At 45.6% G+C, this 72,089-nt stretch overlaps 2 protein-coding genes and 1 long non-coding RNA gene across 4 annotated transcripts; 2 read left to right on the plus strand and 1 right to left on the minus strand.

Moving 5' to 3' along the window:
• The first annotated feature begins 19,347 nt into the window (after positions 1-19,347).
• LOC139073052 (uncharacterized) lies at positions 19,348-20,767 on the plus strand. 2 transcript variants are annotated; one of them, XR_011521864.1, is made up of 3 exons: positions 19,348-19,932; positions 20,131-20,375; positions 20,452-20,767. It is a non-coding gene; the product is annotated as an uncharacterized lncRNA (long non-coding RNA). The 2 variants fall into 2 exon arrangements; XR_011521863.1 differs by having other exon boundaries at positions 20,131-20,767.
• Positions 20,768-20,785: 18 nt separating this feature from the next.
• Positions 20,786-23,321, minus strand: LOC139073051 (uncharacterized). The gene is made up of 3 exons (XM_070556005.1): positions 22,475-23,321; positions 21,932-22,234; positions 20,786-21,591 (listed from the first exon to the last, which is right to left on the minus strand). The coding sequence occupies exons 1-3, from the start codon at positions 22,511-22,513 to the stop codon at positions 21,085-21,087; spliced, it is 849 nt and encodes a 282-aa protein (XP_070412106.1). The 5' UTR covers positions 22,514-23,321; the 3' UTR covers positions 20,786-21,084.
• A 2,943-nt stretch (positions 23,322-26,264) lies between these two features.
• On the plus strand, positions 26,265-31,101 carry LOC139073054 (uncharacterized). Its single transcript, XM_070556006.1, has 3 exons — positions 26,265-27,175; positions 29,143-29,340; positions 30,761-31,101. Exons 1-3 carry the CDS (start codon positions 26,506-26,508, stop codon positions 31,024-31,026), a joined length of 1,134 nt encoding a protein of 377 aa, XP_070412107.1. The 5' UTR covers positions 26,265-26,505; the 3' UTR covers positions 31,027-31,101.
• Positions 31,102-72,089: the final 40,988 nt, after the last annotated feature.

The following is a 72,089-nucleotide window of genomic DNA, read 5'->3' on the forward strand; positions in this document are numbered from 1 at the left end:
ACTTGAGTTCAGTGAGAATGGCCGAAGGTTAACCTCAGAGTTAGTAAATGATCAAACCAGAGCAAAATAGAGCACAAATATTTGACTCATGTTCCCCAAGTGGCCATAAACCCAATGTAAATCTGTGTAAATGTGCAATTGTTTGCTCACATTTTAGCATAATTAGGTTTACTAACTTACTAAATATATTTGTGTATTTTCAACAAAATATAAAAAAAAATCTTAAAGCACTAACATCTTTAGTAACTGCGAGAGTTTAGCTGCTAGTTTATTCAGCTGCTGAATAGTGTTTGGTGACAATGGAATGGAGCAAATCCACTAGGGGGAGCCAAATGCTGTGTCATCAGTCTGATAAAACCACTGTTTAGCGCCCTTTAGCCTTGAGACTGGAACCGTCTGTAACAGGAAGCATGAATGATCCAAGAGTTAAAGGTCATACGTTCAACTTGGCCATCTGTTCTGGCTCAACAATAAATCCTGAAGGCCAGTCATGCTATGATGCATTCATGGTAACTTCTGATAGACTGATCTAAAGTCAAAGATGCCATTAGAATTTATCAGCCACAATCTTGCACAAAGGTGATCATAATAACTGGTTATTACTCATGCATCGGATGGGTGTGAACCATTTCCTTTAGTTTATTTGCAAAATTCAAAACAGCCTTGAAGAGGAAGGTCACACACCTCATTTCACCTCTTTATAGACATGTGGAAATAAGAGCCAGAGTTCTCTTCACACAGCCAATGAGGCGATTTAATTGGATTTACTGAATTACTGCAGGGTTTCCTAAACCACCATAAGCAACCAAGCATGATTCCAAGCCAAAAACTAATCTGATATACACAAACTGAGCACAGGTGAAGCTTGCACCCTTCTATTTGCTGCAGGTGTGACATGCTCTGGGCTTAATCCTCAATTCAAAGACATGCAGGTCAGAAGAAGTCGATCAATAGCTGGAAATGAAGATGTTACGCCACAGCACAGACACTACAGGGAATGCTTGCATGATAAGTGTGTGCAGGCACTGGGCCTGCCAGCAGCCTCTGTTCATAGAAAAGGGGGAAAAAAATCATACATAGGTTAAAAAATCACATGTTGCATTAAACATCAAATCATACATTTTAACATATGAATAGTTGATCCCTCTTGATTTACCAGAAATAAAAGAAATAATTTATATAACTTAAAGTGGTTTTCTATTGAAAGGTATGGAAATTCTTTGATCTTTGATCTCAGTTTGGAGAAAAAATTAGATTAGTTCTGACCAAGGGGCAAATGCCTCCTGCCAAAAGGGAAGCCAACGCAGAAGTGACAAAAACTGCAGCATGGATAATTAGATGTGGGTTTATTTGGTGAGCCGTCAGTGCTAATGCTAACGGCCCGTCCTCCTGCTTGCTCATGGAAGACCTACTCTCTTATGTAAATTAGTAACTTTCATCAGGGTCATTTTGGTATTTTATTTTGTTATGGTGATTTGAAATGAGTTCATAGACTTTTTTCCACAATAAAAAGGCTTCTCAACATCACTGACCATGAATGGGAAAAAAAGGTTTCTGTGTTTTGTGCTTAAAATAAATCTACGAGGGAGTTTAACCCTCTGGAGGCAGGCGTTGCAGATATGCAACAGTTAAAACCTACCTACCTGGTTACTCCACATACGTATTTCAGGAGCATTTTTTAATTCAGAAGTAACCCTGAAGGACTTTGTTGTTTGTCCTTTCATCAAAACCTATTTTGAGCCTTAGCGGGTTAAACTTACTGGCATCATCTTTGCACATTATCAGTGAATAACATGTTTGGCCACAAACAACAGAGACTGACTGATTAAACCTGCGCTTCGTTTACTTTTAGTTTCAAATATTGCACTACGGAAACACTTAACAATAAGGGTCCCTTCATTCACATTACTTAGTGCATTTTTAAGCATTAATAAACTACCGTAAATCCTCTAATATTGGCCTGTATTCAATTAACGGCCGGGCATCATATTTTGGCCGGTGCCGGAGTCGGCGGAGGTGAATAATGGCCGGTATTTTATTGTGGCCGGGTGGAATGTGGTAACAAGCAAGTACCACGGGGGGGGGGGGGGGGGGGGGGGGGGGCACTTGTGTCATCCGTCTCACTTTTGATTTGCCAGTGATAGACCGCGAGGGTAACTTTAACCGTGCGGAGACAAAGAGGAGGCGAAAATTTGATATCAAGTTCAAAGAGAACGTGCTGATTATGCTGCAGAACACTCTGGGGAGCAGTAGCAGGGGTTGTATGAACTAGTCACTAGTCGACTTCACAATAGTGACTTGTTATGCCTGTCGTCGACTAGTCGTTGTCACGTGATAATGACCGGCAAGATGTAGTCCACGGAAAAGACAGCAGCCTGCTGTCAGCAGGTGACAAGCTCCTGCGCGTCTGGAGGCAACGCGCTGTGCCAGAGCGTCGGTACCGACACCCGCCGTAAAACGGACATTTAACCAAATTGTGACGTTTACCCTCTTGCAATTTAACCTTCCCCTCACCCCCATCCTAACCTTAACCAGCTTGCGCATGCAAAGCTCTGATTGTTGACGCGCTCCAGACATCTGCGTCCTGAGCACGGCCACAGTAACATTATCAAATCAGGTGTCGCCACCTCAAAAACTAATTTAACACGCGATCGTTCATGTCGGCTCATTTCCTTTTATGTTTTCTGTCTTTTATTTGCGCCTGATGCGTTTCGCTGCTGTGGAGCGGGGCGCATCACCTTGTCCTCCGGTGACAAACCGATCACTGATGCAGCCGCCAAGCAGCGAGCACTCCGCTGTTTTTGCGGTCGGTAGATCTTTTAGAACTGCAGTTCAAAGGTAACTCATAAGGTGAATATATATGAACCCAGGTAGCAGTTTTTCTTTAGGACTGAGAGGAGATGCAGGAAGATAATAAACAGACAGGACAGAAAAATAGTCAAATAAAAACAAGTTAGTTTTTGTACCTGCTGGTTGCAACAAACAGACACCACTGAAGGTAATCAGAGGTGAGGAACAGAAAATGAAATAATTATTTTAATGTTTAGAGCAGCAGGAACTCCGAGAGGCTGCAGGCGCTTCAGTGAGTTTGCGGCGCTGCGCAGAGGGTGGGGGAGAGGGCTGAAGCAGAAACTACCGTTGTTAAAGGCACAGTCCGTAAGATTTAAATGTAGAATAACTTTAAAAATGTTTGATTTTGACCATCTGACCCAATTTTATTCAAAAAAGTAAATAATCTTTAATATTTCAATTTTCTCCTAAGTCCCTCCCCTGCCCTGTATAGCTCAGCCAATAGCGCTGCGGTACCACCAGGGGCAGCTGTCAATCATCGAGCACGAGCAGGTCTCAGCGTGCACAACAGTGTCACGCGCCTCACTCGGCTTACTGCAGAAACATGGAGCAACAAAACCCCAAATTACCGATTCCTCGACTGCCTTCCACATCTCAAAAAGCATTTAAAAAGTTTAAAAGCCCCTCTTCAAAAGTGACTGTAAGACGTTTAAGACAGTCGAGTAGAATTTACATTGGAGATTGTTTTAAACGATGGAGAGATTTTCGTGATCTACGCTGTTATATTTCCACCGTAGTGTCAATACACGATTAGAATTTATACCGAGTCAGACTGCATACAAGATAGCTTGGTTACGAGGTTTTCTTCTTACTTTATTATTGCAGAACACAGAAGTAACACACACACATAACTGGGTGTGGTGCTCCCCCTACTGGCGATAACTTGCATAACACACCATAACTCTTGGTCCATACATAACATCTCCTCCCCACTAAGCTACGCGACCCTAACACCACCCACAGAAACATTTCCATAACCAAAGTATTATATATATTTTTTATTACAACATTCATGAAAACTGGAACTAATGTTTCATTCCGTATGTTTTGTAACTGAGAACAATGTCTCTGAACACCAACATTCTCTTTTTTTTTTTTTTTTTTTACCGTGTCCTGTCTGGCTGTGAAGCAAGCAGAATTGATGTCTGAATGCTGGTAACAAGCCTTACAGATTTACTCTCAGGTGGAGCATCAAAGCGTTTGCTTTTAACGTCACGCCTGATACTTAAAACTTTATTGTTATTGTTGTTGAATGCTTTGTAATTCCGACCAGACACGGAGACAGAGGTGAAAGAGAAAGGAAGAGAAAAGGTGGGGAGAGGGGGGGGGGGGTTTTCCACAAAAATGAACAAGAGTCTGCTTCTAGACCTGCAGAAAAAAGACAAAAAAAACAAAGGGACACAAAAAAAGGGACACAACAACAATACAACAAGATCTACCTGTCACTGCGTCAACTTGATGAAAAGAAAAAATATATATATATATAATCAACATTGCTTAACTGAAGAATCACGATAATAAATCACAGTGCATTAAGTGCCCACCATAGTCTTAAGACATGTGTTTAACGTGCCCAAGCCCATACTTATGAGAGCACCATGTGAGCACCTGTGTGTGTACACGCGCTTGTTTATTTAAGGCTTTTCTATAGGAGCGCCCAACAGAGAGTGTGAGGGTCCACAGATCTGCCCCCCAGAGATGCGCAGGAGACGGGGGGAGCTCCAAGTCCCAGAGATCCAGGCGCTGCCCCAGAACGCAGGAACCCCAAGGAGACTGCAACCAGGAAGGCCCCCGCCCCCCTCGAGAGGCACTGAGGATCGCCCCGGGGGGCCACAACCAGCAGCCGGCAGAGTCCCTGGAGATATCAGCGGCAAGCCCACAGGCCCGCCCGCCGCCTCCCACCCCCTAGCCGGCCGAGCCCGGGACCCAGGGGAGACCACCCCCGCCGGGGACCCAGCAGAGCCCAGGGACCCAGACCCCACCAGGCAGCCACCGGGATCTAACAGGCAGATGCCAAAATCTTAAACCCCCTGACCCGGTTGCCACGAACACTCAGGCAGACCAAGGCACAAGCCTCCACACCAGGTGTGGCAGGGGGAGGGGGGACAGAGATCTATATCATCAAGAGAAGTTCCAGGAGAGGGGAGGACCCAAAGGCCCCACCTGACATATACAGTCATACGCAAACACAGTCACACACTCCCTTCCTCATGCTCACACATGCACATACAACCCAAGACTTACAAAAATGCACGCCGGACACCCACTCATGCTCCCCATACACACCCTATTCACTCTGGTCCCGGTACTGCTGCACATTGGGTACAACCATCACCGGTACCCAGAGTTTGACCCTTTCTGCTGGGGTGCTGATGAGCAGGCTCCCCCGCCCAACGCCGAGCACAGCAACCCACCACCCCAGACCCCAACCAGACGGCCAGATCTCCCTCCTAGCCTCCAGCCCCAGGAAGCCAAGCAACAACAGAGGTGGCTAACACCAACATTCTCACTGAACTGTTAATACGTTCACCTATCCCGATAACGAGCGGGGGGCTTGGTGACTCTCACTGGGTAACGTCTCACAGACTCTGTAACCTGCGTACAGTCAGTCGGTGCTGGTTTAAGAGACTGTGGTGTTTCTGGAGGTGTGGTGGTCCCCAGAACTTGTTCAACAGTCTCTTCCTGCAGAGATGTACCAGGGTGAAGCATGGTGTCACTACCACTCTGGGCTGGTGACATCTGAGAGCTTGTCGGAGGATCTACTGTGGCCTGTTGAGATCCTGACTCCGGTTGTGTCAGCATCTGATCTACATGACGTTTCCACACACCTTGGGCTCTCACATTCACCTTGTATGACACTGGCCCAGTCTTCTCCAGTACGACACCGTGCGTCCACTTGTCCTCTCCCTTCCTATAATCACGCACCAGGACAGGCTCTCCCACAGTGAACCATCTGTCCCGAGAGTGTTGCTGTCGGCATTGTTGTTGAGCATCTTGTGACCGACGCACTGTTCCGGCCACACTGGGCTTCAGAAAATCCAGTCGAGAGTGCAGCTTGCGCCCGATGAACAACATGGCTGGCGTTTCTCTAGTTGTTGCATGGGGAGTGTTGCGATATGTCAAAAGAAACGTGTCCAGGCGTTGTTGCACAGGTGCTGTACCCCTGGAAGCTTTCAGTGCATGTTTGAATGTCTGAACAAAACGCTCAGCCAACCCGTTAGTGGCAGGATGGCACGGTGCGGAGCGAATGTGTTTGACTCCATTAGCTTTCAGGAACACCCCAAATTCCTCAGAACAGAACTGTGGTCCGTTATCACTCGCCAGGACGTGGGGAAGGCCATGACGACTAAAGAGACCACACAGCACTTGGATGGTTTTACCAGTTGTGGTGCTATCCATAATATGCACCTCAGGCCACTTTGAATGTGCATCTACCACCACCAGGTACATGTGGCCTTCAAATGAACCTGCAAAATCCACATGGATCTGTTCCCACGGACATGAAGGCCACAACCACGGGTGCAGGGGTGCTAACCCAGGCTCTTTTTGCACACGCTGACAAGAGTGGCAGGCTTTAGCTTGAAGCTCAATCTGAGAATCAATCCCAGGCCACCAGACATAGCTGCGAGCTAAGCTCTTCATCCTCACCATCCCTGGATGTGCAGTGTGGAGCTCTTGCAGGACACAGGAGTGCAGCTTAGGTGGCACAATCACCCTCACACCCCACATGAGGCATCCCTGCTGTATTGTGAGTTCATGTCTGCACATCAGATACGGTGACAGCTCTTGATCTGCATCCTTTGCTGCTAGAAAACGTCCAGTTGTTACCATTTCCATGACACGAGACAATGTGACATCAGACAAGGTGTCACGTCTGATCTCGGCAACACTGACTGGTAAGGTTCCCAGTTGAGTTGCATCGAAAACCTCAACTGCCCCCTGTTTCTTTTTCTGTGCCAGGGGCAGAGGCAAACGTGACAGTCCGTCCGCATTGGCGTGATTTGCCCCCTTCCGATACTGCAAGGTGTAATCATGTGCTGACAGAAGGAGCGCTCAACGCTGGATTTGTGTGGCTGCCATTGATGGTGTACCTTTTACTGGACTCAGAATGGAGGTCAGTCGGTGATGGTCAGTGAGTAAGGTGAACTTGTTACCAATCCAATCCAATCCAGTTTATTTCTAAAGCACTTTAAAAGACCCAGCACAGGAACAAAGTGCTGTACAGAAAATACATTAAAACAATTGACTTGACAGAAAACAGCAAAGATAAATAAAACACATGATACATAAAATTAAACTAGCCCTATATTGAAAAAATAAAAACTTGATAAAACCGCATTTGAATCACCTAAAACAGCTAAAATAAAATAAAAAATAGAAACCAACATCTCACAAGGTATCAAAAGCCAGGGTAAAGAGGTGTGTTTTCAGGAGTGCCTTAAAAACAGATAAGGAACTGGCCTGTCTTATCTCTAAAGGAAGTTCGTTCCACAGTTTTGGAGCTGCAACAGCAAAAGCGCGATCTCTAAATTTACGCTCAGTCCTGGGTACAATCAGGAGCAGCTGATCAGCAGACCTGAGAGAGCGGGAGGGAGTGTAAGGCTGTATCAGATCAGAGAGATAAGAGGGGGCAAGGCCATGAAGACCTTTAAAAGCAAATAAAAGAATTTTAAAATGAATCCTAAAAGAAATGGGCAGCCAGTGAAGTGAAGCTAAAACAGGGGAAATGTGCTCAAACTTTCGAGTGCCAGTTAAAAGACGAGCTGCGGCATTTTGCACCCTCTGTAGGTGACTAATACATGATGCACTGACCCCAATGTAGAGTGTGTTACAGTAATCCAGCCGAGTGGTAACAAAGGCGTGGATCACTGTCTCAAAGTGCTGCCGTGAAAGAATTGGCTTTATTTTTGCCAGCTGCCTGAGGTGAAAGAAGCCAGATTTTACCACCGCCTTAAACTTCAGATCACAGTCCACTTTGACCCCCAGGTTGGTGACAGTTGGTTTAACAAACTGGGCCAAGGAATCTACAAACACATTGGGGGTCTCAGTAGGACTACCAAAAATCATCACCTCAGTCTTTTTAACATTGAATTTAAAAAAATTCACAGACATCCAAGCCTTTATGTCGTCAAGACACTGAAGCAATGGCTGTATGAGGTTTCTGCCTTTTTTCTTTAGAGAGACATAGATCTGACAGCCGTCAGCATACAAGTGGAAGGCAATGCCATGCTTTCTCAATATAGAACCGAGAGGAAGAAGATACAAAGAGAAGAGGAGGGGGCCTAGAACTGAGCCCTGCAGGACACCACACAAGAGCGGAGCGGAGGACGACACATAGTCACCGAGACTGACACAAAATGTTCGCCCCGCCAAATAGGACCTGAACCACTCCAGAGCTGTGCCGCTAATGCCCACCCAGTGCTCTAAACGAGAGAATAAAACGGCATGATCCACAGTATCAAAAGCAGCTGTCAAATCTAAAAGCACAAGAACAACACAGTCCCCAGCATCAGTAGCTAAGAATATGTCATTAAAAACTTTTAAAAGGGCTGATTCAGTGCTGTGAAAGGGTTTAAAACCAGATTGGAAAACCTCTAATACATTTTGCTTTTCCAGGAAGGCCAATATTTGGCTATGAACTACCTTTTCAAGAATTTTAGAAAGAAATGGTAGTTTGGAGATAGGCCTGTAATTCGCAAGATCCTGCAGATCAAGAGCAGGTTTTTTAATCAGGGTTTTGACTACTGCATGTTTAAAATCTTTAGGGACAACGCCTGACATCAGACTATGGTTTACCAGCTCAAGAACCAAAGGACCAACTGTAGGTAACACCTCTTTTAAAAGTCGAGGAGGAACAGCATCATTTGGAGACCCTGCAGGCTTAAGATGACCAACAGTCTCCTGTAGAGATGACAGAGTCACAGGCTCAAACCTGTCAAAGACAGCAGAGCAGGAAACAACGACTGAGGGGTCATGAGCACAAGGACAGATTTGAGCCCTTGTGGAGGAGACCTTCTCAATAAAGAAGAGTAACAAATTTTCACAGGCTTCTAATGAGGGCTCGATACAGTCAGCATATGGTGCACTAAGAACAGAGTTAATAGTTTTAAATAAAACACGCGGGTTGTGGCAGTTAGACAAAATAATGTCCGATAAGTGTTTTCTTTTGGCCTCTTTCACAGTTCTTTGATATTGACGCCAACAGTCCTTCAGCATCTGAAATGACACCTGTAGTTTGTCCTTTTTCCATGGAGATGCTGGTGAAACTTGCGCACTCCAAAAACAATTGACAACGCCTCCCTCTCAATCTGAGCATAGTTTCGCTCTGCTTTACTGAGGGTTCGTGAAGCATAAGCAATTGGCCGTTCCTGGCCACCAGGCATGACATGTGAGAACACGGCTCCAACTCCATATGGTGAAGCGTCACATGCCAAACGGAGAGGCAGTTCAGGATTGTAGTGGGTGAGTATTTCTGGTGAAGCCAGACATTCTTTAGCTTTCTGGAAAGCTGACTCACAGGCTGTTGTCCATTGCCACTTCTTCTCTTTACTGAGTAGCTCATTCAGCGGCTTCAGGACGGTAGCTAAATCAGGTATGAAACGTCCATAATGGTTGAGCATTCCCAGAAAAGAACGTAACTGGCTGACATCTGCTGGCGCTGGAGCTTCCATAACGGCCCGCACCTTTTCTGGTGATTTGTGCAACCCTGCCGCATCAATTATGTGGCCCAAGTATTCCACTGATTCTTGGAAAAACAGGCACTTCTCCTGTTTGAGATGCAGGCCATAGTCCTCCAGCCTGCCCAAAACTGCCTTAAGGGTTCTCAGGTGTGTCTGTTTATCTGGACCACTGACGAGAATGTCATCCAGATAACAATGGGTGTATGGTAGGCCGAGAAGCACTTGATCCATAGCCTTCTGAAACAATGCAGGTGATGACGCCACTCCAAAAGGCAAGCAATTGAAACAGAACAGCCTCTTTTGTGTCAAAATAGTGAGCAGCTTCTTAGACTCCTCTTCTACCTCCATCTGTACATAGGCATTTGCTAAGTCTAGCTTACTGAAATGCTGACCTCCTGCTAGAGAAGCAAACAGGTCCTCAATGCGTGGAAGTGGGTACTTATCCACACAGAGCTGCGCATTTAGAGTGACTTTGAAATTGCCGCAGAGTCTCACTGAGCCATCCTTCTTGTTGACAGGGACCACGGGCGTAGCCCAATCACTATGCGCCACTGGTGTGATCACCCCAAGCTCAGTCAGGCGTTTCAGTTCAGCCTCTACCCGAGGGCGGAGAACATATGGCACGTTACGTTGTGGACAGAATTTGGGGACGCTATCAGGCCTAAGAGTCAATCTGGCTTTAATTCCTTTCATTGTGCCCAGCTCCTTAGAGAAAACGGCTGAGTGTTTCTTTAACACAGCCTCCAGATTGTCATTTCCGCTCTGCTCACTGGCATGAATCATCTTTAAATCTTTCCAGTTGAGTTTGATAACTCTCAGCCACTCCCTACCAAACAGTGATGGAGCATCCACCTTTACCATGTACAAGGGTGTGTAGCACGCTGCTCATTCAGTTCAACTTGCACTTCGATGACCCCCTCTGGTGCCAGCGGCTCCCCAGTGTATGTTTTCAGCATAATGTCTGTGGGTTGCAGCGGCAACTGACTCAGCCTACTTTTGTACTGTTCCCATGGGATCAAAGACACTGCAGCCCCTGTATCCAGCTCCATCTCCATTTTCTTCCCGTTAACTACAGGCATTAGAGAGATGCGTGCATATTTCTCTTTTTGAGATAAATAATACAGCTCCAACTCACTATCAGTGTCAAGTCTGATTCCTTCACTTTCACTCTCCTCTGCAGCAACCTGATTAATTCTCCTCTTTTTGTCCTTTGCTCTGTTTTTAACTGCATTTCAGCTCAGGTTTTCCCTCTTTCTCTTTCCTGTTCCAATCCTGGCTGCTTCTGGCTCTACCTTTACACGTGCGTTTCGTGTGGCCCTTCCTCCCACACTGATGACAGTCACGGTCTTTGTACCAGCAGTCCTCATCAGTATGATTCATTTTCACGCAGCGACGGCATTTATCACCTTTTTGTGCCAGCACCGCATTCACTTTCAGGGAACCACTCAACTGCTGCACTTCACCTGTTGCTGTCTCTGCCGACACAGCATAATCAACTGCTTTGCGAAAGGTGAGATCGTTTTCAGTCAAAAGACGCTTCTGCACAGTTTCACACTTTAATCCACACACAAATCTGTCCCGTAGAGCATCTTCCAGATACGCACCAAACTCGCAATGTTCTGATAGTCTTTTCAGCACCGCCACATACTGTGCGACCGTTTCTTCCTCCCCCTGATTCCTCTTGTGGAACCGGAACCTCTCAGCTATTACCAGCGGTTTGGGAGCAAAATGAGCTTGCAACACACCCACAATATCGTCATACTCCATTGTCCCAGGCTTGCTTGGAGCCACCAGATTACGCAGAAGACCGTATGTCTTGGGACCCAACACACTCAGCAGCACCGGTACTTGTTTCTTCGGCTGAATGTCATTAGCAAGGATGTAATGCTCAAAACGTTCAATATACGTCGCCCATTGCTCACCAGCATCATCAAAGGGGTCCATCTGCCCAATCATTCCAGCCATGATGCATCCTCTTTCCACAGCCCACACTGTCGCTTCTGACTCATAGGAGAAAAAGCAGCTAGCCGCTAGCTCCGATGCTAAGTCGCCACGCGATCGTCCGTTTTCCGTCCAAACTCGGCCACACAGTCATTACATGCTCAGTAGACGGCCTAGTCTCTTGGACGATCCCATCCTCGTCACCAATTTATGTTATATTTCCACCGTAGTGTCAATACACAATTAGAATTTATACCGAGTCAGACTGCATACAAGATAGCTTGGTTACAAGGTTTTCTTCTTACTTTATTATTGCAGAACACAGAAGTAACACACACACATAACTGGGCATGGTGCTCCCCTACTGGCGATAACTTGCATAACACACCATAACGTTGGTTACGTATTGTAACCCCAGATTCTATGAGTCTAGTCGCAGCCCTTAAGCTAGCTGCTATTGGAAGGATGATCTCCGCATCAGCCAATCATGAAGAGCTAAAATGTACGCCCACCAATAGTGGGCCCCCTCGTGGTATATAACCGCAGTGACCCCACTGCTCACCTCCAATGGCTCTTATTCCCATCATAACCAGTGGGGCCAATGGCTTAAGGGCTGCGACTAGACTCATAGAATCTGGGGTTACAATACGTAACCAACGTTCTATTTCGTCTAGTCTTAGCCCTTAAGCTAGCTGCTATTGGAATAAAGCGCAGCTGGATGGGTTTACGCCCCACTGGTTAACACAACCAATGGACACACCCAATCAAATCTCCTCTAGTGGGGGACGTTCAGCCTCAGACCGGGCTTAAAGACTGAGGCAGCCATGATAAAAGAGGGGCCCCCACTAAAAAACATAATCCACAAGAGGATGAAATCCATCTCAGCAAGGCCAATGAGGTGCCATAAGCATTCATTTAGCCTGCTGGGGTCCAAGCACTGAACGAGTGATGGAACCTGAAGACACATCTCGTAAATAATAACGAGTAAAGGAACAGGGTGAAGCCCATGAAGCAGCCTGAGAAATGTCTTCCATTGACACACCACTGAGGAGCGCCATAGAAGAGGAAATCCCTCTGACTGAGTGAGCCCTGAGTGCCTCAGGGGGATCCTGCCCTGATGATGTGTAAGCGAGGGAAATGGCGTCACACAGCCAGTGTGAAAGACGCTGGGCCGACAGCGCCTGACCAAGGGAAGACTCCCTGTAGTGCACAAACAGGTTTTGTGAGCGACGAATCCCTGAAGTGCGTGACACATATCGTGCAATCGCGCGCACCGGGCAGAGAAGGTGCGAAGCCGCCTCCTCCTCAGAATTATGGGGAGGAGGAAAAAGTCCAGCCAATGAAATTGACTTGGATTTGAAGGAAGCATTAATGCTTTGGGGCACAAAGGCTGGGTTGGGGCATAAAACAGCAGACCCGCCATCCTCCCGGATCCTGAGGCATGCGGGAGCCACTGAGAGGGCGGTCAGGTCACTCACTCTCTTAACTGATGCCAGCGCCAGCAGCAATGCAGTTTTAAGCGACAGGAACTTGAGTGAGACCTGGTACAAGGGTTCAAATGGAGCTCCAGATAAGCCGTGCAGAACCACCGTTAGATCCCATTGGGGAAAAAGCGGGCGGGACACAGGTCTGTTCCTCCTGACACCTTTTAGAAAACGTTTTGTGAGGGGATGATTGAAAACAGATCTATCTCCAAAACCCTGATGACAGGATGAGATAGCTGCAGCATATGTCTTAACAGTGCTGAATGCGAGGCCCCTGTCCATCAGAATCTGCAGAAACGATAGGACATCCGCCAGCTGGCAGGAGAGCGCTTGAACATTTCGCTCTGTGCACCATTTCTGGAAAGCTGCCCATTTAGCAGCGTAAGACGCAATGGTAGAAGGCGCCCGCGCACTCTGAATCGTGGCGACCACCTCATGCGGCAGCCCAGAAGCCTCTAAGCGTGACCGCTCAGCGGCCAAACCCACAGCCGCTGGCCTATTTCTGGAGGATGTTTGATTATCCCATCCGCCTGGAGAAGGGCGTCCGCCCTCCACGGGGAGCCGGACACTAGCGCTTGCAGGTTCGGAAACCATGACGCGGACAAGCGTCTGGGAGCCACCAGAATCACCGAGAGCTGTTCCGACCGAATTCGGTCCAGGAGACAGGGAATCAGAGGGACTGGTGGAAACGCGTAAAGGAGCGTTCAAGGCCAGGGCTGGTGTGAGAAGGCGTCCGCCCCGAGCGGGGGTCCGTCTCGGGGACTCAGGGAAAACCATAGGCGACACTGAGCGTTTTCACGAGCCGCGAACAGATCCACAGACGGTTCCCCGAACCTGATCCAGATCTGTGATATCAATGCAGGATGCAGACGCCAGTCGGAGTTGCGGGGTCCCCCTCTCGACAGGATGTCTGCCGCTACATTCAGTACCCCCGGAATGTAGATGGCTCTGATGGACAGCAGATGGACATGTGTCCAACACAGTAAATCTGTGGCGACACGCAACAGTGGGAGGGATTGAACTCCCCCTTGGCGATTTATGTAGGCTGCCGCCACCTGGTTGTCTGTGTGAACTTCGGCATGACGGCCCTCGAGATGGGCGGTGAAGTGTCTGATCACATTCCTCACTGTCATAAGCTCCAACACATTTATGTGCTCGTGCGTGTGGGAGGGCCAGCGATCTGCCACTGTATGGGACAAGCACGTGCCCCCCCACCCCGACAGTGACGCATCCGTAAACACAGATACGTGTGACGCAGGACGTCCAATGGGAACCCCGCGTGAGAGGATGCAGGGGTTCCCCCAGTGAGCGAGGTCCCCGCCCACTGAAGGGGGAATCCTCCACATACGTCTCTTCTGACGTATCGGGTGTACCCGGAGGCAGATGAACCAGCGTTGCAAGCGCCTCGTGCGCAGCAAACCTAGCGGCACCACTGAATGGGCTGCGGACATCATGCCCAGGAGTTTCATGACTAACAGGGCTCTCACGATCTTGCGGGGTTGTACACGGGAGATCACCGTGGAGAGATCTGCCGCTCTTGCAGGCGACAAACGTGCTCTCATTAGGAAGGCGTTCAGCTCCACCCCGAGATACACAATCGACTGGGGCGGAAGGATGGAGCTCTTCTCCCAGTTTATAGAAAACCCTAGGGTTGACAGATGCTCTGTCAACCTCCTGGTTTGCTGTGACGCCTCGTCCTCGGACCGAGCGCACAGGAGAAGATCGTCCAGGTAAAATAAGACCCTCATTCCCTCCGTGCGCAGTGGCTGCAGCGCGGTCTCCAGGCATTTGCAGAAGGTGCGCGGGGCTAGCGAGTAGCCGAAAGGGAGGCGATTGAACTGATATTGAACTCCCTTGAACGAAAAACGCAGAAACTTCCGGTGGTTTGGAACTACTGGTATGTGGAAGTATGCGTCTTTCAGGTCGATTGACGTGAACCAATCCCCGGGGCGCACGTATTCCAGGACTTGTCTCATCGTTAACATGCGGAAATGCATTACTCCTATGGAGCAGTTGAACAGGGACAGGTCGAGAATCGGCCTCATTCCTCCCGACTTCTTCGGTACTACGAAGTAGCGGGAGTAGAAGCCCGAGAGTTCTTGTCCGCGAGGGACTCGGGAAATAGCGTCCTTGGACAGAAGTTCCAGCAGCTCCAGCTCTAGGGCCTGAGACTGTACTTGCGATGTGAACGTTGTCTCCACGATCCTGTTGAAGGGAGGTGGAGTGGCCTGAAAATGAAGTGTGTGACCGCAATGAATGGTGTCCGAAATCCATTTGCTCATGATACAAAGGCGGTGCCACTCGTGCGCGCGTTCCGATAGTGGACGCATGTGCGCGGTCACGTGAACAACGTCCGAGGGTTGTGCATGCGCCCTTACCGCCGTCGCCCGTACCAGAGAACTGGGGGCGACCCATGGAGGGCTGCGCTCGAAAGGGCGAGTGCGAAACAGCTGGAACAGGCTGGTCCACACCGCGGAGCGTGGAGTCCGAGAGTGAAGGACGAGTGGGAGCCGGGCCCGTGCACGGGGGCGACAGAGTGCCAGCGGATGGAGCCGCGCACTGTGCCGCCGCGCGTGGTCGAGACAGCGACCTGACATCCTGCCCCACCCAACGGTGTGGGGAGAGCGGGAAGAGTTGGGCCTGGCCGGATGCTGGGGCCGGAGCGCAAATGGAGCGCACCCTTACGGCTGGCCGTGTATTATGACTACCTGTACCTGCAGGAACATGTGTGCGTGCAGCAGTGCTTGGTGTGGGGAACATGTGTGAGAACTCGGCAGAGGATTCTGCGGAGGACTGTAGGATTGTGCTCTTTGAGTGATGTTTTTTGGGTTTTATTTCAAAACCAACAACAACATCAGAACAATCAGTAACACACACATTCCCCCCAAAGAGTCACTTCTGTGGCTGCTTTCGGCGAGGCTCCTGCACTTGGGACTGCCAAGACTGCGTCTGCTGGCCCCGCCGGAACCGTTTTCCGCCATCTCGCTGTTCCCGCTGATGTGGAGCCGAAGCGGGAGGCCGGCTCCGTGGAGCGGGCGGTGCAGCTGGACATCTGAAGCTTCCGCGCCGTTCGTCCCATCCTCTGGCTGAACGGCCGGAGTGCGAGGCTGACCGAGGGTGGACCAGGTCTCGCACCGTAGCCGATAGTTCGGCCGTCTTCTGAGCCCGCTCAATGACGCCCCTAAAATGGGGACCAAACAGAACATCGGTGGTGATGGGGCCGTCTAGCATCTCCCTTTGCAGATGTTCCGGAATGGAGGGCAGAGCCTTCAGCCAGATCGCTCGCTGGATGAGGGTCTGCCAGGCAGCGATGCGAGCAGAACCGGTGAGCACAGCAGCACACAGATTGAGGATAGCATCAGCAGTCTTAGTTATGACGGCTTTCGACTCCTTGGGAGCTTCCAGCTCCTCCATCATCTTTGAGACGCCGAAGGCAAGAAGGGCGATGTTATTCCCTGCAGCGCCGGTCTGAAAGGCACACTGATGTGTGTGGTTTATGAGCCGCATCAGCAGCTGGTCATGTTTTGAAGTGGGAACAGCTCGCGGGCCAGCGAGGTGGTTCTTGGCGCCGAACAGCGAGGCCAAGTCCGGCTCTAGTGGAGGAACGGACGGCCAGCCTTGGTCGGAAAACCCCTCGACCTTGGTGATGGGCGCATACGTGGAGACTGGCGCCTTGAGCTTGGCAGGCTCGGAGAAGGCGGCAGACCAGCAGCTCATAGCAGCAGGGAAGCGCGGCCAGATAGGGTCTGGACAGCGTGTCTGAGTCGCCCCGAAAATTCCCGCCAAATCATCCGCTTCAGGATGATTAATGCTACATAACATACGCGGCCTGAAAACGGATGAAGAGTTGGCAAAGTATCTTTTGGACAGGTAAGTTATTTATTGTTTTTCGGATAAATTTACTTAAAATCTTTCTTTCACTGAAAGAAGTAATAGAGCAAACAAGCTTTTTATGCTTGGTGTCCTATTGGCCAATGTAGCATTAGCTTGAATGCTAAGTCGACATGAATCGATGCTAGTCGAACTATTTATGCTATATTTGGAAGAAGTTTGAGTAACGAAAGGGGATTTTAGTTTTATTTGTATGGGAGCTAATGATTAGTGTGGCGTTTAACTATAGGCCATATCAGTGTATTGTTTAAAGCTCTTGTTTATAACTTCCCCGTTAGCGGGGTTCAGTTAGCATCTTGAACACTGTATTAGATGTTTACACTTTCCTGAGCTGCGTGTTTGATTAAAATGAGTAATCAGCAGCTCATGTAGCACTTGTAGAAGTCTGAGGAGATGATTCAGCAGTTAGAATTAGGTGTGATTGATGAGGAACGTATCCAAAACCTTACGTTTCCATTAGCACTGAAAGACTTATTGTGCTAACCTGGGTGGGCCACGTGTACAGATTACTGTCTGATTTTGTGGTCTTACCTACATGAAAACTCCCTATTAAAATAAAAGGAATGATAATCAGCTTGTGCAGAAATCTGTGAAGGCTGGGGAGACTTGTTTTATTACAGTGGAACAAAGATATCTGTAACCATTTTTGGTTTTGCTGCAAGTCGGCGAACACTTATGAGTTTTTTGTAAGTACATTATTTGTATTTTCATATAAAAAAAAGTGAATGTAACTAATCGCCACATATGTCTTTTAGGACATGTGGATCGGTCTACTCCATCATGTGACTGGAGAACATGAGTTGTCTCTGGATGCTTGTCAGCATGATCCTTTACTAAGTGACAGAGAGAAAGACTGGATTCAGAAAGGCTCCACTCCACACAAAGCCCTCAGTGACATCATTCTCAGTGAACGCTGGCTGAAAGAAGTCCCAAAATATTTGAAATTCAGGTACTGTATTTAATTATAGCTATAAATAATAATATAATTGTTCTAAATGTTAAATTCTTGTTTTAGATCTACAGCAAATTTGGAGGCGTTTCACAGCCTTTTTTTCACAGTAATGTATGCAAGCAAAAGATTCAGTTACATCCCACCTGTTTACGAGGCACGGATACTGCTTGCTGCATTGGACTACAATCACCACTCACATCGAGAAGTGAAGAGGAGAGCAGATGGATCGATACAGTATGTATTTATTTATTTATATTTTTAATAAAACATACACTCATGAATTCATAATTCACTGGTCCAGTTTTAGTCATTTTTTATTAACAACTTCCTCAGATGAACAACCACAACGCTCCTAACTGCTACATATTGGTTTAACAACATGCTGTCAAGTGGCTAACTGTAGAATAACAGAAACACCACATTTTCAATAATAGTGCCTCCAGGTGGGGCTTACCTAAATTACTTTTAATTTAAAACACTTTTTTCAGCTAATTTGTTGTATACTACAAGTCAGAGCCCTGCACGGGCCTAAAATCTGAGCCCGTGTCCGGCCCGGCCCGAGGGGGTGGAGCCTCAGCCCGACCCGGTCCGAAAAGGTTTTCAGGATTCTCTGGCCTGACCCAAGCCCAACCTTTTTTTAACCAACTAAATGAAAACAAAGTGCGTCAATCCTGACCAATGTGTTAAAAGACGTGCAGGATCCGATCAATTTGTTTTTCCCTCATTTACCGTCACGGAGATAACGGCGCACTGGCTCTGGTGGTAATCAAGTTAGATTTTATCTTTTTCCAACAATTTTCACAAGAAAACAGAACAGTCGAAAGCAGGGCTTGTGTTGACCAGACAGTTCCCGTATTTGACCATTTATTTTGACGGAGAAAGAATAGAAAGAATTACCCCGACGCATGCAGACGAACTGACATTTTATTCTACGCACATTGCAGATGTAGCTAAATCACACAAGAAAAGATTCCCATCTGACCTGACTGGGGAAGGACACACAAACACGCACACACAAACACACACACACACACACCTAGCTGAGAAGGACATCCACACACACACACACACACAAAACTGAAATAATAGACCTATAGAAATATGGTGGGGAGACCAAGAGAACATGAAGAAAACCAGGAGGGAGCTGGGGACAAAAAGGCTGGAGCTACAACTGGAGGGGCTGGGGATGACCTGAAGGGCTACAAACAGAAGACACATAAATGAGATGCAGACAAAGGACACATGAGGGCGCTATGAGACACAAAAGGGGAATCTAGAGAGGGATGAAGAACATCAGGAGACACATGGGGAAAGATGCAGACGCAGACCATGACACCTGGTCGGGTCATACCAAAGACAGAAAAAATAGGACCCAATGCTTCCTTGCTTGACACTCAACATTAAGGGGTTGTATTGGGGGTTAAACCACCAAATGGTTCCTGAGTGTGGCTGTGTCTGCAGCTCATCGCTCCCCCAGGTGATGGGTCAAATGCGGGGAAAAGATTTCACACACACCAGTGTGTGTGTGACAACTAGTGGGACTTTGACTTTAAAGGCCCAATGTGTGATATTTCATCTTATAAGTTATCAAATTTCTTGTATCACATTCTCAAATTTGTTTTTTTTTAATGATAATTCAAACAAGCATTTATTCTAAACATTATTATTAGCTTTATATTTTAATATTTTAGACAAAAGAAGCAGACCGGTGCTCCATATGGCATGCGCCATCTTAAAATACAGTGACCTTTTAGGGACATACAACATATTAAGCTTCGCATTTGATGTTTGCGTTTTTAAATGATGTAACCTCAAAGAAACAGCAGGGGGCAGAAGTGCGCCTTGTAAGCATGCAGTCTGACAAAGTAACTAAGAAGAAGAAGAAACTAGCCACACCGTACTTCTAGCGATGGAGGATCACACATATTCTTCAAGCAAACTTGAGAAACGGGATAGTTTGTCTCATCCAAGTAAAAGAAAAAGGATTTTGAAAAGTGAACAAGACCGGCGTCATGAGAAAACCAGAGTAAATATAGGAGTTGCCTTCCCAAGATGGAGAGACCTCATGTTACAAAAGGGATTCAGTAGACACGCTGAGCTTGCTACCTTCCTTTTGGACAGATAAGTTAAAAATGTGTGTTTAATTTCTTCATTGTAGTAGTTGTGTGCTTTGTGACACAAAGTTTGTGTGGAGTAAGCTAGAGTTTGGGAAAGAGCTCATGCTAACTAGTGCCAAAAATGTAGCACACCATCTTAAAATGTTACTACACGTTATTTAAGTTTGTCCCATTGTCGTGACAGAAATTCATTATGCAATTGTCCTATTTTTTAGATTCAAACGGAAGTACAATAAGAATGCCAAAAGGTACAGTGTGTATTCACTAAAATCAGAAAAGGGCTACGAATACATTCCAGTACTCCAATCAAATATAATCAACGAGAGGTTGGCGAGAGGAGTCGGGATGCCTCGTACCAGATCAATGAGGGATGATGACCCCAGACGGCTCGGTCTTGTGCCACCCATCGCTCCGCCACCTATTTCGGAGCTAGTGCAGATCCAAGTCAGCCGAGGTCTTGGTATGTGTCATTTTAGCATCCTTTGACTACAGCTCAGTTCTTTACCTACACTTGTCTTACAATACTTTTTTCACAGTATCAGAACTCAACACAGCTACAGGCCTCCAGTGACGATCTTGTCTACATTTACATGGAGTATTCTATACCTGCTGCGTGTTACTAATGTAATGTACATAAAAATGTAGATACAATGCACTTTGATGTCTTTCCTACTGTGCTAACATGTTGTTCTTTTTACTTGAAGTAGCACATAAATTCTGCACAGTCTTTTACGTTAGATCTATTCTTTATTATTCTAAAGTGTGTAAAATCATGTTTCAAGATTAAAATGTGTTCCAAATTTGTCTGTTAAAACTCTGAATAAGGTTAATTCAAATAAAAGTGCATCTGTACTAATTTCTTTATTTCTTATGTCTTTCAGAAAATTACATATTTTTTGTTTCATGACTTGACCCTGTAAGAGTGTAAATTAATAGCTCACTAATGTAATGCAAAACTATGGAGTTGTAAAGATGTGTTTTTTTTTCACATTACAAGAGTATACATGGCTGAAGAGTAGCCACCTCTAAATTTGTCATTATTGTACAACACTAACATTGGGGTTTCAAAAAATATTTATTTAAAATACTTATTCAACATAATAAATTACAATATAAAGGTGTACAAAATATCAGAAACACTTCAACAACCCATGTAAACTTTTGACCAGTTACACTCCCGGTAGAAAACCAGTATACTGTCCATGAGGGTCTGGAAATTTCTCCCTAATTTTGACCACACAGCAACTTGGGATGACTCTTCGATTTCCATGTCCAAGTGACCCATGCTGCCAGAAAATGAAGTGCCGGTAGGCAGCATACCTGTATTCCCTGTTGTCATCGCCTGGTTCCCTAATCTGTCCTAATACGGTGAGGTCTGCTCTGTACTGACGATGGATCCTCAGGACACCTTCATCCAAACAGTAAAGTCTAAAATGGGGCAGAAGGCTTATAAAGTTTACAGAGTGTTGTCCACAGCATTTGCGCTCTGCATCTGTTGGCATATCTGTGCAATTGCCACAAGTACACCATGTTAACGCAGGGGCCTGCACGGGTGTGGTGTGCCTATCTCGGCATTGGTTGTTCAACAAAACATCAAAAACCAGACCTGGCTGTCTTTCCAAAAGTTGAGAGGTGAGATGACGGTGGTCCTCCAGGCTCATGCCCTGTACAAGGCGCTGGGGGGAAAAGTAGGATTAGAATTTTTGTAAGATTATTTTAATTCAATTACAGTAAAAAGCAATGTTTTGTAAATGTTTTAACAAGTTTATAAGAGTAGCTGATTAATACTATATATATTAAATGGCTAATTCCTAAAATAAAGGTACTATCAAAAACAAATAATATGTATTAGGAAAGAAGTAGGACACTGAATGTTTTACAAAACTACATATAATTCCAAACACTTGCTATACGGTTAAATAGAATTACCCTATGTACTTATATGAATGAAATGAGTGACAGGACGGCATATATTGACCCAGATAATTATTAATTTGCTCATTATCTTACACAAACCTCAATTTCTGCTCTTCTTTCCCTTTGAAGCTCCTCGACTCTCTCCTCATCAGCTCTTGAAAGCGCCGATCTTCTAGACTTTATTGCAGCTCTGCCTCTTCCTCTTGTGCGTGGGACGTTGCGGCTGGTTTGAGCAAATTCGGCTCCTTCATCTTGGGATGCTTGCCCTGCTTCTGTCGCATGTCTAACACCACTGCCTCTCTGTGCGCTGGCACACGTCTGTCCTCTCCCTCTTCCTCGCCCTCTTCCTCTCCCTCGTCCTCTGTCTGTCTCCACTGATGAACCATCGGATGATATCTGACTCTGTTTACGGAGAGAAAACAATTACAGACTACACTACCTTGTATATTTCCAAAATGGCAAATAGAAATATAACATTTCTCAAATAAAATGAACAAAATATTGTCATTTTTTGTAGTCAGAAGTAATCACTAACTAGCTGCCGTTTGCTATTAGCAAACATAACTGACATAAAAAAGTTTTTCTTATTCAAAACCTATTTATATTTAAATTAATAAAATAAGTTAGATGAAAACAATTAACCTGTTCTCTGACTTGAAAGCTGGAATTAGATGATGACATGCTGCCGTTTACAGCAACACGATTTTGTATTGTATTTGTTATATTTGTTAATAAAGTTTTAAATAATGATTAAAAAAAACCCTTTTTGATCCTCGGGGGCTCCAATAGCTGCAATACCGACTCTAAACTGCGTGGTGCTAAAGAGTCGGATCTTTTTACTATGATTTCTGTGAATTTCACACACGGGGCCTTTAAGAAAAAATCATTCAAAGGTTGATGAATACATGAAAGTTTTCAATTTTGATTTAAAAGTTACTAGAGTTGGGGTACATTTGAGGTCTTGAGGAAGCTGATTCCATCTGTGTGCAGCATAATAACTAAAAGCTACAGGGTTCTATCAGCTGACTGTTTTCTAAGGATTGTCATGGTCTGTGTCTGTGTCTCCCCTCATGTGTCTCCTTGTGTTCTCCATTCGTCTCTAGGTGCTCCTTTTGTGTCTTCTAGCGCCCTCATGTGTCATGTCTGCATCTTCCTCATGTGTCTCCTGGTGTTCCCCATTTGCCCCTAGATCTTCAGCCCTCTAGGTTTCCCTCCTCAGACATCCATCCCAGGTCCTGTGCTCTCTTGGCCCCCTCTTAGCCACGCCCCTGTAGTTTTCTTCCTGTAGTGTTTTCCTTTAGTGTCAGCTTCCCCTTAGAATATTAGTTATGGTTCATGCCTTCTGGTCTTTTGTTTTTCTCTTAGGTCATTTTCCTTTGTTACAGCCTTTCATTATTTAGTGTGTTTTTTCCCACCAGTGTTTTCTTCCTCCTCCCTGATTTAGTAATTGTGTTCACCTGGTCCCTCTCCCCACACACCTGCAATCATCTCCCTCTCATCTTCCCAGTCAATATAAGCCCTGTGTTGTTGTCGGTCCATTATTGTTGTCAGCGTTGTTCGTGCTCTATGTGAACTTTATGTCTCCAGGTTTTGGTGCTCTTAGTGAGCTTACGGTGTCCTGAGTTCCAGGACTTTTGGACTTTGTGCTCTAAGTGAGCTTTTGTTCTAGTTACCAGGATTTTTGGATTTTTGGCTCGCTGCCTTGTGGATTTATTTTGTTTCATCCTGCCAATAAAATGATTTTTACTTTTTACCAACTCCTGCCTCTTGTCGTCTGGGTAATCTGCATTTTGGGTCCTAACCATCCCCACAACGTGACAAGGATCTCAGAGCCCCACTAGGCATATATAGAGGAAGGAGATCTGACATGCATTTGGGGCCCAGGTCATTGAGGGATTTATAAACTAGTAGAAGCACTTTGAAATCGATTTTGTAGTTTACTGGTAACCAGTGTAGAGATTTAAGAACAGGAGTGATGTGTTGGTTCTCTTGGTTAAGACTCTAGCAGCAGCATTCTGAATAAGCTGCAGTTGCTTTACAGCTTTGTTTCGGAAAACCAGCCAAAAAACCATTGCAATAGTCCAGCCTGCTAGAGATGAACGCATGAATAAGTTTCTCTAGGTCTTGTCTGGACATGAGAAATCTGAGTCTTGCTATGTGACGAAGACGATAAGGTTAGGTCATAACAACTCAACATTTGTAATGTCTGCAACTCCTCACCAAATAATCAAATAAAATGGAAACAGGTAATATGCTCCGTCTACCTGACACACAGTTTAAAAATCACTGCCCTAGAGCAAGATGGAGCACCTGATGAAACATGCTCTCACCTACATGATGAAAATATTGAAACCTATAACCAAAGGAAATGCTCTTGTCTAATCACATCAATTACCAATCTGTTAAACATGTTTAGGACATTAACATGTATCAGATTCTGTCAGAGTCTGTGTTGTTTGCTGGCAAATGTCATTGATATAAGAATATTCAACATTGGAGTCACTTGTCCAGATAGAAATTCTACTTGTATACTCCCAGTGTACGTTCACACATGCAAACAAAGACAGAAATCCAAGAGCAGTAATTCAGTCAACTGGTGCAAGGCCATCTCTGGCAACGCCCTAAATGAGTTTTCATGTCCCCGCCAACGGCAAGATGAGGCATGGCTGATAAAGCCAAGCTGAGGCTCATGGTTTTCTTGTTCAGGTTGACACTAAATCACAGTTTGTCTCCTGAACTACCGTCAGCTGTGGATGCAACAAGAGGATGAACTGGAAACAAAGGGAGTGCAATAAAATGCCTGGCTGACAGAGTGGGTTTGTATTCAGGTAAGATGATTGAGGAGGTACATAACATGACCACAAAGGCAACTATGAACTGCAAAAAAGACAATGAGAAATAGACGTGTGTGTGTGTGAAGTCCAGATAATCCTCTTATATGGAGACTTAATTGGTCATATTCTAAATCTTTAACAAACTTTTAAGTAGAGGTGTAGTTTGGGATACAGGTAGCATACAGCACCGTTATTATTCCAATTTAAGAATATTTAAGGATCATTGAGCTCCTTAATATCTTCAAATTATTTACCAATTTCACTTGCTGGTGCATCAAATTTGTCTATATGTGTATTACTTAATGTGATCACTGAGTAGTTATATAAATCCTCAATAACACTTGTGCATATTGTTTCGCACGGGATGTGCTGGTATTCCCTGGAGATCATGCCATTGCCAGGATCTGGGCTGGAACCGTTTGTAGAGACCACCAGGATTTCCTGGTCTGTGATGATGACTGGCAGATCAGCTGATTTATATTCCCTAGAGCCGTCCAATTAGATTGATGTGATGAACTGGGCCCACTGTTAGATTGACTGACCCTCTGGAGCCATGCAATGGTAAATGGCCTGTATTTGTATAGCACCTTCTTAGAGTTCTACAACAGCCCAAGGTGCTTCACAGCAAAGTCATTCACCCATTCACACACACATTCACACACTGGTTGGAACAAGCTAAGATGTAGCCCTAGGGCGCACTGACAGAGGCAAGGTCTGCCGAGCACTGGCACAACTGATCCCTCCGACCACCACCAGCAGGTAAGGCGGGTTCCCCAAGGACACAACAGCAGCATTCTCTGGTCGGATCCAGGATCAAACCTGCAACCATCTGATTACTGAACAATACACTACCTTCGGAGCTACTTGCTGCCCCGTATGTTCCCAGTCTATTGGCAATGTTGGGTTTCCTGCAACCGCTCATTCCAGTGGGAATTAGTCAACAGGTGGGAAGATTTTTTGATTGCATATATAGGAAACAATTCAAATTGTTATAGCAAACCTGCAATTGAGCAAGGATCTGAATGAAAATGTGGTCACAGAACACTCACCATACCACCGCTCCGCTGGAACTGGGAAAACCACATTGCCGGAGGGTACATGATAGCGCTAAACACCAGTTGCTGTTTTTCTAAGTCCGAATATCTTTTGTTGTCTGTGAGTTCAATTGGTGTTTTTCTTTATGGGACTCTGGTAGCTTGTCCTAAATTTGAAGTGGAGCCAAAAAAAATCAGATGCAATAATTTTCAAATTCAGTAAAGGAAATGTTAACTACACCTACTTGAAACTGTAAAGAAATTACAAAATCCACATTTCATACCTTGGATCAATAAAACTCCAATTATAATTGTTTTAATAACAATTAATGGAAAACACCTAAATGAGCACTGACAGTTTGATGTTTTACCTCTCAGGTATAATAAAATAAGCAAATCTGTACAATGTGCAGTAATATTTATAAACATGACCAGAAATGACATCATACCATCAAAATATCAAAATATTAAAAGCTGCAGCAAGAGGACTATGTTAGTTTAAACGAGTCGACTCCTTCTAATTATTTAAATCATCATATTGCTGGAAGTACAGGGTGAGGAGGAGGAGTAGCAACCATTTTTCATTCAGGCCTATTAATGATTCCCTTACCAATTAATAGCTACAGTTCTTTTGAACATCTTATTCTTATTTTTCCTAATCCAGATTGCAAAACTGTAAAACCACTCTTGTTTGTAGTTTTGTATCGTCCACCAGGCCCTTACTCTGAGTTTTTTGATCAGATCTCAGATTTTTTATCTGATTTGGTGCTAAATACTGATAAGGTCATTGTAGTGGGGGACTTAAATGGGCCTTTTCCACCGACCAAACTGGCATGGAATGGGAAGGATCGGGTCGCTAAATATTTTGTTTCGATTGTTTAAACCAGTCCAGGAAACTTACCCGAACCGGTCCAGTAGCGGGCCAGAGCGGGACCCCTTCTGTTGTGGGTCCAGAGATTTTTGGTCTGGGCGGAGCCACAGCGTAAAAGGTCCAGAGTCCTCTGATTGGGGGAGAAATTACGTAACTACCAGCGACAATCCCAGGGGATGGAAAGAAGTGAGTCGAGTTCCAGTGTTTGTTTGGCTGTACTTCTTGTGTGTGAAAATGCCTGCGAGTAATAGCTTTTGGTCCAATGCAGAGTTTCAAACGTTCCTCACCATCATCGGAGATAGCAACATTCAGGCCGAGCTGGATGGGATGATAAGAAATGAGAAAGTCTTCAAAGAAGTTTCTCAGCGCATGGCAGCTGAAGGATTCCAGCGCACCTCCGAGCAGTGTTGTGCTAAGCTGAAAAAAATAAAAGCCCACTACAGAAAAGTTAAGGACAGCAACGGCCGTAGTGGGAATGGGCGAAGTACATGGAAGTGGTACGATGTGGTGGACGCTATTTATGGACACAGACCGTCAAACCGAGGCAGCGAAGGAGGCCTGGACTCAGCGACCAGTATCCTGGAGTCACTCATAAACCCTGTTGGTAAGCATTTCTTTTATTGTCTTTTTAGCTCTGCAGGCCATTCATTGCAGCACCAAAAACACTGAATAATAGCAGCAGCTATTTAAGAAATGCTCAGCAAGTAAAGGATTTAGCCCCTCGTGTTAACTAGCCTTAGCATCCCCTCGTGTTTATGCTAACCTTCATTTAGCATTCCCCCGTGTTTCTTAACACGCTGTTCGCGATATAAGCCTTTCATGTTTAGCATGTCCTTGTTGAGTACATGAGGCTGGAGCAGAGTTTGCCTTTCTTGTTAGCGTCTCATTGTTTAAAACATGGGAAATTCGGTTAGCCTTTCACGTTAGCATCTCAGTGTTGTTAGCATCTCATTGTTTTATACAGCTGAGCACCCACAGTGAGGAGAAGCGAGCTGATCTAATATTATAAAGATCCCAAAAGTCGTGCCAGCAGTGTTTTTCGCCTAGAGTGGACTTTTAACAAGTATATATTTTTCGGATGAATAAGAATATAACATTAAATTGTAGTTAATCTGTACGTCACTGGCAAATTACTGCCATCTAGTGGACACGTTCCAAATGACAAAATGGCCTTAACTCATAGCAGTTTTATTAAGTTTACTATATGACAGCTTCCTCTTGTCCGTCCAGGGTTATTGGAGTTGCCTCAAATCACTGCACACATACAATCAGGCCACAGACACAGGACTGTCCTTCAGAGCTTTTTAAGCCCCATTCCCACCTGTACCGGGTCGGCCCGGGCCGGGTAGCATAGGTTGTTTACATAGCTGGGGGGCCTGGAATTTTCCCGGGCCAACCAAGGCTCATTCTCGGGGTACTGCTTCAGGCCGACCAGGGCCAACACGCCCACTGCTGACAGCAAATTCACACCTTCCATTAGAGCAAGCCTCTGATTGGTGGGTAGAATCAGCCCATTCACACCTTCCATTAGAGCAAGCCTCTGATTGGTGGGTAGAATCAGCCCACATGGGCTTAAGGCAAGGATGTGTGGAATCAACCGGGCCAGGCTGGGGCCGACTGGGGCTACCCGGCCCGGGCCGACCCGGTACAGGTGGGAATGGGGCTTTACTGGCAGGATCTGATGTAAAAACAAGCACACAATAATACATCAGTGTGTGTGCGCTGCAACTGCATACAACGGTCTCCACCAGCTTTCATTACTGCTTTTCTTTTTTCCATCATGTGATCGTATAGTGACATTTAATAACAACAGCAATATATTAATTTAACAACTTGCATTTCAGAGCAATACATACTTTCTTTTTGATAAAACATATAAAATAGTTAATAGTACCAACAATGACAGCGCAGCCGCCGACAGTTGAAACAGTTAACTGCCATCAGTAGGTATAACAGTCAACTGCCACCGGCAGTTGAAACAATAAAACATTTACAAATCATATTTTAACCAAACACATCTGAACGTACCTGATGTAAAAACAAGCACACAATAATACATCAGTGTGTGTGCGCTGCAACTGCATACAACGGTCTGTTCAAGGCAAAAAGAAAAACCCAAACATTACTAAAAGGACTGAAAAGCTAGCTTCCATTAGCGTGAATCTCGGCTATAAAGTTATTAATTTAATGCAAACACAGCTAACCTTTTTCAAAATATGCTCTAACAACACTTAAATATCTGTAACAAGTCCTATTGATATATTAATTAAAGGTTAAAATGACTTTAAGTGCAGAGCGGCTTCACAGTACACCTACCTCCACCAGCTTTCATTACTGCTTTGGTGGGAGGGGCCGTGAATGCGCCTGAAGGACCCGTTGCATGCAGTTGCGCCTAACCACCAGTAGGCGGCTCCAAAAACAAACAATCACTGCACATCACTTTTGGTGAAATTCACATTTTCATCTCTGTTACACCTACATGCTCTTTTGCTGTAAAAATATTGTGCTTTTCTTACTGATTTATTTCGTGATCTTTTCTTACTGACTAATTTTTTGATCTGTGTTTTTCAGACACATCTGAAGCGGAAAACACTCCCTCTTCAGAGGAACCATCCACTTCCTCAAGTAGCACTCCAGGACCTTCTGTGCCACCATCACCTCTGTCCATACCTTCTGTGCCACCATCGCCTCGGCCAGTTCCATCGCCACCACCATCACCTCTGTCCACTACCACTCGAGAGGAACATCTACCATGTCGTCGACGCACAGGTAGTGTCTGACCATTCTAAAAATTGCTTTGTGCATAAACAAAACTGACAAGTTCACAGGACAACTGACATTTTGATATCCATATAAACACAAATGTAATTGTCAATAGCCACGTTTACATGCGCATATTTAATCGGATTGAATGCCCATTCAGATTGAAAATTCTGCATGTAAACATGTCAATCAGAATATTCTGATCCGATTCGGCCCGATCGGATTGAAATTTCAATCCGATTGAGAGAGGTGGTTTATTCCGTTCTTCATTCCGATTGACGTGCATGTGCACAGCCATTCGGATTGTTGGGGTAAAATAATGCCCACTGCGCATGTGTGCAACAGCCAGCGGGCCTCTCCGCTGTCATTTGGACTGCCTGACTTCAAAAACGACGGTGTAATTAACAAGCGGCGGCTTTTAAATCCGACAACAAGCCGTCCCGTTTCAGTAATATTTAATTCAGAACTTGCATTTTGTGGAAGTAAAATAAAAATCTGATTATTGCACAAATCATTCGACAAAGATGTTCAAATCTTTACTGGAAATACGCAGGTTTATCGTGGGGGTTGCAGCGCACGGATCCCCGTTTCTGTCAGCTTTGAACACAGCAGCTTCTGCAGCAGGTGATGGAGACACGCTTGTAAAGAACACAGGATAATCTGGGTTTTACAGACCTGATTGGAGGCTGATGTTGGGTAGGAAAACGTCCTCGGTTAAATACTCTGGACGACAGTAAAGTCCGTGTTCGTTAAAAGCACGTAAACGCAGATGACCTGAGATGCGGTTCGTTAATGATGAACACAGGCTTCTAAACTTTCTGAACATCTTCTGTTATTTTGTTTGAACAGATTTTTCTCAACAGTTTCAGCTGATCGTCACATGTTATTAATAATAAGCCACAACAGAGCTCAGTAATAAAACATGAGGCTAACCCCCCCCCCCCCCCCCCCCCCCCCCACCCCCGCTCTGTGCCGCAGCGCAGCGCAACAGCTGTCAATTCAGACCTGCGGACCAGCTGATCAAGAGGCAGACATAACCCTCCCTTATTTTAATCAACAATAAAATGCAGCAAAGCATATATCTGCAGTTATTCACTGAAGAAAACGTAACTTCTATGAGCTAAATAAAAATATTAAATTGAATAAATGGATCAGGAAAGCAGGAAGAATAGTTATTTCTGTTTTTACATTTTTCTTTTCGTTTCATGGCGTTTGTTTACAATTTTTCTTTCGTGAAAGGCAACTCTGCGCATGCTCAACCTATTTAATCGGATTAAATGCTTGGTGCATATGTACGCACGGCATGATCGGATCATTTCAGTTCGTGTCCATGTGAACAGAGATTCGGAAATTCCGATCAACCAAGATTTCAATCGGATTGAGGAAATTAGGCACATGAAAACGCAGCTAATGTTGTTGTTTCCAGGTGACCGAAGACGGCGATTGGAAGCACGGACACAGGTGATATTTGATGAGTTGCAGATCGCAGATGGCAGGCAGATGGACAGAATGGAAGGCATAAGCCGGGAGCAGGTTAACTGGATGCAACAAGACGCAGCAGCAGCAAGGCAACATGAATTACAGATCGCAGAGCGATATTTTGAACATTTGGGTGCCCTAAATGCTGTTCTTGGACTGGTCGCACAAAGAATGGGCAGCTCCTCTGACTTCCTGCCACCACCCAGGCAGTAAGGAGCTATGTATTTGTCCCGTAATTTTTTGTATCCGTCTGTCCTTTTTATCAATAAATTTTCAAAGAAAAACAAGGTGTACATGAATTGTCTTAAACAATTTTGCTCGCAAATTTAAATTTACATAATAAATGTAGATTACATTACAGCCCACCTTAAATATATGTTAAAATGGAAAGGTGCAACAGTTTGTTAACAGTAAAATAGTGTACTTTATTAAGTTCTGAAAATAAAACAAACATTTCAGTTCAAACTACAGGCTTCCAACTGTTAAAAGTGTCAAAACAATAAACAAAGTAAATGGAAAGAAAAAACACAAACTGAGGTCAGCGGGTGGTGTCGCATCAGAGCTTCACGCACATCACTGCCCTCCTCTGCAACTTCCTGCATATTTGCAACCACTGGTTCATCAGCAGGTGCGTCACATTCTGTATATTCCTCCCCATGGCTCTCACAGATATTGTGAAGCACACAACAGGTCAGCACCATGTGTTTAAGAAGCTCTACATCACTGTCGTTTCTCTTCAGAAGACATCGCCACCTACCCTTTAGCCTCCCAAATGCATTTTCGACCACAACTCTGGCTCTGGACGTTTTCCTGTTGTACGTCTGTTGTTCAGCAGTGAGACTACCGTTGTCTGAAAATGGTTTTAGGAGCCAGTTCTGCAGAGGATAGGCAGAGTCCCCGAGCACATAAAAGCCTACATTTACTCCCTCAATGTTCTTGGTACTAGTTGGGTGCAGTTGTCCATGAGCAACCAAGTCCCAAAATGTGGACAATCGCAGCACACGGGCATCATGTAAGCTACCTGGCTGACCTGCATTAACATTCCAGAACATGCCTCTGCCATCCACAATGCCCTGGAGGATTATGGAATGCCAACCTTTCCTATTGAAGTAGCCTGTGTGGAATCCCTGTGGTGCAATTATTGGGATATGGGAACCATCGATGGCACCCACACACTGAGGAACCCTCCACCTGGTCTCAAAATAGTCAGCCATAATACATAGCTCCACCCACTCCTGCCATCACACATTGGACCTTGTGCTGACTTATGGCATAGAGTGTGAGGAAATAACAATCTTTCCACATAATCCAGTCCTCTCGGACCACTTTCTGATAACCTTTGAGTTTATTATAACTGAGTTCTCGAGACACGAAAGTAAATTTCACTATAGTCGGTCCCTATATGACAACGCAGTTGCATCTTTTAAATCAACTGTTCCATCTTTACTGTCCTCAGCATCTCAGAGGCATGTAGCAGAGGGCAATATTTTCAGTTCTAGCCCCTCACAAATTGATGCCTTGGTTCATCATGTGAATTCCTCTTTACGTGTGGCATTAGATGATGTTGCCCCTTTAAAAAAGAAGGTAATTAGGGACAGGAAGTTGGCGCCCTGGTTTAATTCTCATTTACGAGCCTTAAAACAAAACTCTAGGAAATTGGAGAGAACATGGCGCTCTACGCACCATGAGGAGGCCTACCTATCTTGGAAAAATAGTCTTGTGCTTTATAAAAATAAGCTTCGACAAACTAGAACTGCTTATTTCTCAGCATTAATTGAGGAGAATAAGCATAATCCTAAATTTCTTTTCAGTACAGTTGCTAAACTTACACAGAATCGTAGCTCTGAGCCATCTATTCCCTTAGCCCTCAGCAGCAATGACTTCATGGGATTTTTTACAAGTAAAATTAATTCTATTAGAAACAAAATCTTTAGCATCCTCCCTGCTGTGATTTCTTCTTCCTCAGTAAGTGAGGCAGCATCAGAGGTGACTCTAGAACCTCATCTGTGCTTGAACCGTTTTGATCCAGTTGAGCTTTCAGAGTTATAAAAAATATTAGCTTCATCTAAACCTTCAACTTGCATTTTGGATCCAATCCCAACCAAATTATTTAAAAAAGCATTTCCTTTGGTTACTGCCCCCATTCTAGATATAATCAATCTATCCTTAGTAAATGGGTATGTACCACAAGATTTTAAGGTTGCTGTAATCAAACCTTCACTTAAGAAGCCTTCTCTGGATCCAGATGACCCAATGAATTATAGACCAATATCTAACCTTCCATTTTTATCCAAAGTCCTGGAGAAAATAGTGGCCATCCAAGTATGTGAGCATTTAAACACTAATGCTCTGTTTGAGGAATTTCAGTCTGGTTTTAGAGAGTATCACAGCACTGAAACTGCTTTAGTGAGAGTTACAAATGATATTCTCATAGCCTCAGATAAGAATCTTGTGTCTGTTCTAGTCTTGTTAGATCTCAGTGCTGCCTTTGACACAGTTGATCACAATGTTCTTTTAGAAAGACTTGAACATGTTGTAGGGATCAAAGGAACAGTGATAGGCTGGTTTAAATCCTACCTGTCTGATAGATTTCATTTTGTAAATGTACATGACAAATCGTCTTCATACTCCAGGGTTACTTGTGGAGTACCACAGGGTTCAGTGCTTGGACCAATGTCATGATTCGCCCGGCCTCCCTGACTGTGTCGCTCCTTCCGTAATTAGCCTTATTGTTCTCACCTGCCCCTCGTTAACCTGCCCATGTGTTCCCTGATTGTTCTGTGTATTTATACCTCCCTCTTTTTTCCTGTCGTTGTCGGATCATTGCGTTGTCTTCGTTGTGTTCGTGCTTGTGTTGCTAGCATTAAATCCATTTTTATTTTTTCATCCGTGCCTTCTCTTCTGCCTCCTGAACCCTCCACCACACATGGTCTGCCATCTCCATCCTCACCTCATGACAGAATGATCCGACCAAACCTGGACCTGTGGTGAGCTAACACCTGTTTCTGGAGGATTATTTTTTCTTTTTTTTTTTGCTCCCTTTCAGCAGAGGGAGATTTCGGCCTGGAGTTTTTTTTTTTTTTTTTGGCGCATCCTACCTGTCTCGGGGTGGTCGAGCCCTCTGGGAGATCCTGGCGCATCCTATTTGTCTTCGGGGTGGTCAGGGTCATTTTCCTCCTGCTGTTTTCGCCCGTCCTGTTTTTCATGGAAGCTGCTGTTTTCTGGAGTTTTGTATGGAGGTAAAAAAAAACCTGCGCACACCAGCGTTCTCCGGAGTGGCAGGGCTGGTCTTCCGCTCCATGTCTGCTTCTCTTCACCTGAGCCTGCCTGTGGATTCGGTCGAGTCATGGTGTGCACCTGCTCAGGACTGTTTGCTGAGTACCTGCTACCGCTTCTGGTTTCCTTGCGTCGCTCCTGCTGTTCTTCTGCTTCCTGGTTCACGCCTGCGAGGTCTGTGCCTGTGGGTCCTTCATGCTGCGGTCTCTACTGGGTCCCGCGCTTGCTGCTGCAGTTTCTGCTGGTTCCAACGCCTGCTGCTGCAGTTCCTGCTGAGGTCCACACCTGCTGCTGCGGTTCCTTGGGGCTCCCATCCCGGCTGCTGCGGTTTATGTTCCTGGTCAAGTCAAGTGTTCCTGTCCAGTCAAGTCAAGTGTTCGTGTCGAGTCAAGTGTTCGTGTCGAGTCAAGTCAAGTGTTCGAGTCCCTGTTCTTGTGTCCAGTCAAGGCAAGTGTTCATGCATCAAGTAGTCCTGTGTTCGAGTCAGGAGTTTGAGTTTGTGTGTCCAAGTCCGAGTTTCCTGGTCCAAGCTCAAGAGACCCTCGTCAGTCAGAGTTGTGCCGCCTAACCGAGAGGCCCCTGTTCTGCAGCCCCGAACTGTGTTGAGTGTTTCCAGTTTTCGAGTGTCCTGTCGAGTTCCGGTGTCCCGTGCCTGCTGCTGTCAAGGTCCAGCTTAATGCTGTCGAGTTCCGGTGTCCCGCGCCCGCTGCTGTTGAATTCCAGAGACCAAGTTCCCATGTCCAGTCTTCCAGTTTCCCGAGTCATGTGTTCCCGTTCCAGTGTTTTCAGGGTCTCCTGTGTTGTGTGGCTTTGTGGGCATCTGGTATCTGCCCCTTAAGGGGGGATGGGGTGGGGTGGGGGGGGGACTGTCATGATTCGCCCCGGCCTCCCTGACTGTGTCGCTCCTTCCGTAATTAACCTTATTGTTCTCACCTGCCCCTCGTTAACCTGCCCATGTGTTCCCTGATTGTTCTGTGTATTTATACCTCCCTCTTTATTCCTGTCATTGTCGGATCATTGCGTTGTCTTCGTTGTGTTCATGCTTGTGCTGCTACCATTAAATCCATTTTTATTTTTTGATCCGTGCCTGCTCTTCTGCCTCCTGAACCCTCCACCACACATGGTCTGCCATCTCCACCCTCACCTCATGACAACCAATTCTTTTTACTATATATATATATGCTCCCAATTGGTAAAATCATTAGACAGCATGGGATAAACTTCCACTGTTATGCTGACGATACTCAGTTATATTTATCCATTAACCCTGATGAACCTAATCGGTTGGGTAGATTAAGGGCTTGTCTTGAGGACATAAAAAATTGGATGACTCAAAACTTTTTGCTTTTAAATAAAGACAAGACTAAAGTTCTCATCTTTGGACCTGAAATTCAGAAAAGGAAATTGCTTAGTCAATCACCTGACCTGAACGGCATTATATTAATCTCCGAGAACAAAGTAAGGAACCTTGGTGTTATCTTTGACCAGAACATGTCATTCAAATCCCAGGTTAAACATGTTTGTAGGATTTCCTTTTTCCACCTTCGGAATATTGCTAAGATTAGAAGCATCCTTTCCAGGAGTGATGCTGAAAAACTAGTTCATGCATTTATTACATCAAGACTGGATTACTGTAATTCATTACTCTCAGGAAGTCCACAGAATGTAGTTAAAAGTCTTCAGCTTGTCCAAAATGCTGCAGCTAGAGTTCTGATGAGAATTAAAAAGAGAGATCATATCTCTCCTGTCTTAGCTTCCCTACATTGGCTACCTGTTAAATTCAGAACAGATTTTAAGATCCTTCTTCTCACATATAAAGCTCTTAATAATCAAGCTCCATCATACATCAGTGATCTGATTGTTCCATACGTTCCTAACCGAGCACTACGCTCTCAGACTGCAGATTTACTGGTGGTTCCCAGAGTATCTAAAAATAGGATGTGAGGCAGATCTTTTAGCTATCAGGCTCCCCTCTTGTGGAACCAACTCCCAGCTTTATTTCGTGAGGCAGTGTAGGGTCCAGCAATGGTCAGTTTGGGTACAGTCTGACCTTTTTCCATCTATTCAACACCTGGTCAGAAAGGATACACAATATTGCATGTGTTCCCTTTAAATGAGCCTTTACAACAGCTGGGATTTAGACTCCGCAAGTCTGAATCATAAACAATAACTTTCTTTCCCAAGGTCTCATCTGTCTGCCTCCAGAAGAAAGAAGATCCAGCTTGAATCAGTTGCTAAATTCAAAAATGATTATAATCTCCTTCTATGACTTATAATATAGATAATCATTAAATAAACATCTGTTTATTACTACTTATGATAATTATAGTGTAATGAAATGCTTCAGTAATCTGTGCACACTGAATGGATTTACATTATGTGTCTAATAGAACCTGCAGTGTGTTCACCATGTTTTGACTACAAGGTCTCACACCTGCTCCACACAATAACAAGTACGGCTAAGTTAAACCCATTACACATAGCTAACCTTTTACCCAGATCAGAGCCTCCATATCAAAGAGGGTGTGTTTCTGAGTTGTCTTGGTAACCTCTTCTGATTGGCTGTGGAAATCATAACATAAATTATTTAAAACTAAATCACTTTGAGTGAATTGGCAGTTCTAGAGAAAGCTTCAGACCGGCCATCTTTAGCATATCTCTTTAACAATCAAAGATTTTGACAAGTCTTCAAAACCTTTTTGCACCTACAAAGCTGAGACAGCAAACAGTTCCTGCTGAACAAAGCTGATGTTGTTCAATTCCTTAAGAGTTATTCCTGAGACGCAAGCTGATTCCAACCTGTGCTGCCTGGTGACATCTTTTGGACTGGAGATGTCGGTGCTTGCGGTCAATCTACCGGACCTGGGTGCCCAGAGGTCTTTCGACCTCTCTGACCTCCGGATCCATGACGAGAGTCATCAAAAGGATGAGGTAGAACACAGAGAGATTGCGTCTGAATGTGCTTCTGAAGATGACATCATAGTTTAGAGCAAACCAAATTCTTTGTCATCCGGAGACGCCGCTTTCTGAGATTCGGAAGTTCTGACCAACACCGCATTTACACATAGGTTCCTACATCACCTTTAGCTCCATCCATTCACAGTAACTAATAGTTAACCAATTTGTCATGTTTTAAATTGTTTGTAAAATAAATTCTTACTTTTATAAACTTGACTCTTTCTTGAAGTAACATGGTGTGGTTGATCACTGAAAAAGCAAACAACCTAGATCTTCTGAATTAAATCCTAGAATCTTCTGTTTAATTACAATAAAGACCTCGCAGATTAATATTTTATATTTATATAGAATATTACATCTTCATGGTCATAACAGATAAAATCATCAATTTGCCTCCACTACAGCAGACACCTTGTCTACTTTTAAGAATAGGCTTAAAACATTTTTATTTGATAGGGCCTATGGTTAAAATCTGATGTTAGCCTAGATCTGGACAAGTGGGGGAGTAGAGGGAGGTGGAGTGTACAGCCGGTAATGACGGCTCTCCTTTGCCCTGCCTCCAACATGCCTCCATCTAAAAGGCTAGGTTATCTAGAGTTATCTCTGTAGTTATGCTGCTATAGGCTTAGACTGCTGGAGGATACACTGACCACTTTCCACACTCTACTACTTTCTTCTACAATCTGCTCTTTAACTGTATTATTTCCTGCAACTTCAGCTGTTAACTTTATTTTTCCTCTAAGTGTTTTCTCCCCAGAAGAAGCTACAATGATGTTCTGCTGACCTGTGTGTGTGTGTGTGTGTGTGTGTGTGTGTGTGTGTGTGTGTGTGTGTGTGTGTGTGTGTGTGTGTGTGTGTGTGTGTGTGTGTGTGTGTGTGTGTGTGTGTGTGTGTGTGTGCTCTGTCTTCTCGATCCCCAGTGAGTCGTGGAGGATGGCTGCTTATACTGAGCCAGGATTCTCTGGAGGTTTCTTCCTGTTAAAAGGGAGTTTTCCTCTCCACAGTCGCTGCATGCTTGCTTAGTATGAGGATTGCTGTAAAGTCACTGACACTAGTCAGTGACTTGATGCAATTTGCTGGGTTCCTTTCATAGGAAACTTTTTTTCTGATTGGCTTAATGAACTGACCTGTATTGGAATGTTTAATTATGTGAAGCGCCTTGAGACAACACTTGTCGTGATTTGGCGCTACATGAATAAACTTGAATTAAATTAATAATGCAAGGGGGTAAACTAAGTAAGAATGGTTTTCAAGCGTATTTATTAGAGTTTTGGTTTTCCCTGCACTAATTTACCAAGGTGGGCCACCTGAACATTTTTATCTCACAAAAACCACCGCTAGAACACCGAACGCTGATAATAACACGATCGGAAATGTGTTATTGGCTGAGATGTTTAGTCAAATGTGAGAGAACAACTTCATTATTGTTTTCTTTCATTTTTTAATTTTCCACAATATACTTATGGCTATAGCATGTTAGATTGTTGTTTAGAGGCATGAAAAAAAATTAAACCAATATGTTTTCCACATTTGCTAAAACTGCTTTAATTTATTTGCATAATGAATTGAACTCAATTGGAATGTTGACTTTGTGAAGTGCCTTGAGAAAACTCTCATGATTTGGTGTTATATAAATAAATTCAATAGATAAACAACATATGCCATCTCTTGCCTAAAGTCCTTTGGGTTCTGTTAAATGGCAATATTCATTACTGTTATATCTGGAATATTTGTCTATCCCTGTGCACCATAATGCTGCCAGTTTGGATGGCATCATTAAAATAACTATTGCCATCCTCCTTTATGTGTCATGTTTGGAGTTAACCGCCTGACCGAAGACATACAGAACCAACTCAGAGTCAGGAGGATGGGTGAGAAAAAACAAGCAATAATGTATTAGTCCCAACTAAAGGAGCACCGTAAAAGTTAGGTGATGATTAGGAGCTTAGCTCATTTCTTTTAGTCCAAATTCTGGGGCTCAAAGTTCAGGGTAAGGGAGGAGAGGAGAGGAGAGGAGGGGAGAGGGGGGTTCGGTTGGCAGGTGAGTGGCAGGAGGAGTGCGGGACAGGTGAATCCTCGGAGTCCTGGGGGGGGGGGGGGGGGTGCAGGGGCGGCGGAGAGCTGGTCGGTCAGAAGAGGCTGGAGTGGGAGAAAGGCGTGGATCCGTGATTCATGGCAGGCTCTGTAAGTGGAGGCTCGACCAAGATTGAGTAATCATCCAGCGCTGAGGTGCGTCTCCCTGCTCCTTAAGAAGCCTACTGATGAGTGGCAGATGGCTCGCTGCTCTCTGGTTTCGCCCATCTGCACTCAAACAGAATGAGAGTCAGGTATGTTCACTCACCTCCAACCGTGACAGTACCCCCCCCCCCCCCCCAGGGACGCCACCGGGCAGCCCAGACGCAGAGGAGGAGGAGGAGCGAGATAACTCAAAGTCCCGAATCAGAGAAGGGTCAGTGATAAACGAGCGAGGCACCCAAGAGCGGTCCTCGGGGCCATAACCCTCCCAGTTGACCGAGTATTGGAAACCACGCCCCCGGGGGCGGGCGTCGAGAAGGCGGCAAACTGGGTAGACAAGACCACCCTCGAACTGCCTGGCCGGAGGCGGAGGAGCAGGAGGGGGACAGATGGGGCTCGTGGAAACCGGCTTGATGAGGGACACATGAAAAACAGGATGCACTCCCATTGTGGGGGTGGGGGGATCCAAACGGACAGTGGAAGGGCTGATAACAGAAGTGATCCTGTATGGTCCGATAAACCTGGGCGACAGCTTCTTGTTAGAGGCCTTGAGACGTATGTCCCGGGTGGACAACCAGACCTCCTGGCCTGGGACGTGTGCTGGAGCGGGTCGCCGGTGGCGATCGGCCAGGCACCGATTCCTGACTGCTGTTCGACTCAGAGCAGCAGTGGTGGCAGCCCAAATCCTCCTGGAGCTGCTGATGAACTGGGGAACAGATGTAGAGGGTCTATAGTCCTGAGGAAGTACGGGGGGTTGGTAGCCCAGGGAGACCTCAAAAGGGGAACGCCCAGTGGCGGATGAAATGTGACAGTTATGGGCATACTCGACCCACAGCATATGGGTACTCCAGCTCTTAGGGTTGGAGGAGCAGACACAGCATACCATGGCCTCCAGCTCCTGGTTCATGCGTTCACATTGCCCGTTGGTTTGGGGATGAAAACCCAAACTCAGTGCCACATGAGCACCCTGGCTAGAGGCGAACTCCTTCCAGACCTTGGTCTGGGGCCCCCGGTCAGAGACTATTTCCTCTGGAATGCCGTGTAGCCGAAAGCATGCTTAACCAGGAGCTGGGCCGTGTCTGCAGAAGAAGGGAGGGATTCATCCGAACTCAGCCCCACACGAGCACCCAGGCTAGAGGCGAACTCCTTCCAGACCTTGGACAGGAACTGGGGCCCCCAGTCAGAGACAATTTCCTCTGGAATGCCGTGTAGCCGAAAGACATGCTTAACCAGGAGCTGGGCCGTGTCTGCGGAAGAAGGGAGAGATCTTAATGGGACTAGATGACAGGACTTGGAAAAACGATCAATAACTGTGAGAATAGTACTGAAACCATGAGAAACGGGTAAGCCGACCACAAAATCCAGGGCAATATGCGACCATGGTCGGGATGGCACAGGAAGGGGGTTGAGGAGTCCAGCTGGGGGTTGGTTAGAACACTTATTTCGAGCACAGGTTTGACATGCGTTAACATAATCCTTGACATCACGTAACAGTGTAGGCCACCAAAAAGACCTACGAATGAAGGCTACGGTTCTACTTATTCCAGGATGGATGGAGAACTTAGCTGAATGAGCCCAACGTATCACAGGACCTCTAACCTTTGAGGGCACATACATCCTGTTTGGAGGACCGTTACCTGTACCTGGCTCGGTTCTTAGAGCCTCCTCCACCTGCTTTTGTGTATCCCACACCACCGCCGCTCCCACCAGGCAGGATGGGGGAAGGATGGTGACAGGAACCGGATTGGAGTCTGGTGAATACTGGCGGGAAAGGGCAACTGGTTTAGTGTTTTTGCTTCCTGGTCTGAAAGAGATAACAAAGTTAAATCTAGAAAAGAACAATGACCAGCGGTACTGTCTGGGATTAAGCCACTTTGCCTCCTTCAGATACGACAAGTTCTTGTGATCAGTCCAGACAATCATGGGTAAGTCAGCCCCCTCCAGCCAATGTCTCCATTCCTCGAAAGCCAGTTTAACGGCCAGCAATTCGCGGTCTCCAACATCATAATTATGCTCGGCCGGGCTCAGACATCGGGAGAAGAAGGCACATGGATGAAGATGGTGATCAGCGGCGGAGACTTGATACAGGATGGCTCCTACTCCCGTGTCAGAGGGGTCAACCTCGAGGGTGAACTGCTTGGTGGGGTCTGGTCTTGTAAGTATGGGAGCGTGGGAGAACTTGTCCTTTAGTTCGTTGAAAGCCTTATCGGCCTCTGGGGTCCAGGCAAAGGGTCGTTTAACTGAGGTGAGGTTGGCGAGAGGGGCAGCAGTCTGGCTGTAGTTCAAAATTAATCTCCTATAGAAATTTGCAAAACCCAGGAACCTCTGCAAATGTTTGCATGTTGTAGGTGTTGGCCACTCGAGCACTGTTTTTACCTTGTCAGGGTCCGTCCTCATCTGCCCACTCTCCAAAATAAAGCCGAGAAACTTGACTGAGGGAACGTGAAACTCACATTTCTCGGCTTTAACCTACAGACGGTTCTCCAATAGTCTTTGGAGTACTGCTCGGACATGAAGTTGATGCTCAGCCAGGTCCTTGGAAAAAAATTAAGATATCGTCAAGGTACACAGACATGAACTTGTTAATGAAATCACCCAGGACACTGTTTACCAGAGCTTGGAAAACAGCGGGAGCATTGGTCAGGCCAAACGGCATTACGAGATATTTGTAATGCCCCAGGGGTGTCCTAAATGCCGTCTTCGATTCATCCCCCTCCCGTGCACATACCAGATGGTAGGCATTATGGAGATCTAACTTAGTAAACACAGTGGAATCTTGGACTGGTTCGAAGGTAGATGACAACAGCGGGAGGGGGTACTTGTTTTTTAATGATTTTCTGATTGAGCCCTGGTAGTCAATGCAGGGTCTAAAGGAACCATCTTTCTTTGCTACAAAACCCAGCACCCAGGGGGGACGTAGATGGCAGTATGAGACCAGAAGCCAACGACTCCTTTATATACATCTCCATGCATGCTCTCTCAGGTCTGGAAATGCTATATAATCTGCTGGATGGCAATGTGGCCCCTGGTAGTAGCTCAATAGCACAATCAAAGGGTCTATGAGGGGGCAGAGAGGATGCTTTAGACTTGTTAAATACCTGATGCAGGTCATGGTAGGCGGTGGGCACACCTGACAGGTCAGACGGGGAGCAGTTCTCGGGCGTGGGAGCCTCCGAGGACGGATGAACCGAGCGTAGGCAGCTTGAGAGGCATTGAGGACTCCAGGCCACTACTTGGCTGGATCGCCAGTTGATGTGGGGTTCGTGAGTGGCGAGCCAGGTATGACCCAATACCAGAGGGGACTGAAGAGAAGGAAAGACATTTAAAAAAAAGATGTTCGTAATGATTGCCAGATACCTGCAGTTGTATGGGTACTGTCTTGTCGGTGATGAATGGGAGAACCTCTCCATTGAGTGCAGCCACAGGAATGGGTTCAGGAAGAGATATGAGGGGAATCTGGAGTCTGTCCACGATGGTCCGGTCGACGAGATTTTGTTCACATCCTGAGTCAACAAGGGCTTGGGTAGTGTATGAATGTCCGTCAAATGATACCACACAGGGGAGGGAACACCGAGTCGCGTTTCTTCTGTTGATTCCACCCACCAGTACACTCGGAACTACTGGTGGGCCCTCTCTTTTAGGTGTTGCGGACACTTGAAGACAAAATGGCCACCCTGGCCACAATAAATACACAAACTACCTTTCATGAAGCGTTCACGCTCCTCTGGCGTTTGGCGAGCCCGGTCGACCTGCATGGGTTCCTCATATTGCGAGCTGGGCCTGACCTGAGCAGAGGAGCGAAGAGCAGAGGCAGAAAAGTTTAGTGATGGTCGCTGTGTACCTCTACGCTCCTGCTGCCGTCTGTCGATGGTGATGGCCAACGTGATTAGGTCCTCTAGTGTCCTGGGCTCTGGGCACAGAGCCAGCTCGTCCTTAATCCTGTCGTTGAGAGCTTGAACAAAAGTCCCCTTGAGCCTCATTCAAGGTTGATGCAGCTGCGACAGTCCTAAAATCTAGAGAAAAATCAGCAACGGTTTGCCGTCCCTGCTGTAGAAGCCATGGCTTTTAGCTACGTCTGCTTGTGTCTCTGATCTGCCAAAAGTTAGCCTAAACTCAGTAAGAAAGTCCGCTAGTGGTCCCCGTAAAAACTCAGGCTGCCGGCTTCTAGTTTCGGCCCATCTCAAGGCTTTACCTCGTAAGAGACCCACAATGTAGGAGATCTTGGATGCTGCCGTGACGAAGGACGAAGGTGAGCGTTCAAAAGCGAGGTCACACTGTAATAAAAATCCTAAACAATTCTCAGATTCGCCACTGAGCGTCTCAGGAGGTGGTGAATCTGCTACTCGGAACAACAGAGAGCTCGGGACCTGTGAGACTTCCAGTCCAGGTGAAACAGGTGGGGGTTGAACAGAGGGTTCCGTAGCAGCGGTTCGTTCACAGAGCTTCTGCACAAGTGTCTCTAGCTGGTATACATGTTGTGTGACGTTGGCCAGTTGCTCAGTTAAGCCGGGCGTACACTGTGCGACTTTTTCACTCGCAGCGTTCAGCTTCAGCTCAAACTGTACGACTTCCTCGCAGAGCAGATCTCACGAGTCATGTGCTCACACTGTACGACCCATTTCTCGAATGCAACCTGACTGCTCACACTGTACGTCTGGTAGCAACACGTCGGCCCTAAAAATGTGCTAAAAATAGCAGTTTTTACTCAACACGTCAGACTTTTTTGTCTTGTCTTGCCGGTTGTCCTTCTGGAGTGCTGCAGGAGGACACACAGGGATTTATGGGGGTTGGATGAGGAAAACGAAATAAAGTAAATCTGTGTTTTGTGATCAGTTTAATTTGACATGAACACGACAAACACGCTTTCTTGACAATCTTTGTGAGTAAAAAAAACGTGTAGAAACAAAAACGAACAGCGTGTGTTATTAGGGAAATAGCGAGCGCCCGGCGTTGATGCAGGATTGCGCGCGCATGCGCCGTGAGCGGTTCTGATACTTTTTGGATCGTAGCTGCTCGCAGCTGCTCGCAGCGCTGCTTCAACAGTGCGATACCCTCACGAGGGACGAGCGAAATATTAAACACACCAGAAGTCCGTGCGACCTCACGACTGCTGATTGGCAGCTGGTCACGTGGTGTTAGTCGCCTCTCGTAACCCCCTGTACACTACACGACTGCTCGGCGCAAAACTCGCCCCGATGTCGTGGATTCTCGCACGACTGGAAAATCGGCTCAAAAAAGTGAAAAAGTCGCACAGTGTACGCCCGGCTTTAGTGTCTGAATCTGATCGGCCTGCTCAGTTAGGAGACCCGATAGATCCAGTGGAGTTGATCCTGAGGGGCCATATATCTGATGGCTAGATGATTCTGTCATGTTTGGAGTTAACCGTCTGACCCAAGATGTACAGAACCAACTCAGAGTCAGGAGGATGGGTGAGAAAAAACAAACAATTTATTAGTCCCAACTAATGGAGCACCGTAAAAGGTAGGTGATTAGGAGCTTAGCTCAGTTCTTTTAGTCTAAATCCTGGGGCTCAAAGTTCTGGGTAAGGGAGGAGAGGAGAGGAGGGGAGAGGAGGGTCCGGTTGGCAGGTGAGTGGCAGGAGGAGTGCAGGACAGGTGAATCCTCGGAGTCCCGTGATTTATGGCAGGTTCTGTAAGTGGAGGCTCGACCAAGATTGAGTAATCATCCAGCGCTGAGGTGCGTCTCCCTGCTCCTTACGAAGCCTGCTGATGAGTGGCAGATGGCTGGCTGCTCTCCGGTTCCGCCCATCTGCACTCAAAAAGAATGAGAGTCAGATGTGTTCACTCACCTCCAACCGTGACAGTACCCACCACCCCCCACCCCACCCCCCGAGGGACGCCACAGTGCAGCCCAGATGCAGAGGAGGAGGAGGAGCGAGATAACTAAGTGTGTTCACTCACCTCCAACCGTGACATTATGCCTCCACCTTCCAATCTGCTTCTTTTTCATGCCTGCCACGCATCTCTTCGTCGCTCACAGAGCATTTAACGCTGCACTAATGCTGTCCCACTGGAAGGCAATAAAAGACTGAAACACTTGTTTAATCTTTCCTTTTTATCAATGTTCATGAAATTTAAAATGTTTTTCTATTAAATTGGATTGCGTTCACACATTTTAACTAGAAAAATTTGTTTCATAATAAAAAATAAATTCTGAAAAATAATAAAATAACTTTTGCATCAGTTTGCTCGTGATATAAGATAGCAGGAGAAGCCACAAATGACTCATACTAAAGCAATCCTCAATCATATTTGGCTCCCTCCGTGTGTATAATGATTTAGTAGCTGATTTTTGATTATATTTGTAGTGTTCTTGCATCTTCTGCATTGTCCTCATGTCCAGTATGATTTCACACAGGATTAGTTATGGATATGAGTCAAGATCATAGTTTCCATATCTGCACCATGACGTCAGAGTGGTCTGACCTTATGAGCGTGGCCTGTAAGTTAAAAAGTTAACTTCTGCTCATTTTTATGAAATTCATGGTCTTCGGTATGTTAAACATGAAAAATACTCTGCCTGGCCCAAAAAAAAAAAGTTGCCACCAAAACAAAAGGTCATGCACTATACCACTGTGCTGGACTGCCTTTAGCTTTGATTACAGCAAACATTTGCTGTGATATTGTTGAGTTATGCGTCTGCAATGTCACAAGATTTCTTTCTATCCAGTGTTGCATTAATCTTTCAGCAAGATCTTGCATTGATGGTGGTAGGGTCTGACGGCTGCACATCCCAAAGATTCTCAATGGAGTTAAGGTCTGGAATGTGTGGTGGCCAATCCATGAGTGAAAATGATGTCTCATGCTCCCTGAAACACACTTTCACTATTTGAGCCTGATAAATCCTTCGTCTTCGTCTTTGTCTTCGTCTTCCTCCGCTTATCCGGGTCCGGGTCGCGGGGGCAGCATCCCAACTAGGGAGCTCCAGGCCGTCCTCTCCCCGGCCTTGTCCACCAGCTCCTCCGGCAGGACCCCAAGGCGTTCCCGGACCAGATTGGAGATGTAACCTCTCCAACGTGTCCTGGGTCGACCCGGGGGCCTTCTGCCGGCAGGACATGCCCGAAACACCTCCCCGGGGAGGCGTCCAGGAGGCATCCTGACCAGATGCCCAAACCACCTCAACTGGCTCCTTTCGATCCGGAGGAGCAGCGGTTCTACTCCGAGTCCCTCCCGAATGTCCGAGCTCCTCACCCTATCTCTAAGGCTGAGCCCGGCCACCCTACGGAGGAAACTCATTTCGGCCGCTTGTATCCGCGATCTCGTTCTTTCGGTCATTACCCAAAGCTCATGACCATAGGTGAGGATTGGGACATAGATCGACCGGTAAATCGAGAGCCTGGCTTTCTGGCTCAGCTCCCTCTTCCCCACGACAGATCGGCTCAGCGTCCGCATCACTGCAGACGCCGAACCAATCCGCCTGTCGATCTCCCGATCCCTCCTACCCTCACTCGTGAACAAGACCCCGAGATACTTAAACTCCTCCACTTGAGGTAGGACCTCTCCCCCGACCCGGAGGTGGCAAGCCACCCTTTTCCGGTCAAGAACCATGGTCTCAGATTTGGAGGTGCTGATCCTCATCCCAGCCGCTTCACATTCGGCCGTGAACCTACCCAGCAAGAGCTGAAGGTCAGAGCTGGATGAAGCTAGGAGGACCAGATCATCCGCAAAAAGCAGACGAGTTTCTCATGCCACCAAACTCGACACACTCCACACCACGGCTGCGTCTAGAAATTCTGTCCATAAAAGTGATGAACAGAACCGGTGGCAAAGGGCAGCCCTGGCGGAGTCCAACCCTCACTGGGAACAGGTCCGACTTACTACCGGCTATGCGGACCAAACTCACGCTCCTCTGGTAAAGGGACTGAATGGCCCTTAACAGAAAGCCACCCACCCCATACTCCTGGAGCGTCCCCCACAGGGTGCCCCTGGGGACACGGTCATAAGCCTTCTCCAAATCCACAAAGCACATGTGGATTGGTTGGGCAAACTCCCATGCCCCCTCCATCACCTTGCAAGGGTATAGAGCTGGTCCACAGTTCCACGGCCAGGACGAAAACCACATTGCTCCTCCTCTATCTGAGATTCAACTATCGATCGGACCCTCCTCTCCAGTACCTTGGAGTAGACCTTTCCAGGGAGGCTGAGGAGTGTGATCCCCCTATAGTTGGAACACACCCTCAGGTCACCCTTCTTAAAGATGGGGACCACCACCCCGGTCTGCCACTCCCTAGGAACTGCCCCCGATGACCACGCAATGTTGTAGAGACGTGTCAACCACGACAGCCCTACAACATCCATAGCCTTGAGATACCCAGGACGAATCTCATCCGCCCCCGGGGCTCCGCCACTATGTAGTTGTTTGACTACCTCAGCAACTTCTGCCCCCGAGATCGGACAGTCCATCCCCAGGCCTCCCAGCTCTGGTTCCTCCTCGGAATGCGCATTGGTGGGATTGAGGAGCTCCTCAAAGTATTCCTTCCACCGTCCGACTATAGCCTCAGTTGACGTCAGCAGCTCCCCATCCCCACTGTAAACAGTGTGAGCGAGTTGCTGCCTTCCTCTCCTGAGGCGCCGGACAGTTTGCCAGAACCTCTTTGGAGCCGATCGATAGTCTTTCTCCATGGCCTCACCAAACTCCTCCCACGCCCGAGATTTTTCCTCGGCAACTGCCACTGCTGCACCCCGCTTGGCTATCCGGTACCCGTCTGCTGCCTCCGGAGACCCACAGACCAGCCACACCCTGTAGGCCTCCTTCTTCAGCCTGACGGCTCCCCGAACCTCTGGTGTCCACCAGCGGGTACGGGGGTTGCCACCACGACTGGCACCGGCCACCTTACGACCACAGCTAGCAACAGCCGCCTCGACAATCGCATAGTGGAACAAGGCCCACTCGGACTCAATGTCCCCCACTGCTCTCGGGACGTGGTCAAAGCTCTGCCGGAGGTGGGAGTTGAAGACCGTCTTGACAGGTTCTTCTGCCAGGCGTTCCCAGCAGACCCTCACTATGCGTTTGGGTCTGCCAGGTCTACGCGGCATGTTCCCTTGCCATCTGATCCAACTCACCACCAGGTGGTGATCAGTTGACAGCTCCGCCCTTCTCTTCACTCGGGTGTCCAAAACATACGGCCGCAGGTCAGATAATACGACTACCAAATCTATCATCGACCTGTGACCTAGGCTGCCCTGGTACCAAGTGTACCGGTGGGCATCCTTATGTTCGAACATGGTGTTCGTTATGGCCAAACTGCGGCTTGCACAGAAGTCCAATAACAAAACACCGCTCGAGTTCTGATTAGGTGGGCCGTTCCTCCCAATCACACCCCTCCAGGTCAAGCTGTCATTGCCCACGTGAGCATTGAAGTCCCCCAGCAGGACAATGGAGTCCCCTGATGGAGCACTATCTAGCACTCGTCCCAGGGACTCCAAAAAGGGTGGGTACTCTGAACTGATATTTGGCCCATAAGCACAAACAACAGTCAGGACCCGTTCCCCGACCCGAAGGCGCAAGGAAGCTACCCTCTTGTCCCCCGGGGTAAACCCCAACACACAGGCAGAGAGTCTCGGGGCTAACAAAAAGCCAACCCCAGCCCTCCGCCTCTCACCCGGAGCAACTCCAGCAAAGTAGAGTGTCCAACCCCTCTCCAGGTCTCGGGTTCCAGAGCCAATGCAATGTGTCGAGGTGAGTCCGACTATATCTAGCCGGTACCGCTCAACCTCTGCCACAAGCTCCGGCTCCTTCCCCGCCAGCGAGGTGACGTTCCATGTCCCAAAAACTAGTTTTCTTGTCCGGGGATTGGACCGCCAAGGCTCCCGCCTTGGTCTGCCACCCGATTCGCATTGCACCGGACCCTTCATGTTCCTCCTGCGGGTGGTGGGTCCACAGTTGGACGAGCCCATGTATCCGGTTCGGGCTGGGCCCGGCCGGGCCCCATGGGCGAAAGCCCGGCCACCAGGCGCTCGCTCACTGGCCCCAACCCCAGGCCTGGCTCCAGGGTGGGACCCCGGTAACCCTCCGGGCCGGGTACTCCGACTCTTCGTTTTAACCGCCATGAAAGATCCTTCGAACCGTTCTTTGTCTGTGTTTTGTGATCAGTTTAATTTGACATGAACACGACAAACACGCTTTCTTGACAATCTTTGTGAGTAAAAAAAGTCCTGTCATCTAGTCCCATTGGAATATGCCCGAGTCATCGGTATATTCAGGTAGTCAGCTGACCTAATTCTTGGAGCACATCCTGTTTTTGAAACTAGACCTGACCAACTGCAACAACCCCAGATCAGAGCACTGCTCCCACAGGCTTGTACAGTATGGGTGCATCATTTAATCTGCCATTCTTCTTACCCTGAACAGAGGCAGGCCGTTAAAGATAGGATTGGGTTCCATTTTTGGCATGAGCCGCTTCTGAGCCATGACAATTTCTGCAATTAATGTAGGGCTAAACAGGAAATCATACACAGTTTCAGTGTAAACTCCCTGGTAATTTTTAATTAAAGGATTGAGAGAGCGCCCGTGGGACAGCTCTCCAGCTTCTGGATTTTGATGAACATTTTTGAGCTAAACTGCAGACAAATGGATTGCCGGTTGCTGAGGTGCAGCAAGGAGCGCCGAACTTGGCGTGGTCTTATCGGCCCGACCTAGCGGTAACGGGCCCGGCAGCGCCGAACCCGGTGTGGTTATATCAGCTGGCCCAGCTGCACCGGACCCGGCATGGTACCAGCCGCCTGGCACGGCAGCGCTGAACCCGGCGTGGTAACGCCAGCCCAGCGGCACTGAGCCTGACGTGGTTCTATCGGCCCAACCCAGTGGCACCGGGCCGGGCGTGGTTCCATCGGCCCGGCCCAGCGGTACCGAGCCCGGCGCGCTTCCATCGGCCCGGCCCAACAGCACCGAACCCGGCATAGTTCCGCCGACGGGGTCTAGCAACACCGACTCCGGAGGGGTCCTGCTGAGCCAGGCCCAACAACATTCATCGCGTCGCGGTGAGCACGGGACCAGAGGACGACGGTTGCAGTTGAGTGGAAGAGATGCCAGGAGGAAGAGTTGGTGGACGAGGTAAAGAAATGGCCACAGAAGACCTGGAGGAGATCAAACGATCTCTGAACTTTATGTCAGGTGAACTGTCAAAAGTAACATCGCAGCAGGCTCGGTTATTGAGACTGATGGAGGAGGTGAAAGAGCTTAAAATACTGTTAACTGAAAAAGATAAGATTTCGGCCTTAGAGCAAAGAGTTGATGAACTTGAACAATATACAAGACGAGAGGATTTGGTGATAATTGGACTAGAAACCCGACACAGAAGCTACGCAAAAGCAGTAGCAACTCACGACGCAGCAGAAGAGGCTTCAGACAAAGAACTTGAGACACTAGAACAGCAAGTTGTTTCTTTTCTGCACAGCAAGAACATAACTATTCAAAGAGATGCTATTTCAATATGTCATGCACTGCCAAAAAATTTGAGAAAGCTAAACCAACTATTATTGTAAGGTTTACCAGCAGAAAACAAAGAAACAGCATTCTGTTACAAGCAAACAAGCTAAGAGGCACCAATGTGTACATAAATGAACATTTAACCAAAAAAATGGGACAATAGCTAGAGAGGCACAGATGCTAAAAAAGCAGAAAAAAATTGTAGCTACATGGACAAGGAACGGGAGTGTATGGATCAGAGAACAAGAAGGGTCACAGGCTAAGATAATAAAGGAGCTGGGAGAACTGGAAAAATTTAATAAACAGTGAAAGTTGGAAGAGGGAAGTAGAATCAAGTAAAATCTCTTATAGCATCACATAAATGAAATACAAGTATACCACAACACAAGCATAACAACAAATACATATGAGGAACCAGGGCCGGCTCTAGGTAATTTGGTGCCCAAGGCGAGACTGCCCATTTGCCCCCCTCCCCCCCCCCCCCCCGCCCGTGCGCCTCTCACCCAAACCCAAGTCCACACATTGAAAAAAGCAACTCCACAGTTATTCCTTAGTTACTAATTTTTATTTTAAATATTCACACAGCAACTCTTTAAAGTCAACAGCCTGAAGAATAAATGTAAGCTTGATAGATAAGTAACCTAATATTACAATAACCAACAACTCAAAATGTTGTGCAAATGTCATTGGGGGGGGGGTGCAAAATCAACAGCAGCATTAAACTGTGCAATCAAAAGCAAAACTCAAACATCACAGTGTCATCATAAAGAAAGTTCTACTTTCCATTTTGTTCAACTGCTGTGGCCAGTCAGCAGGATCCATGGGGCCAGCAGCTCATACATGTTCACAGACATCTGTTGAAGCTGATGATGGCGTCTCTTCAGGCTGTTGGAATGGAGCACTGAGTCTGCTGGTGTTGGGTTCTTCTTCTGTGAGAAAATAAACACACACACACACACACACACACACACACACACACACACACACACACACAAAGCAACTTAACCCTCTGATGCATGAATTAAGAACAGCGCCACTTTCACGTTCAATATTCCTCAGCCATGTGCAGTGATGCTTTTCATTTTTTTAATGTTACTGGACTTTTTATTTTATTGATCTTTTTGTAATCTGTTCTATGAAAACATAAATAAAATTATCAAACAGGTGGAAGTGAGCGCATCCATGGGTAATAGTTGAAAAAACGTATGTCTCACTCTCAGGTGCTCTTCAGCATCAAATAAATTGTAGAACATGAGAAAGAAGAACCGGTGATCTGAGGCACTCTGAGGATTTCATTTATTAAACAAGGAAACGCCGACGCAGGACTGGCGGCAGCAGGGACTACCCCGCTGCCGCTGGTCAGCGGGTGAATCCCCGCCACGGCCGCGGCGGTGCCGCCCGCCCGATGTTGGACAAAGTTGAAATTTTACTACACACACACCTAACGTTCTTCTGATATGAAAATATTAAATTCGTATTGTATGCGTACTTAAAACTTGAATCGAAGTTCATAAAAAGGCTGCAATCATACAAAAAAAAAACGGTAAAAAAAATCTTACATTCTTCATCTTCACAGTGAGACTCAACAGGTGTAGCAACAGGTGTAGAAGACAGTCCCGCCCCCGTGGTGTCAACAGGTGTCTGTCGTGGCTGCAGATATTGTCTCACTGCATCTGGACACGACAATTCAAAAGTAAAATTAATTGGTTAAAGTTACGAGATACTGTATTGTGTATGTAAACAGCTAGTGAGGGTTTGTGCATGGACCGTGCATGGCAGGAGAGGCAGTTAGCTACAATGGTAACGCACAAAGTTCCTTTTGCCAAACTTATAAAGTTTACATACCTCTGCTTTGGGCCCGTTTTTTTTCTTCCTCCTTCCTTCGCTTTGGGAATGCTGATCCCGATGGCTTGGGTGTTCTTTTCATCGTAAAATACCAAAAGTTTAAACGCGACGACAACAGGATGTCCTTCTGTGCTGCCCACGCACGTGATCTACGGCACCCTTAACGGTCAAATGCGTCGGAGCGGTGGCCCAAGCGGGAGCTCGTCATGCAGCCAGATCATTAGAATTTAAATATTGATGTTTTAATTTTATGTCATTTCAGAGGGGAATTTTGAGTATGTAGAGAGTGCATTTCATATAACAAACATGAATGTAATAAACTTCTTTTTACTTTTTTTATTTTGCGCCCTATCCATCAGATGGCGCCCCAGGCGGCCTGTGTTGCCTGCCGCCAAAGCCGGCCCTGTGAGGAACTAGAATACAAGATATATGACCCTGGAAAGGAACTAGAAAATAATTTGTACATACATATGAATAATAAATGTGAATATTTTAGTGAACAAGAACTAAGTGATTCAGTTTTGATAGGAGGTACACTCTCGATCATTCACTTCAATAGTAGAAGTTTGTATTGCAATTACTCTAAAATATTGGATTATTTAACACAAAATAAAAAAAACCATTTCAAATCATTGCTATAAAAGAAACATGATTAAAAGAAGGAGATGAGGAGGAGGTACAAATAGAGGGGTATGAAATGTACTTTATGAATAGGAATAATAAAAGAGGTGGTGGTGTTGCACTGTATGTATGACACAATTTAAAAAGTAAAGTCATTCATAACATGTCAACAGCCATCCAAGATGTAATGGAAATGATCACTATTGAAATAATCTCTGAAAAGACAAAAAACATAATAAGCTGTATCTATGGAGCACCTGGATCTTGTGTAGAATCATGTACAAATACAATTACTGAGATGTTGAGTGGAATCTGTAACAAGGATGTATTTCTCTGTGGGGACTTTAATGTTGATCTGGAAAATGTAAACAATTCAAAGACAGCAAACGACTTCATAAATTCAATGTATCTACTGGGTCTGTTTCCACTGATAACCAAACCAACAAGAATTGATGCGCATAGCTCAACAATTATAGATAATATATTTACTAATGCTACAGAGGGGATAGAGAGAAGTGGAATAGTGATGACTGATATCAGTGATCATCTGCCAATTTTCACAGTCTATAAAAATCACCAGATCAAAAATCAACAGAAAATGGAAAAACTTATAAGGGACAGGTCACAAAACGCTATAGATGCACTAAAAAGAGATCTGGAACTACAAAACTGGGATGCAGTATATGTTGATGATGTAAACATGGCTTACAATTCTTTTATAGGAATATTATGTAGTCAATATGACAAAAACTGTAAAACAAAAACTCAAACACAAAGAGGGAGGATGAACAAACCATGGATGACAAAACGGCTGCTGAATGCCTGTAAGAAAAAAAAACATTATATAGATGTTTTTAAAACTAAGAACAAGTGAAGCAGAAAGGAAATACAAAAAATATAAGAATAAATAAGTTTCTATAATCAAAAGACAAAAAAAAGGAATATTATAGCTATTTATTAGAAGAAAACAAAAATAATATTAGAGCAACTTGGGGAATAATAAATAATGTCATGAAAAGAAATAAAATGGCTTCAACCGTTCCAAATTATTTTGAAAACGGACAGTCTGAAATTAGTGAAACCAGTAAAATAGGAAATGAATTTAACAAAATTTTACTAATGTGGCACCTGACTTGGCAAAAAACATTCCAAAAAGAACTAATTATAGTATAGGTGAGAATATCAAAAGCAATAAACAGTATATATTTAAGTCCAGTAACTAGTGATGAAATAAGAAATATTATCAATAAATGCATCAACAAAAGAAGCACTGACTGTGATGGTTTAGACATAACATTAATAAAAAATATAATAGAAAGTATTATTCATCCATTGACTTACATATGTAATTTATCTTTTGCAACAGGGACATTTCCTAACAGGATGAAAATGGCAAAAGTCATACCACTTCATAAAAGTGGAGACAAACGTATCTTTTCCAACTATAGACCAATATCTTTATTGTCACAATTCTCAAAAATATTAGAAAAATTATATATTGCTAGGCTGGACCGATTCCTGATCAAAGAAGAGATATTAAATGACAGTCAGTATGGTTTTAGAACAAATCATTCAACATCCATGGCATTAATGGAATTAACAGAAGACATATCGGAAGCCATTGGCAAAAAACCCTCATTTCATAAGTGTCTTTATTGATTTAAAAAAAGCATTCGATACAGTGGATCATAAAATTCTTATTAAAAAACTTAGTAAGTATGGCATCACAGGGATGGCCCTAAAATGAATAACAAGTTATCTTACCGATAGGCAGCAATATGTTCAAATAAACAACACAAAATCACATATAAATGACATTACTTGTGGTGTACCACAAGGGTCGGTATTGGGCCCTAAACTATTTATCATTTATATAAATGACATTGTTGAGGCGTCCAATATATTAAAATGCACCTTATTTGCAGATGATACAGCTTTGTACTATTCAGGAGATAATGTTGAGCAGATGATAGAAGTGATACAAACAGAGATGAAAAAAATTAAACTATGGTTTGATGGGAACAAACTATCATTAAACAGCGATAAATCCTGTTTTATGATATTTAGTAATACATATTCAAATGATGAAATTTTATTAAATTTAGATGAGATTAATATCAAAAGAGTTAAAGAAGTCAACTATCTGGGAGTCATCATTGATGAAAAATGTCTTGGAAACTGCATATAAACAGTGTAAAAACTAAAATATCTAAAACTGTCGCACTGTTACATAGAGCAAAATGGTTGCTTGATAATAATTCACTATATTTGTTATATAACTCACTGATCATGCTGTACTTGAACTACTGCATTGAAATCTGGGGAACAACAAATAAAACTTACACAAATTCCATTTACATCTTACAGAAAAAAGCAATAAGAATAATCACAAGGAACAACTACAGAGATCCATCCAATCCATTATTTATTAAATTAAAAACACTAAAATTCTATGATCTGGTGGACTACAATATTTTAAAATTTTATGTATAATGCAAACAAAAGGAACGTACCTGCAGGATTAATCAAAAGATTTACAAAAAGAGATAGCAAATATGATTTAAAAGGACATGAATTATTTAATATACCTAGACATCGGATACTCGTAAAAGAACATTGTGTGTCCATATATGGAGTTAAATTGTGGAATAAATTAAATACTGAAATCAAGAATGCAAAAACAATATTGACTTTCAAAAAAGAGATAAAAAATGAAATGATTAACCTATTTAGATCCGTTACATAAATGTGTGAGGGAAGGGGGTTGGGGGATGAAAAAAAAAGGAAACAAGTCGTATGTATAGAGGTCTATAACTTTGTTTCTCTCTGTGTAACTCGTTTTCTCTTTTTTTTTCTCGATTCATGGGTTTAGATTGTGTGGGCCAACCAGTCCAGGAACTATATTGTTCAAATTTTTTTTTGTATTAATGTTATTTTAGTTGAAAGGGGCAGATAACATAAGTTTTTCTTCTTTCTGTCCCCTTTTTTCATTTTGGCTTGTAGTAATTTCTTTCTGTATTTTTATTTTAATGTCAATAAATGAAAAAAAGAAAAAAAATGAAAGTCTACTACCGTGGTGCAATTTCATATCCATGTAGATTACATCAATACAAGTGACCTAACGGCTTATTTACTCTCAGTATCATTCCACAAGTGCAGCTGTGTGTTTTTCATGGCTTGAATCCTGGCAGTGGAGAGGAACATCACATATGACATAAAACAGCAATGTCAAATGTGATTTTCTTCTTTTTGGTTTTATGGCGGACGACATAGACTATAGAGATTTTGTGATCGCACGATTCAAGCGAGGAGCACAGCGGAGAAGCCACTCTGCGGCTGAGACAGTGTGCACTGGAGTGCACTCGATTGTCACGTGTACACCTTTCCACTGCTTCTCTGCACCACTGAGGCTTCCAGTGTGCATTAGGGGTGTTGATAAATGTAGTGCTTTAAGAGCCTAATATATTACCTTTACTTATGACCAATAAGTTGGGATACTCTATATAACTATAAAACATCAACCTGCTTGGTCTTTGGAAGTTTAATCAGAATATTCTAGGATTCTTTCTTTATTCAGGGATTGTAAACACTTCGTCTTGATTCAAGGAAAGAGTCAGGTTTATAAAAGTAAGAATTTATTTTCCAAACAATTAAAACATGACAAGTTGTTACAAACCCTGAGATTTCTGCTCTGCTCTCCACCTGGTGACCTCCTGCTGCAGGCCTCAGCTCCTGCAGTCCTGCCACACAGTACCAGAGCCCAGCAGAGTGATGAGGAACAGCGGCACCAAATCAGCAATCAGTTGCTCCTGAAGACTTTTAAGCCTCCTCACTCCATTATTTCAGGAGACGGAAGCGCGGTTGGGGCCTGACGGCATTAAACCACTGTCCCTGAAATGTGACGTCCTCTTTGAGAGTGGAGGATGATCTAGCTCGGATCTAGGTCGGGAGAGAGAGACTGTCGATTTTTAGGAAAGATGGTTTTGAACGATAATGTTATCTTTTCATTTGCTGTGTGAGAGCTTGGTTTGAGTGTGGCAGGTTACGAGGTGGTAGTAGTTTGTTTGTTTTTGCGTTGGGAGGGGAAGTTGTGGGAGCACCGGCCGACGGCCTGTATAGGCCCGGTAATACGGTGTGTCCTTGCATCGGTCCTCTTTTCTTCCTGGTGTACTTGCCTGTGTTCTGGTTTTGCCTTCTGTGTCAGAGGGTAGCGAGAGGGACAAGTTGGGGAATCGGGATAGATCAGACTCTCCTCTTTAGAAAGAAGGAGGGAGAGGGAATAAAATGGTGAAATCAATCATGGATTTTAAAGTGGTTTTCAAACTTAAAGAGCAACTGGAGAAGGATTCAGGGCTTTGAATCCATTAAAAATTGTGGAATCTTTGAGGTGTATTGGGGATCGCCTGAAAGCTCAAACTCTTCAGAATGGGGCACTTTTGGTGTTTTGTGCCACTGCTGATTAGTTGGTTATGGCTCAGAAAGTGGGAAAATTATGTGGGGAAAAAAGTGGAAGTTTCTGCTCCAGAGCAAAGGGAGGTGATTAGAGGTGTAATTTACGGTGTGTGTGCTGACATGACGGAAAAAGAACTCAGGGAAAATATTAATGGTGGAGTGTTAGTGGAAGTAAGACGCTTTAAAGCTTGTGATGGTGATAATCCCAGTTCTCCAGTTTTGATTTCATTTAAAGGGACTGTTTTACCAACGAGAGTGTTCATTGGTTGTTTGTCGTACCGCCTTTATAAGACCTCCGATGAGGTGTTTTAAATGCCAACGCTTCGGTCATATGGCAGCTGCCTGTAGAGGTGTCAGAAAATGTGCGAAATGTGGAGGTGGTCATGATACATCTACAGGTGCTGGCCAGTAAATTAGAATATCATCAAAAGGTTGAAAATATTTCAGTAATTCCATTCAAAACGTGAAACTTGTACATTATATTCATGCAATGCACACAGACCAATGTATTTCCAATGTTCATTACATTTAAATTAGATATTCATAAGTGACAACTAATGAAAACTCCAAATTTGGTATCTCAAAAAATTAGAATATTCTGAAAAGGCTGAATATAGAAGACACCTGCTGCCACTCTAATCAGCTGATTTACTCAAAACACCTGCAAAGGCCTTTAAAAGGTCCCTCAGTCTTGTTTTGAAGGCACCACAATCATGGGGAAGACTTCTGACTTAACAGCTGTCCAAAAGACAATCATTGACACCTTGCACAAGGAGGGCAAGACACAAAAGGTGATTGCTAAAGAAGCTGGCTGTTCGCAGAGCTCTGTGTCCAAGCACATTAACAGACAGGCGAAGGGACGGATAAAATGTGGTAGAAAAAAGTGTACAAGCTCTAGGGATAACCGCACCCTGCAGAGAATTGTGACGACAAACCCATTCAAAAATGTGGGGGAGATCCACAAAGAGTGGACTGCAGCTGGAGTCAGCGCTTCAAGAACCACCACGAGGAGACTCATGACAGACATGGGATTCAGGTGTCGCATTCCGTGTGTCAAGCCACTCTTGAACAAGAAACAGCGCAAGAAGCGTCTCGCCTGGGCCAAGGACAAAAAGGACTGGACTGATGCTGAGTGGTCCAAAGTTATGTTTTCTGATGAAAGCAAGTTCTGCATTTCCTTTGGAAATCAAGGACCCAGAGTCTGGAGGAAGAGCGGAGAAGCACAGAATCCACGTTGCATGAGGTCCAGTGTAAAGTTTCCACCGTCAGTGATGGTGTGGGGTGCCATGTCATCTGCCGGTGTTGGCCCACTCTGTTTCCTGAGGTCCAGGGTCAATGCAGCCGTCTACCAGGAAGTTTTAGAGCACTTCATGCTTCCTGCTGCTGACCAACTTTATGGGGATGCAGACTTCACCTTTCAACAGGACTTGGCACCTGCACACAGTGCCAAAACCACCAGCACCTGGTTCAAGGACCATGGTATCCCTGTCCTTGATTGGCCAGCAAACTCGCCTGACCTTAACCCCATAGAAAATCTATGGGGTATTGTGAAGCGGAGGATGCAATACGCTAGACCCAACAATGCAGAGGAGCTGAAGACGACTATCAGAGCAACCTGGGCTCTCATAACACCTGAGCAGTGCCACAGACTGATCGAGTCCATGCCACGCCGCATTACTGCAGTTATTGAGGCAAAAGGAGCCCCGACTAAGTATTGAGTGCTATACATGCACATTCTTTTCAGTTGGCCAACATTAGAGAAACAAACATTTTTTCATTGGCCTTTAGAATATTCTAATTTTCTGAGATACCAGATTTGATGTTTTCATTGGTTGTCACCTATAAATATCAAAATTAAACGTAATAAACATCGGAAATACATTGGTCTGTGTGCATTGCATGAATATAATGTACAAGTTTCACGTTTTGAATGGAATTACTGAAATATTTTCAACCTTTTGATGATATTCTAATTTACTGGCCAGCACCTGTACTTGTGCAGATTCTGTTCCGAAATGCTGCAACTGTGGGGGAAGTCACATAACGTCATCTAAAGAATGCACGCATTTTATGAAAGCTAAACAGGTCCAAACGGTTAAGGAAGGGAACAACGTCTCATATGCTGATGCTTTGAAAAGGGTGGAAGGTGGGGTTCATCCTGTCAATGTTGGTGTTGCTATGGGTGTGCCTTTGTTGTCACAGCAAACACTGAAAGTACCTAGAGGTCATAACTGTTTTGTGGTCCACAAGGAGGCTTTTCTGGCCTTTATGGTTGATGTGATGTATGGGGTTAGGGAGAAAAGGTCCAGGTCTGATATCATTAAGTTTGTTACTGAGGCTGCTAACAGATTCTTAGGGCTCCCCAGACACTACATGAGTTCATGAGGATGAGTCGGGTGGCTGAAGTTGAGAGGGAAATAGGGGTCGCAGAGGGGATTGTTCTAGATGATGGTGACTTCATTGATGATGATGATGGTGCCTAGACTTTGAGATATGGTTTGTATTTTGCAGTGGAATGCAAGAAGTCTTACTGCAAATGGACAAGAGTTTAGAAAGTTTGTTCAGGACTCTCAGCCGAAACCAGATTTTATTTGTGTCCAAGAAACTTGGCTTAAGCCGAATCTTGATTTCGTCATTCCAGGTTATGTGTGTCTCTGTAAGGATAGACTGAGTAGGTCAGGTGTTGGGTGTGCCACATTTATTAAATTAGGTATCCAGTATAAACGCTGTGAGTGGGAGGAGTCGTTGGAATGTATAATTACTGAAGTGTGGTCTAATGAAGGCAAGATATTTTTGGTCAATTGTTATAATCCCTGTAAACCTTTAATTTTGGCCGAGTTTGAGGATATTTTTAGTAAGATAGGATCGTCTGCAATTTAGGTGGGAGATTTTAATGCTCATAATCCGTTGGGGGCGAGCCAGGGCAAAAATTCTAATGGGGCTGTGATCGAAGAATTTTTGGATATTGCAAATTTAATAGTTATGAATGTCTGTGTACCAACTAGTTTTGACTTCAATTCCAGTAAAGGATCTTATTTGGATATTGCTTTTGCCTCTCCTGGATTGGCGCAGGTCAGGGACTGGAAAGTACTGAAGGAGGACTCACTGGGCAGTGATCACTTTCCTGTACTCAGCCACTTTGGTAGGTCAGTTTTTGTGGATAGTGGGGAGAAAATTGCCAGGTTTAATTTCTCTCTGGTAGATTGGCCAAGGTTTAGTGAGGGCACAGCAGTAGGAGTAGAAGAGGTTGTTGATGATACAGTGGATGAAATGTGTGAGTCTTTGACAACAATGATTATGAAAGTTGCTTCTGAGACAATTCCCTAAAGGATAAATCCTGGGAGTAGAGCTATTGTTCCCTGGTGGAATAAAGAGTGTGAGAATGTGGTAAAAAAAAAAAAAAAAGAGACTCCTGCTCAACAGTTGTGGAGGAGGATTCATCGTATGTCTGGTAAATTCGTGAGTTCAGCAATGCCAGTTCTTGGTGGCGGGCAGAGGATGGCTATTACTAGCAAAGAGAAAGCGGACATGTGTGTCGAGGTTTTCCAGGATGTTCATATCTCAGAGATCTTGGGTGAAGAAGTGCTAAAGTGACGAGAGGTTACGTTGTCAGAAAATGTCTTTAAATTGGCAGGAGCAGCAGGAACGGAAAATGAGTATAACTTGTTTTTTCCCTGCAAGGAGTTGAAGGATGCTATTAAGGCAGGTGCTAATTTTGAGCCAGGGCAGGATGGGATTTGTTATAAGTTGCATCAACATCTTGATGATGAAACGATATGTGAAATTTTGGTACTATTTAATTATGTCTGGGAGGAAGGAGTCTTGCCAAAATCCTGGAAGCATGCTATTGTTGTCCCTTTTGTGAAGCCAGGAAAGGAATCCCCTTCTCCGTCATCTTACAAGCCAATAGCGTTGACATCTGTGCTGTGTAAGATGATGGAGAGGATGGTGTCTAATAGACTGGTATACTTTTTAGAAAAGAGTGGGTTTTTTGTTAATTATCAGAATGGATTTAGAGGTGGGAGGAGTACGTTGGATTCAGTAGTAGTTTTTAGACAGGGATGTTAGGAGAGCTATAATAAATAGACATGCAGTGAGGGGGAGAGTGGGCATCCCTGCCTGGTCCCCCTCTGAACACAGAAGCTAGCTGATATTTGGTCGTTTGTCCTGACACGTGCTGTTGGTGAACTGTATAATGTTTGTAGCCAGTTTATGAAGAAGTTCCCAAAACCAAATTTATGTAAAGTTGCAAATAAGAACTTCCAGCTAACTCTATCAAAAGCCTTTTCTGCATCTAGAGATAATATACTAGTTTCTATGTTTCTACTGTAAGAGAAATCTATCCAATTAATTAATCTACGTGAGTTAGTGGATGACTGTCTACCCTTAATGAAACCAGTTTGGTCAGGGTGTATTATGAAGGAGGTTACCTTCTCTAATCTTTTTGCCAGGGCTTAATAAATTATTTTGAGATCAACATTAATAAGAGAAATTGTGCGATAGCTGGTAGGAAATGCAGGGCCTTTGCCTGGTTTTAACAAGAGACTAATATTGGCTGAATTCATGTTTGGCTGTAATCTGCCACTCTCTTCGATTTCCCTCACTATTCTGAAAAATGTTGGAGCCAGAATGATCCAGAATTCTTTGTAGAACTCTGCTGGAAACCCATCTGGACCTGGAGCTTTCCTATTAGTCATGGATTTAAGGGCTTCCTGGAGCTCCGCTGATGTTAGTGGCGAGTCCAGGACTGTAGCTTGGCTGTCTGATAATTTAGGAAGTGTTATCCTGTCAAGGAACTGATCGATCTCGTTATCTGATGGGTTTATCTGTGGTGAGTACAAAGTTTGTTAAAAGTCTCTGAAAGTGTTGTTTATTCTTTCAGGGTCATTAACTATATTCGCGGTTGAGCCTTTGACAGCAGATATGGTAGTTTTCTCTTTATTAATTTTTAACTGACTAGCTAAAAATTTACCTGATTTATTACTATGTTCAAAGTTTTCTATTCGTAGTCATTGTGCTAAAAATGGTGTCTTTTTGTCGATAATTCCAAGAAGTTCTAATTTAGCTTTACGTAATTAGCTCAGTAACTCTTCTTCTGTGGATGCCTCTAAAGACTTCTTCTGTTTTTTTCTTATGTGAGAAAGAGATTATTTTACCTCTCATCACTGCCTTTCCTGCCTCCCAAAGAATAGGTGCTAATGTTCCAGGCAGGTCATTATGTTCTAAATATAAAGCCCAGTCCTTTTTAAAAAAATCAATAAAACCTTCGTCTTTAAGCAGTGATGTATTAAACCTCCAGTTTTTGCTTGGTGGGATTGTCTTCTTGTTTACCAGAGTTAAAGAAACCGGAGCATGGTCGCTGACAACTATGGGGTGTATCTCAGTGTCTGAAATGTCAGCCAACAATGAGCTGCTGACTAGAAAATAATCCAAACGTGAATGAGAGTGATGGTCGTGTGAGAAAAAACTATATTCTCTACGGTTAGGATGAAAAGATCGCCATGCATCACAAAGCCCATAATCACTCATGTACTATTTAACTATATAAGTGGATTGCCAATTGCGCTGAGTCCCAGCTGTACTGAGCTTGTCTGTTAAAGTGTCCAACCAAAAATTAAAATCACTTCAGGGTATAAGTGGACAGTCCAAGTGTTCGGAGAGTACAGAGAAAAATTATGAAAGAATGGAGGGTCTCAATATTTGGACAGTATATGCTGACGATACATAAGCCTTGGTTCTGTATAGATATTTTTAACATTATAAATCTACCCTCTGGATCTGAAATTGTGTCCAATACTGTGAAATTGATCTTTTTGTGTATTAAAATAGCTACACCCCTTTGCCTAGAGCAGGGGTGTCAAACTCAAACTCACAAGGGGCCGAAATGAAACTCTGGGACGGAGTCGAGGGCCAAACTTAATATTTTTTGAAAAAGTGACGGCAAATTTGCACATTTTCTTTATCAACATATATGCAATTTTGAACCTTTAAATTTGGAAACAAACTTATTTCTGCATTAACACTGTATGTGGAATAACCAAATGACACACGAGCAAGTCCGTTTTAAATAAAAGGCATCGGTGGTATTCATTACTTGTGGTATAATCAGCATTTTTAAAATCTATTCAGGATTTATGTTTTCTTGTTTATTCATTTTTCTTATTTTTTATTCTCCTTTTTTCTCCTGTAATACGTGTCATCGCTGCTGTGACGTCTAGCTTTCCCCACTGAGGAACAATAAAGGGATTTTCTATTCTATTCATCTACAGTATCTGCAGCCTTTCCACTTCCTGTTTACTGTAGGTTAAATCTTTTCTCACGGGCCAACAACAACATAAAAATATCATTGTATCTTAAATGAAAATGCAACATCTCACCTGTTAACTTTCTTGTTTTGGAGCAGAAAAAGAGCATAAAACCAACATATTTAAAGCTCAGTTTGCTCCACTGGTTTACTGTGATGCTCACCTGTTCCAGCCAGATACCTGCATCATGGGGTTGATCTGAGCTGAGGAGGAGACTCCTGTTGTTTTGTTCATCTTCATCATAATAATGACAACATTAGATGACAACAGGTGCTCACATAGGTTTGTGCTGATGAACATGTCTGAGCAGCTTGACCACGTTGTTGTGTGTCGGGGAGGAAACACAACCACAGAGTCGTGCTGGTTTGAGCGTGTCGCTGCTCGCTGGAGTTATATCAGCTCTGTCTGGAAGTTAGTTGGAACACTTTTTCTTTCAGTCGTGAACACATTACTGAGCGATTAAAATCTCCGTTTCTGGGCTTCAACGTCAGAAAACAGCTGAGTGAACTCGGCGCTGAGTGAGAGGAGTGTTTAGTTTGTCGGAGACAGCGGAGCTGCAGACACCGGCAGCAGGCGGAAAAAACACAAAGGAGGGGGCTTCGTCGGCTCCGCGCTGACGCCGCAAAGCATCATGGGAGTTGAAGTCTTTGCGGTGAAGTCGGCCAGCGGGCCAGTTTTAATATATTTTTGATATTTATCTCGCGGGCCACATAAAAATGCTCCGCGGGCCGCATCTGGCCTTGACTCTGACATAAGTGGTCTAGAGTTATAGCAGGCAGAGAACATGCTGGGAAACTCAGGTGTTTTAAGTTCATCTGCAGATGTGGCAGATCTATGAGTCTCTTGTAATAATATTACGTCTGCTTGCTCTCTCTTTAGCTGATCAAAAATTTTTAATCTCTTCTCTCTGGAGCCAACTCCATGTACGTTCCATGAGACAAACCTTAGTGCACCCATAGATGTGTGTGTGAGTAGCTATTATATGACACTTTCATGTGTATGGGATAAAATAAGTAATCAAACACATACTTTAATCTTATAGTAAATAATAGAGAGTAAATAAGGGTATTATTAAAATCATTATTATTATTTGCAACATTAAAGAGCAAGTAATGTCTAAATTAACTTTTTTTTGCTGATGAACTGTATAAATGAGTGTCTAATAGTGTTTTAAATGTGTGTATTCATTATTTTAGCATTTTGGTGCATTTTCTTTAAAAATTAAAAATTCTGCCTAAATACCACAGTATAGCTCCACCTTCAGCTTAAAACATAGAATTTGACTCATTTTGAATAAATTTTAGCCAATGGCTAAGGAGTAAGATACTACGTAAACCAGTAGAGTACTACGTAGCAGCTCTGTGTCAAAGTTATAAAAGCAACGAGCGTCTCGGCCACGCCTTGTGGCGAGTTGGGAGTTGGATTTGCAAGCGAGTGTAGGACGGTTAGCGGTAGTTCAGCATTAGCATATCCTAGTCTTTAGCATAGCTTTTAGTGTTATACATACTTATTTAGTGTTAGTTTGGCTGTTGGATATTGTAGTTTAGTTAGTGTTTGGCTGTTAGTGTAATTGGGAAAGTAGTTCGGGTTTAGTGCTCCATATCGTGTTAGTATGGTGAGAAGGTGTATTGTAGTATGGTTGCGGTGGCTCTGTGGGCATTTTATCCGCGATTCTGCACGTCTCCGTTTGAAGAGGGAGGCAATGCCCACCGTGGCACTTCCGCGATTTAGATGCAGCCCACCGACTCTGCTCCCCCACCACGGCGGGCTCCAGTCTGAGGTGAGTAATAAAAGTTTTGACATCTTCTAAAGACAATTCCCTACCTAAATGCAAAGTTTGAGAGACGTGGTTCACTTCCTTTAGCTAGTCAGTCGGTAATTCTGCAACAGTGGCTCTAACTGACGCAGCACTAGTTGACAGACAGCATTACAGCGTGAAATCCAGCTTGTGACCCGGTTCTGTAAGGAATTCTGTTTAAGGAATTCTGTGACTGACTTTTACGTTATAACAACGATCACACACTAGGAATTTTATAAAGCGCCTATATAGGACAGTTTCTTTTGTATATTTTCTGACTTTATAAACTCCCAACAACAATGTGCTTCTATTTTATTTTTCAGGCTAAATCTACCCAAGACATTGGCTGTCAGACTGATTTAGCTGCAAGAATGCACTTGTCCAGGCTGACGTGAAGCCTTACCCGTAGCAAAGGTGAATTATTTTTAATAATTTTCTATGTAAACATTTTATTATTACCTTCTAGTTTTAATTTGTTTTACAGATTATTGTTACACGTGATTTTATGCTCTTTTAAACATTTATAAATGTGCTGCTTCTTTGTTTTTACATAGCCAGCCAGAATAGAGCTCACAGCTGCAGTGTGTCTTGTGACACAGAGACCATGACGGAAATTCATCTTCCAGAAAGTCCCAGAGCAGCGTCTACACCCCTGAAAAGACCAAGATGTGAGGTGTCTGCTGTTGATTCCAACTTCCACCTCAGTGACAGTGCAAGCTCAGTGTTCAAGGTAAAAAAAAATTAAAACATTTCAGAATTTTTAAGATATAAATATATATATTAAATAAGTATGTGATTACATCATGACATCATGAAAGAGGCTACTGATTCTGCCCCTGTGACACTTGGTGGTATTGTGTGAGCTGATTCACCTGGTAAATAACTTTTACATTAAATATTTTGTTTTTGCTATCAAAAGTAAATTAACTAATAACCTGCATTATTGCAGGACACTCAGCAAAATATGGACTCTACACCATGAGGCAGACACACATTAATACTTTAGAAGAGCACATAAGGTGAGCAACACCACATATTAATGTTATTACTGTACACTGTCCTGGATTTGTTTTCTTTCTGCATCTCATCATTAGCCTGGCTGATCAGCTGATAACTCCTGTCATCTAGTTATGACAGCATGAGGATGTCCTCACACACCTGTAACCTATCAGCTCATCTGGCAGAATAGAGAGAGAAGAGACAACACCACATCTCCTGTTCCTGGAAAGCCTTCAGCCATCCTTCGATGACTGAGAACCTCCATCAGCTCTGTCTCCTGTCTGCCTACAATTATTATAATAAATATTGTGTTTGACAAGTTTTTTGTGCCGCCAAATATCTCATTTAGATTCCAGTTTTGATATTTTAATGGATATTTATAAATTACATTGATTATCACATTTTTGTTGCATGTTTAACTAGCTCTATTGTGATGAATTAAACTAGCACCTCACTGTTAAAAGCTCGTTTTAATTTCAAGCATGTTTAAGTATTTATGGACTTGAACAAAAACAGGAAATATATAAATTGAGATTTATTTAATTAATATAACAAATAAGGGGGAAAGAGTCATTGAAAGGCACATTCTTCCGGAAGCTCCTGATCCTGACGACACCAGACCAGCTGCAGACACCAGAGGACCTAGAACCAAGAGAGCAGCTGTTATCAGTAAATAAATAAATCAGGGCAGTTTTAGTGGGCTGAACACATTACAGAATAATTTTCTCATGGGGTATTTTCATACATTTCTATGCAGCAGACTGTAACTTGAGCTCCTGGAGAGCTGCTATCCAGCACGTTTAAGTGGTTTTCCTGCTTTAACAGGTTAGATTAGCTGTTAAGCAGCTCAGCTATTTGTTGCTGATTAAAACCAGGTGTGTTGAAGCAGATAAACCTCTAAAACATGCTGAATACTAGCTTTTTAGGGCTGTGGAGCCAAACCCTACAGCTAATCCAATGCTATGGCTAACGGCTACTTACCATTCAGAGCTGGTTCTGTTGGGTTGGTTCCGCTAGTTTCAGGCAACTCACAAGCTCAAAACAATAAGGCTCAGGTCCGCTTGTCTCCTCCAAATAGACTTGGTCCCTTTCTTCTCGAGTGTCTGGGTAAGGAGGGGGAGAAACGTCCTCCACTTCTAATAACTGCTCAGAGAGAAGGGAGCTAGCATCGTCTAGTTAGCCATCGTCTTCGTCACTGCCGCGGCTCCGCCCTCTTGGTGCTCCAGGCAACGCCTACTAATGATGCATTTTTTAAAATTGATACGTGGGTGGAGAAGGACTCCGAGGCACACTTTACCTGCTCTTTAATAAAAAAATAATAGTTGGAAAAATAATACATTTTCGTACAATATTAACCCTTGTGTACTCCATTGGGGTTCCGATGCCATCGACATCAAAGTCGAAGGGGCGGGGTCCGCGAGTACCCCGTCGACGGCAGAGTCATTGGGGCGGGGGTCCGCGCGTTCCCCGTCGACAGCAGAGTCATTGGGGCGGGGGTCCGCGAGTACCCCGTCGACGGCAGAGTCATTAGGGCGGGGATCCGCGAGTACCCCGTCAACAGCAGAGTCATTAGGGCGGGGGTCCGCTAGTACCCCGTCGACAGCAGAGTCATTAGGGCTGGGGTCCGCGAGTACCCCGTCGACAGCAGAGTCATTAGGGCGGGGGTCCGCGAGTACCCCGTCGCCAGCAGAATCAAGGAGGCGGGGGTCCGCAAGTACCCCGTCGACAACGAGGGCGCTGGGGTCCGCGAGTACCCCGTCGACAGCAGAGTCATTAGAGCTGGGGTCCGCGAGTACCCCGTCGACGGCAGAGTCATTAGGGCGGGGGTCCGCGAGTACCCCGTCGCCAGCAGAGTCAAGGAGGCGGGGGTCCGCGAGTACCCCGTCTACAACGGGGGGCAGGGGTCCGTGCGGACCCCGTCGACAGCAGAGTCGAAGAGGCGGGGGTCCGAGAGTACCCCATCAACGGCAAAGTCGAAGGGGCGGGGGTGCGCTAGTACCCCGTCGACGGCAGAGTCGAAGGGGCGGGGGTCCGCACGGACCCCGTCGGCAGGCGCTAAGCGGTGCGGAGATGAAGGTGGGGTTTAGGAATACCCAAACTACGGTTCCACAGTTGTTATTGTTGCGCATGTACATAATCACACGCGCAGGGGACTGGCGAGCCCCGCGCAGACGGGACAGTAGGTGAGCGCGCATCTGCAGCACACGTAGCACCCGTACCCGTGACACACGGTTTTGGTTTTCACGTCCTTGATTCTGGGACAGAGGCTGCACCTCCTCCTGGGCACCGCCCTCGATTCCCCACCGCGGCGGCAGTCCTGCCGCTCCGGGACGGAGGATCAAGCGACTGCCGCCACCGTGGAGGAGGAGGACGTGTGGCGCGTCCTGGCCTCTCTCAGCGGCGCGACCAAGGCGTGACCCATGCTCTCCAGAAACACGCACCTCCTGTTTTGCTTGCCCGTCATCCATTCGGGCCGCAGCTCCCTCCACAGCACGAAGGCGTTGTACCCGGCCACGTCCACCATGTTGTGAAAGAGAGCCACGGGCCACCTGCAGGTCTTTTGCCTGCAGCTGTAGGTGGCCGCCACCTTGTCCAGGTTGTCCACTCCGCCCTTGGTGCGGTTGTAGTGCAGCACCATCGCGGGCTTCCCCGAGGCGCGGTCCTCTCGCCACTGCCGCCGCTGCTGCTGAGTTCCCGAAGAGGGTGAGCTCGTGACGTGTGTGTGCTCAGGACAGGTGGTCAGGGGCAGCACGTTTGTGTTCTTCTTGGGCACGTAGGAGAGCAGCGTCGTCTGTGGGCCGCCAAAGGCGGGCCGCGCGTGAACCGTGACCACGGATCCCGCGAAGCGACCCTCCACGCAGCGCAACTCTCCCGGGATCTCCAGTCTGTTCTTCCTGATGGTACCCAGCAGCGTGTGGCGCCTCTCGTTCCACAGACTCTGAACGGAACCAGTCGCTCGTCCACTGTGACCTCCCGTCCCGGTAGGTACAGCAACGGCAAGCGTAGCTGCCACAGCTCCCAGACGCGCCTGATGGGAGCCAGCTCTTCGCGAGGTGAAGCCAACCTCTCTCGCCTGGTCTCGCGGTCGTCGAAACGCAGCGCGCTACAGTATGCCCTGAAGACCTTCAGGGGCATGGTAGCTCTGAACACAGACCTGCCGTTCTCCGCATCCCACAGACTCTCGCAGGCCTCGCGACCTGTACACCCCGGACAGGAGCAGCAGGCCGAGGTAGGCACGGAAGTCGGCGGTGCCCATAGCTCGCCAACCTGCGATGGGCGGATTGCGCCTGGATGCTTCCAGGTTGGTCATCGCGATCACCGACTCCTCCAGGTCACGCGGAAAGTACGGCATGAAGCTAGAGAGCATGTCTCGCACGTGGGAACGCGCGTACTCCGTAGGACCGCCGTGGGATTCGTCGTCGTCATCGCCGCGCACGTCTGCAGCCTCTTCATCGTCTTCGTCGTCAGATTGGTCTTCATCGTCGTCCTCTTCGTCAGATTGGTCTTCATCATCATCCTTATCGTCTTCATCATCGTCTTCGTCTTCATCATCATCTTCGTCTTCATCATCATCATCCTCGCCACCACGCCTTAGCTCGCTAAAGTCTCCGTATCCGTGGCGACTTTCGCTCGCATGAACTACAGAATCAGACGGCTGCTCGATGGTTGTCTCCTCCTTCTCATCGTCATCGTCATCATCATCATCGTAATGCCCGGCGCCTTCGGGGCACGAAAGAGCAGCGGCGCAGCAAGCCTTCGCCTCGGCCAGCGCGAGGCATCGGGCCATATTATCTTCGCCTTCACCTGCTACGCCGGCTCTCTTTTTGTGTGCAATGTGTGTGTGTGGGGGGTATCCCTCACAGCAGGAAGAACATAAATCTACACGCGCGCGGGGTGGCGATGAAAGACCCCTCGTGCGTTAATACAGGCTCGGTTGTGTTATTGTATAGTATGTTGGGAGTCAAAAAACAAATAAACAGATACACAAAGCCATCTCATTCGTAAATAAAGTTTGTTGTTCACACTCTGTGGTTGTATAGCGGATATAGCGCACACAATACAACAATGCATGCGAGGACAAAGCCAAAAGCACTGGTGAAATAAACAAACAACAACAACAACAATAAAGAGAGCTAGCAGAAATGTTTATCGTTCACACACTCTTTGGTTTCATTGGCAACAATAGCTGCGTGCGTGTAGTGTGAACAAAGGCCGAGACGAGTAGAAGTCGTAAAGCCTCACACTCGCCGCGGCTCCCCTCAGCGATGGCTTGTCCACGCATTTTTCAGGCGCCGGCTCTCGTATTGTAGTCACTTGCTATTGCGTCGTCCATCCTCGCTCGCTTCGACACACACGCACACACACAGGACGTCCGTGGACGACGTCAAAAATCCAGAGGCTTCCTCATGCTCCACGTGCGTCGCGTGTACAGCTCGGTCCTTCACCGATTGTTTCCCCACCGCTGCTCGTAATCGGCATCGTCGGCGCCCTCCGCTGTCATCGACGCCATAACGTCGAAGCCCAGAGACGGGTTCCTGCGCCGTTGCGCGTGCTGCTCGCGATCGGCGCCCTCCGTGGGGTCAACGTGCAAATCGGGAGGGCCCGCTTTGCTTCAACCCCGCCGATCGTCCGAGACCTCCATGCAAAAGTTGCCGCCGGTGACGCTCGTACGCGCGCAAGACAGGTTTCGCTCTGGTGTCAGCGCGGCCAGCTCGTCGCGACCCAAGAGCTCCAGCGCCTGAGCGATGGCGTCGCATATGCGCGTTGCGTGTCTGAATTCGTGAAGCAGCGAGACGGCCACGGCGGACAGCGTGTCGGCGTTCATCCGAGACGACGGCGCGAGGGGGCGCGCCTCGTGGCGTGCCTCGGTTCGCGCCTCCTCGCGCAGCTCCAGGGACCGTTGGAGACGCAAATTGTGTTAGCGCGTTAACACTCCGCGCATAATCTCGGGGAGGTAAAAGTCATAAAATTCCCTATCGGCAGGCGTGTACATACACGCGTGTCCCCCAAGTGCGGGCTCAATGCGTGCCCTGCACGCGGAGCACTCTGCGAATTCTCGTATCGCCACGTCAACCAAGCAGAGAAGCCCCGTTCTCACTAGCTCCATCGTCTCGCGCGATAACGCCCACGCGGGCAGCTCAAGAGCGTCGGAGGCTCGCTGTTGTCACTGCAACCGTTAGCGCAACGAAAAACTACACACGTCCGTGGCGCGAGCTCGCTGTCTCTCTCGCACTGGCGGCATGCTGCGCAACCAGCTTTCTTCTTCTTTTGCGTCTTCTTCTTCTTCTCCTTATAGACAGTATGAGCGAGGGTGTGGTTTCATGCGACCGTGCTCCCAC

Source organism: Nothobranchius furzeri, chromosome 11 (genome assembly GCF_043380555.1).
Source record: "Nothobranchius furzeri strain GRZ-AD chromosome 11, NfurGRZ-RIMD1, whole genome shotgun sequence".
NCBI classification, from domain to species: Eukaryota; Metazoa; Chordata; class Actinopteri; order Cyprinodontiformes; family Nothobranchiidae; genus Nothobranchius; species Nothobranchius furzeri.

Bases quoted from the DNA above. Each gene is read 5' to 3' on its own strand.
- LOC139073051 (XM_070556005.1), bottom strand. From the start codon at position 22,513: ATGTCATCATCTAATTCCAGCTTTCAAGTCAGAGAACAG. The intron at 22,235-22,474 runs GTTAATTGTTTT...CTCCGTAAACAG, and splicing joins GCTTTCAAGTCAGAGAACAG to AGTCAGATATCATCCGATGG. The intron at 21,592-21,931 runs GTTTGTGTAAGA...TTTTCCCCCCAG, and splicing joins AAAGAAGAGCAGAAATTGAG to CGCCTTGTACAGGGCATGAG.
- LOC139073054 (XM_070556006.1), top strand. From the start codon at position 26,506: ATGGGCCTTTTCCACCGACCAAACTGGCATGGAATGGGAAGGATCGGG. The intron at 27,176-29,142 runs GTAAGCATTTCT...TGTGTTTTTCAG, and splicing joins GTCACTCATAAACCCTGTTG to ACACATCTGAAGCGGAAAAC. The intron at 29,341-30,760 runs GTAGTGTCTGAC...TGTTGTTTCCAG, and splicing joins ACCATGTCGTCGACGCACAG to GTGACCGAAGACGGCGATTG.